The sequence below is a fragment of the Natator depressus genome, chromosome 25 (genome assembly GCF_965152275.1).
Source record: "Natator depressus isolate rNatDep1 chromosome 25, rNatDep2.hap1, whole genome shotgun sequence".
NCBI lineage: Eukaryota > Metazoa > Chordata > Testudines > Cheloniidae > Natator > Natator depressus.
Window position 1 is genome coordinate 13236423 of NC_134258.1, and position 69475 is coordinate 13305897.

General features: G+C 53.7%; 2 protein-coding genes across 3 annotated transcripts in view; both read left to right on the plus strand.

The window, feature by feature from the left end:
• SLC5A5 (solute carrier family 5 member 5) overlaps positions 1 to 7229 on the plus strand; it is a 13412-nt gene extending 6183 nt beyond the window's left edge. Inside the window, exons 7-15 of the mRNA XM_074939275.1 lie at positions 1105 to 1234; positions 1842 to 1930; positions 2430 to 2542; positions 2821 to 2891; positions 3734 to 3820; positions 4134 to 4339; positions 5250 to 5353; positions 6251 to 6366; positions 6845 to 7229. Of these exons, the coding sequence (XP_074795376.1) occupies positions 1105 to 1234; positions 1842 to 1930; positions 2430 to 2542; positions 2821 to 2891; positions 3734 to 3820; positions 4134 to 4339; positions 5250 to 5353; positions 6251 to 6366; positions 6845 to 7060 (1132 nt within the window). The 3' untranslated portion in view covers positions 7061 to 7229. The remainder of the gene's footprint in view (positions 1 to 1104; positions 1235 to 1841; positions 1931 to 2429; positions 2543 to 2820; positions 2892 to 3733; positions 3821 to 4133; positions 4340 to 5249; positions 5354 to 6250; positions 6367 to 6844) is intronic.
• Positions 7230 to 20007: 12778 nt separating this feature from the next.
• On the plus strand, positions 20008 to 43686 carry CCDC124 (coiled-coil domain containing 124). Of its 2 annotated transcripts, none has more exons than XM_074939204.1 (5): positions 20008 to 20139; positions 23235 to 23406; positions 38388 to 38574; positions 39048 to 39162; positions 41026 to 43686. In XM_074939204.1, the coding sequence occupies exons 2-5, from the start codon at positions 23248 to 23250 to the stop codon at positions 41228 to 41230; spliced, it is 666 nt and encodes a 221-aa protein (XP_074795305.1). In that variant the 5' UTR covers positions 20008 to 20139; positions 23235 to 23247; the 3' UTR covers positions 41231 to 43686. The 2 variants fall into 2 exon arrangements, with proteins under 2 accessions (XP_074795305.1, XP_074795306.1); XM_074939205.1 differs by having other exon boundaries at positions 20008 to 20133; positions 23232 to 23406.
• Positions 43687 to 69475: the final 25789 nt, after the last annotated feature.

The following is a 69475-nucleotide window of genomic DNA, read 5'->3' on the forward strand; positions in this document are numbered from 1 at the left end:
CACTCGTGTGGAAGCCAAGAGGGGATTTCCCAGCCGGAGAGTCAGGGGAAGGATCCTTCCTGGATCAAGGCAGTGGTCACAGAGTTAAGTAGGTCAGCACAACAGACAGATGCTGCCAGGGAGCCAGGCTAGGGTGTAGCTCTGCCAGGAAGTGGAGGTGGCTTTTGCTGAGTAACCCTGCAGCTCTGGTTTCTTCCATAAACAGGTAGGATGTTCATTCCTCAGGTAGCTTTGTCCCATCCCGGGGTCTCCCAGGGACCCGGGCAGTGGCAGGAAGCCATCGATGAAGCCAGAGCCTGGAAGGCTACAAGTAGTTATCACCGATCTCTGGGGGAAGCAGGCACCAGTGACAGGAGACTGTTGTTCTTTGCAAAGCCAGCCCCAGCCCCTGGATTTCTCATGGGCCCTGCAGCTGGGCCCTGTGTTAGAGGGGATCTCGCTGTGAGCCCCCCGGGCTGTGGGCCAAGCCCTCTGGGATTACTTTGAGCTCTGCGCAGCGTGGGGGCAGCCAAGGGGCTCTGCCCGGTGTGGAGAGGGGAGGGCTCCCCTTGGAGGCCGGGATCCCGCCTTCGAGCTGGGGCATGTTTTGGGGAGCTCAAGCGGAGCCCTGCGCTGAGAAGGGTGAGGCTGGATACATGCCTGACCTGCTGTGCCCAGGGCCTGACCTCCAGAGGTGCTGAGCCCCTGGGGTGCCCACTGGCTTTGGCTGGCCTGGGGGTGCTCTGCCCCTCTGCAGGTCAGGCCTGGGGCGTCTCAAACCAGGCTAGTGCCCCAAAGCAACAGGCTCTGTCTGGCTCTAGTGCAACTTCTGGGTCAGGGTGAGGAGAGCACCTTGCTGGGGGGCCCTACAGTGGAACCTCTGGGAGTTAGGCACCCACGTCCCATTGAAATGGGGCACCTCCGTCCCAGCCTGAGGGCATGGGAAGCTTGCCCTGCCTCTGCTGTGGGGGTGGGGGATGAACACAGACCACTGGGGCTGCTGAGCCAGCACAAACAGTGGATCTGCCCAAGCCTGGCGGAGGGGAAAGCCGGCTCCTGGCCGGACGTCACTGTGTGGTGTTGGCTCTGTCCCGGTTGTGATCTCTGCCGTCCATGTGTTCGCAGTGCTCTGCTGGTCAATCAAGTGGGCCTCTTCTTCATCGTCTCCAGCGCGGTGGGCTGTGGCATTGTGATGTTTGCGCTCTACAAGGACTGCGATCCCCTCCTGGCTGGATACATCTCTGCCCCCGACCAGGTACCCACGGCCTGGCTGGCCTCTGTCCCTGCTGCAGGGGAGCCCTGCTCTAGTGAACTGAGGGCTATTTGAGCAGCCAGGGGGAACTGCCCTGATAATGACCGGGTGGAAGAGATCGAGACAAGAGGCCAAACTGAGGGAGCTTGACAGGTCGTCTGGTGAAGCCCCTGTGTGGATCATTAATTCTTTAGAGGCTGTGGGCAGAGCACAGGCCTGGCAAGCAGGACACCTGCATTCTTTCCTTAGGGGTTGGTGCGTAGGACTAGGAATCAGGACACCTGGGTTCTAGTCCTGGCTTGATCCGCGGTGGGTCCCTTCGCCTTTCTGTGCCTCAGTTTTCCTATCTATAAAGGAGGGCTGATGCTTTGCAAAGTGCTCCTGGGATAGGAGGTGCCATGCCCGGCGCTTGATATTCTGCTGTTAACCCACGTCTCTGGGGCATCCCCTTCTCTGCGTCCTGGTCGACGGGTTTAAGCTGCTCTCCAAGGGGGTCCTTTCCCCCACCCCCTACCAGTTCTCCTTAGAAGAGGGGGTTTAGTCTCACTCTGAAATAACCCCTCCTCCCTGCTTCTGGCTCCTCTGTAACATGGCCGTCTCCTCCCTGCAGTACATGCCCTACCTGGTCCTGGATATCTTTGAGAAGTACCCGGGCGTGCCCGGTCTCTTCCTGGCCTGCGCGTACAGTGGGACCCTCAGGTGAGGGGCAGAGCCCAGCAACTCATCGCAATAGTGACTGTAGCCCTGGGCTCCGTTGGGGGCCCAGCTATCCCACCCCCACCCCGCTCCCCTTGTTATTCCACGGCTCGGAGCTGGCTATGGGGTGGAGCTCGTCAGCTCTTTAAACCCCCCACAGCCATTTGGGACAGGAAGCGAGGAGGAAAGTCGCTGTGCCCAGCTGCAGCTAAAGGGGCAGTTCTGGGCACAGACTGGGGTTGCCGGCACTGGGGATGGATAGGACTGTGGGGCAAGTGCCCCTAATCCTGTGGCACAGCGCCCCCTAGCCATGTGCTGAGGCATGAGCACTGACCCAGAGGGGAGGGCACCCTCCACTCCTCCCTCCACATCACGTCCCTGTTGGTCTCCCATCCAAAACTCCCCCGGGCCCAACCCCACCTAGCCTGGGAGACCGGAGGATGACAATCCTGTCGGTCTGGCATGCATGACTCTCCTCTGCTCCTGCCCCGTCTCTCCCCAGCACGGCGTCCACCAGCATCAACGCCATGGCAGCCGTCACCGTGGAAGACCTGGTCAAGCCCAACATGCCCTCCCTGTCGCCACAGAAACTCACCCTCCTCTCTAAGGGACTCTGTAAGTGTGGGGCTGGGGGGGGGAGGATCCTTGCATTTGGCTGCATGGCGATGGGGCAGCGGCAAAGTTCGGCATTCGGCTGCCTGGGCCCTCCGCCTGGCGGTGCATTTCACCCTGGCTGCTTAGGGCTCCATGGCTAAAGGGGAGACACATCAAAGTGACCCGCTCCCCAGCCCCAAGCTGCTCCCCGCACCCCCACCATGCCTCAGCCCCCTGCAGGGGGTGGGTCTGGTGCGGCTGCTTCCCTGGCCTGAGGCTGTTTTTTCTCCATCCCTCAGCGTTGATCTACGGCATCTCCTGCATCACGGTGGCTGCCTTGTCTTCCCTGCTGGGAGGCGGTGTGCTGCAGGTAAGCTTCCTCCTGCCCCCCCAGATGGTGCCATGCCCCAGGGTGCTGGTTCGATATCCGCAGGCTTTGTCCCTGGGCCCCGTCCATCCACTGCACTGGGTCCCCATTGCTCCGGCTCATTTCACGTGAGTCATGGAAGAGCTGTCGAGGTGGCAATGACGTAGGGGTCTGCCAGCCAAGGGCTCTGTACCCTGTCGCCCACCCCCTGGCCCTATGCTCCTCCACCCCATCTCCTGCAGAGCATCAACCGCTCCATCTGAAGTCAACGGAGCCTCTGAAAATCAAGTTCCGGGCATCTCCCACTGGGATTCCAAGACTAGAAGCTTCCCAAAGTTTGGGAAAACTTTGGGGTTGTGTCGGCACCGGTGATGAATATATTGGTGCCAACACTCTGGAGTTTGGGATCATGGCTCTCAGGTGCCCCTCAGCGGCAGGATCCCATAGCAGCTGTTGGGCTGCAGCTACGTAGCTTGGAGATGGATCAAGCTGAAACTCAAGTCCCCTCATTCAAGTGCATGAGGTTTTTAAGGCAGGCCAGACCCTCCTGACAGGAGCTGGTCAAAACCCACCCGTCCTGTCCTACTTTTCTTAACAGAAAACAGAAATGTCCACAAAACCCAACTTTTATTTTGTGATGTTGGGGGGTGGGGGGAACCACTTTTGGTTGTCCATGAAAATGGAAATTCTCTCCTGAAAACTCCCCTTTGTTGAAAAATCGATTTTTCATTTAAAAAAAAAAAAAGTTGAGATGGGAAAGTCTTGCCTTGCTCTCCTCCCGGGCCCCTGAGTGCCAAACCCCATCCAGATCCTGGCTGACCTCCACCCCATCTCCATCTCTCCAGGGTTCCTTCACCGTCATGGGAGTGATAAGTGGCCCTTTGCTTGGAGCCTTCATCCTTGGGATGTTCATACCCGTTTGCAACACAGTCGTAAGTCCCTGCCACGGTGGGGGGAAGGAGGCTGCTTCAGTGCATCAGAATTGGGGAGCTGGTGCTCGGCTTGGCTCTGGAGCAAAGGGAGTGGGAGATCAGGGGCAGCTGTGGGCTGTAGGTGGGTGTGGGCTGCCAGCTGCCTTGTTCAACTCCAGCTGCCGGTGCCTGTCTCCAGTTGCTCCCGAGAGACCCGGAAGATGCTGGCCCTAGAAGCAGGTACCCAGCTGTGTGCGTGGAGATGCCCGAGAGCCGTGGGGGAATGTCTATTGCCCAGGCTCTGGCTGAATCCTTGTTTCTTTTCTGCTTCTAGGGGGTTTTTGCAGGCTTGGGGTCTGGTTTTGTCCTCTCTTTTTGGGTGGCGGTGGGGGGCACCATCTACCCACCCAGTGAAGACACCATGGGAGTGCTGCCTTACTACGGAGACCTGTGCCCGCTCTACAATGCTACCGAGGGGATCAACAGCACCATCGTCCTGGGACCCCTGCCTCCGCGGAACGTCTCTGCACCCTTGGAAAGGTGAGGCCGGGAATGAGGGAACCAATCCAGCAGGGGCTGAATATTCCCAGGGCTGGGAATTGCCTGGATCGGAGGCTGTCCCAGGAAAGAGATGAGGGCCAGCCTGCAAGCGTACCTGTGGGTCTGAACTCTCCCAGCACCTGGAGGTGCGCTGAGCTGAAGGTTCGGTTCAGACCCATTGTCCTCTAGGGTTTGAGCTGCGGTGGTGGTGGGTGGTTACTGGGTGGCACTGCTACTCTCCCAAGGTCTGTTCCTGAGCTTGGGAGCCGACAGCAGCCATGTTCTGAAGACCTCCTGGGTGGCTGTTAGTTTCACAATGGAGCTTCTTTGAGGGGAGCTGTTGCAAACAGCAGGGGAACTCGCTCCCTGCCTGAATCTCTCCGACGGGAGTCCGGTTCGGAGACAGAGTTGCTCCCTGACCCTGGGCCGTGGTGCATGGGTGGAGAGCTCTGACAGAGGGGCTTGGCTGCATGCCGTCTGTGATGGCTCTGGTCCAGGACTGGGGTAGATCGGGTAAATAAACCAACAAAATATGGGACACTGATTTCTCCTCCTGCAAAGCCCCGACCTCATCAGATGGGCAACTCTGTGATTGGCAGTATTTGTATTTCGCACTGACAGTGTGGTAGGACCTACAGACCTCCGGTTTGTTGGGCTCACAGTGCGAGGCTCAGCCCTGTCCCGAGGACATTCCCTTCTACGAGCCCAGAGGTCACAGGGCGCTAAGCCAGGCCGGTGGACTGCGGGGAAGGTAGGGCAACCATATAATAGGGGGTGAGCAAGTCTCAGCCCTGGTGACCCCCAGGAATAGAACCTTCCTTGACCAGCCTAGATGTACCTGGTCATGGTTTTCTTTAGCCAATCACGATATCATTCCCTCTGCCTTACTACGATGTCACTTCCTTCACAGGTCGGCCATTGCCGATGACTTCTATGCCATGTCCTACCTCTACTATGGGGCTCTGGGGACGCTGTCCACTGTGGTGGTGGGGGTGCTGATAAGTTACCTGACAGGTAATGCCTGCTGCGAGGTGCCAGCCCAGCCAACGGGCAGGGGTGCCATATGTTGGGCTGGTCCCTGGCATCCCATGGAGCTTGGGACTGGGTGGAGGGCAGGAGAGAGGGGGGCAGATTTGGATGATCTAGTGAGAATGTGGCACTGGTGCAAAGGGCCAGACAAGCCTCCAGGACGCGTGGGGCGCCCACAGCTCAGGGGCGGTGAAGGAGCAGGCTTCCCCCATGGGCTGTCCCAGCCGTGACCTCTCGTGGTAACCGGATAGTTCAGTGTCTGTGGCCAGTTCAGTCCTTGGCCTCTCTGCGGAGCCTGCCAACGAGTGACAATACCACGGACACATGTCCATGGGGAGCTGGGCTGATACCCTGCCCCCCAATTCGTGTCCCATAGCCCAGCCAGCATTCGGACAGCAGCAGCTGTCACCACCGGCAGCCTACGAAGGATAGGATCTTTGTCCCATCACCACCACGACTGGACCGAGCCCCCACGCATGGAGAGGGTCAAACGAGCTTCTCCTGGAGACTAGCAGAGTGTGGAAGCCTGGGACAGCGACCTGACCTCAGGCCCCCACCGGGGAAGGGAGGATATTCTTGAGATTAAACTTTGGGAGGGGGAGTCAGGACTCCTGGGTTCCATTCCCAGTTCTGTCATGGACCCGGCATGTGACCTTGGGCAAGTCTGGGGTCTCTGTGCCTCAGTTTCCTCATCAGTGACATGGGGAGAATGCTCCCTGGCCTCATCGGCAGGCGATTCAGCGTCCGCCAGGGCTGGAGGGCGTCGGAGGTGGCCGAAGACTGGCACAGGCACTGCTCTGCCCTGTTCCATGGGGTCTTGTTTAGCCAGAGTTGTCATTAGACAGGGACTTTGCCCATCTGTTTTTCATTGTTTTTTGGTAGGTCCTACCAAGAGGAACCAGATGCCCCGGGGCGTGCTCTGGTGGGACATTATCAAGAAGACCTCTTCGCTCTCCCCAGAGGGCGGGAAAAACCCCTTTGAGGATAGTCTGACCAAGGTAACAGAGTCAGGGTGGGGCTTGGTGCTCGGGGAAGGGCAGGAAGGTTCTCTCTCCCTGTTCCCTGCCAAGTTTCCGCCAGCCCAGTTTGCAGCCCAGTGGCTGCCTGGGCATCTCTGGGCAAAACCGCACTTCAGTGCAAAGCAGGGAACCAGCGCGGCCTTGGCCAGGCACCAGAGCCAGGCGTTTCCAGCAGGGACCCTCCGCCTGTCCCACAGGGTGTCTGCCCTGGGTGTCCCCAGGGCTCACTTCAGGGGAGGCAGCTTTCGCATGGTCTGCCTGGCTTGGGGGGCTGAGAGCGGGGTCGCCTCCCCCCCAGGAGCTGGGCTGAGTGTGTCACTCGTGGCACACGGCACGGCCGGTTCGCTGGCCGGGCAGCCCGTGCTGGGCAGGAGGCTCGCGCTGGACACGTAATGGGGGGGGAACATTTTCCAGTGTCCGCCCCCACGTCAGCCCCATCTCTGCTCTCCCCCCGCAGGACTCAGGGGTCTCCCCCACTCTGCAGAAGAAGCCCTTCAGCTCCTCCACGTTCCTGCTGGCAGGGCTCACGGGCAGCGAGGAGGCCGACCGGGCGCTGCTGGCGAAGCAGCTGGAGACGGGCCCCCCCTTGCAGTGCGACTCCGAGGAGTTCCTCTGGCTCGGCCACCCTGTCGACGCCGGCTCCTGCCACCTGCTGCGAGAGACCAGCGTCTAGGGCTGGGCAGCGCCGCTGAGCTGCGGCCCAAAGGGGAGGCTGCGCTGGGTTCAGCCAGCCCCCATCGCCCCAGAGCCGGCATGCGGGGAGGGGAACGAATCCAGCCCCCACCCCAGTGAGGGAGCAATGGACAGAGCAGCCCTGGGCTGGCCCACCCCCTCCACATTCCCCCAGCAAGGACATTCTGGGGGGAGTATTCTAGCACCCCCCACCCTGCACCCTCCCCCTCCAGGGGGTGCCTGTGGCTCTGACTGGCCGGGCAGAGGCTGACACAGCAAAGAGGCTGCACTAAGTTACCTGGATGCTGCAGGCAAAGCCCAGGTGGGTTTGGGAAGGCAGTAGCCACACGGTACTGAGCCCTGTGCCTGTGACAGAGCAGGGCCTTGTCTAGAGCTGCCCAGCCCCTCCTGGCTGCTAACATAGCGACAGATGGAGCCCTGGGATTTAGGCTGGTGATTTATGGGGAAACTGAGGCAGGGAGCAAGCAAGGGGCTTGGCAAGTTGGAGAATGGGCCATGGAAAGAACCCTGGAGTCCTGTGCTGAGCACCAGAGCAGCTCTTGCCACATCTGCTATGTAAAGGGCACCGGGGGGAGAGCTCCATGCCACCTGCCCCTCCGCTCTGAATCCCCCTCCCAGGCTGCCCGCGCCCTCACCTCTGCACCTGGCAGGGGATCGTCTGGGCTGTGGATCCAATAAACCCCAGCTAGGCCAGCCCCCATCCAAATTCTGCCTCTGGCCCCCTGAGCCAGGACCAGCTTCTCTGCCCCCCAGCCCGACTGCGGCAGCAACCGGCAGCTGAAGCCACCCGGCACTAAGTACCACATCAGCTCATTTTAACCGGCGTGGGGAATGGTGTGGGGCAGGGTTAGGCTGAGCTCTGGGGGACAGATGGGGTCAGGTCAGCTCTGCCCTGGCCTCTCAGGCCAGCAATTAGGCCGCATCCCCAGCTGCGGTAAACAGGCCCTAGCCCCACTGATGTCCCGATTTCCAGGTGGGGCTGCGGGCCGAGCTCTTTCCTTGGGCAGGCTCAGGCCCGACTTGGGGTTTTTAGGGAGTGTTTGGAGTTAATAGTGTCTCGCTCCAGGCACCCTCTGGCAGCATATCGGCGTGGCTTTGAGACTCCTGCTTCTTGCATAACTTCTCTGTGCCCAAAGTACTTTATCAACCCACCACAGACCGTACCTGTTCATGAAATAGCTTATCTGCCCACTGTCTATCTTATCGGGGGCACACAGCGCCTGTTGACTGTAAACACCTTGCTCTAATAAAGATTGAGAAGGAAATAGTGTGTGTGTGTGTGTGAACGGGGGTGGGGTTGGGGGGGGGAATGCTGATTCTAGCCAGAGTGGGGCCAAGGGAATCCTTATGGGGAAGGGCTTGTGGCTGATCCTGAGGGCTGCTCCTAAGTGCTAGGAGATCTCATGGGTCAGGCCCAATAGCCAGCAGGGTCCCTTTGCACCAGGCCCAGACACAGGGGGAGAGAGAGCCACTGCCACAAGGCACTTACAAGCAAGAGGAAGGAAGCATCGTTATCCCCAATTTACAGCTAGGGAAACTGAGGCAGATGCAGGGACTCGCCCAAGGTCACCCACCAGAGCAAGGAAGTGAACCTAGATCTCCGGAGTCCCGGCTCAGGGCCATAGCTACCAGCTGCCGAGTCTGTTGTCTACGCTGAGGCCTCGCCTGCTCTAGCCCCTGCTGTGTGCAGATGGGATTTTCCTGAACCCCTTTAGAGACAAAACCTGGATCCAGCTGGCAGTTTTTGGTCCCCCTCTGGGCTTGTCCTGGGCCGTACTGATGCCTAGAGGCTAAAGCTCAATAAAAGGTTCAAACAGCCAGCAGCTGGCCCCAATCCCCTCCCTCCTGGTTCTGTGTCCCCTCTGCTGTGGTTCCATCATGAGGAGCCCTGGCTTTTAGCTAGCACCCGGTCCCCTGCACCCCGACTCCTGGTGTTTCCCAGCCAGGGCTGAGGGCAGAGCACCTCCTGGGCGGTGCGGCTCCATCAGAGGGAGACATCACATTAAGGCCCCTTGGCAAGGTCCCAGTTCTGGGCTGACTGGGGGCCGTGGCGTAATACAGGTGGCTGGCTGATCTCAGTTACAGTCACGCACCTGGGCTGCCCATCTAGCTGAGAGTGATCACTTTAGATAAGCTATTACCAGCAGGAGAGTGGGGTGGGAGGAGGTACTGTTTCATGGTCTCTGTGTATATAATGTCTTCTGCAGTTTCCACAGTATGCATCCGATGAAGTGAGCTGTAGCTCACGAAAGCTTATGCTCAAATAAATTGGTTAGTCTCTAAGGTGCCACAAGTCCTCCTTTTCTTTTTGCGAATACAGACTAACACGGCTGTTACTTTGAAATGCATCCTCAGGGTGTTTGTCCTTGCAGTGCCCCTGGGAGGCAGGCAGTGCTCAGATGGGGAAACTGAGGCCCAAAGATGAAGCAAGTTATCCACAGACTCTTGCACAGCAAGGAGTTGAACCCAGGTCCCCCAGGTCAGAGAAACAGGCTGTAACCCCACTGCACTGTCTTCTGCTTCCTAGAATGGCTCAGAAATTGAAGGGCCATAGTGCCACATCCTATGGCTCCACCCCCAAATAAGTACTGCCCTGACAGGCCCCATCCCTTAGCCCAGGGTTTACTGGAAAAGCTCATAATGCATTTCCCCCCAGGCAGCAGAGCTGGGCTGAGCTGTGGTGGGGCACATGTCTGGGGCATTTGCTTTCTAGGGCAGTGCTCACTGGTGGTGTAATGAGGGTGAGTTACACTGGGATAAATCTGGCCCAGGAGAGCTGGTGGGAGTGGTGTCTGGCCCTGGCACCAGGGGAATCAAACCCAGCTTAAAATCCAGAGAACTGAAAAACAGCTGCGGAGAGCAGGATCAGCCAGCAAAGCCCTGGCTGCTCGCTCCCTTGGAGGAATGCCGTTCTGGGCTCACGGGAGACCCAGAGATGCACCCCTCAATGGTGGGGGCCAGACGGGATCCAGTGACATCCAGCACTAGCTGTGATTTGGCAGAAGGCCCTTTGCCCCTCTAGCCTTGTCCATATTCCTCGTGCACCCACCCATGGGTCAGGCGTAGCCTTTGATGTGGCCTCAGCAGACTACCCAGAGCGGGAAATTCACCCTTGTGCACAGGTCCCCCACCCCTGGCTGTGTATTGCATTTGGTTAAATACCAATTGGAGCCAGCTGGGTTCTGAGCTGGGACTAAAGGATCCCGCTCGTTTGGCCCTTTCCAGCCAATCCTGGTTATCCCTTCGTCAACAGCCGTCAGGTCGCTGGGAGAAACGCATTTCGGCCTGTCGATTCCTGCTGAGCCACCTTGCCTGGCTGTGGTGGGTGACTGGTCACTGAAGCCAGGTGGTGTCTAGTCAGGGAGCCGGGTGCAGCTGGGAGGCTGCCACGCAGCGCAGCTGATGAGCTGGTTGGTGATGGCTGCTTGGTTGGATGTTTCCCTGACCCCTTGTGCAAAGGAAAACCCAACCGTGCCGATGTTCACAAGGGCAACAGGAGCACGTTGGCCAAGATCCTTTGCGGCTTTCCAGCAGCTCTAGGGCCCTCTATCCACGCCGCAGACACGGCTGCCGTGCTGGCTCAGAGCTGGGCGTTGGGAGGCCGAGTGGGCCCAAGGCAGACTTGATGCAAACAGCCCTTCTCTACCCTTTGATCCAGCTGTGCCTCAAGCATGGGAATCCACTAAAAGTGTCCAGTGACCTATCACTGCTGTAAAGTGTCAGCTGCCTATCTCCGGTGAGTTATTGCTGGATCTGAGTAATCTGCCAGCTCCATCATTGTATGTTAGCACGGCAGTTTCCTGATTCTCCACACCCCCTCGCTTGTATCTCTGCTGCAGATGCTCCTGTGTTTCTGAAGATGGGAAAATCCACCCCGTGGCAACTCCTTGATTTGCCCTTATCACAGCAGGTGAAAGGAGAAGTGATGCAAGTGTGGGAATATCAGCTGCTGGGAGTCCAGCCCTGCTAAGTAACTAAAAGATTTGAATTCAATCTATGGGGAGCGCTGATCTGTGATTTTATTCCACCTGCTTGATAATCTGACATTCAGAGGGCTAATCGGGACATGTGCATTGCCTACCGCTGCTGGGCGCTGCGTGCTTAAAGTGAGCTGAAAAAGGGGTGCGAGGTGTGGGGGGCGGTCTGTCAAGCCTTTGGTGTTACATGCTTAAAGTGTGCTCCTCAGCAAAGCAGCTCATTTTCAATGTGGGGTTAGTTGCTGGACCTGGGACCCCTTGCGAGTCCCCCGCCCCATGTTAAGCACTGGCTGGGAAGTGAAACGGGCCATGGAGGGTGGGTGCCGCAGCTGGCATGGCATTAGGGAAACAGAGTATCAGGGAGCATGTGCCAGGGGATTGCGTAATCTCTGACTGGGTTTTGCTACCAGCGAAAAGCTCTAGAGGCCGTGGGGTATGCCAGGCCACTGGGCAGTCAATTGCAGGATGGGATGACCCCAAGCAGAGGCTGCTCCAAGGACAGGGAGGTCAATACTAGGACGGTCTGGGGAACAATAAACTCCCTTTAAAAAAAAAATGTCAAAGCTGGTTTGTGTCCCCGTGTTCGACATCAATTGACTTCTCTTTTTAAATTTAAACAAACTTTATTGATTTAATGTTTCTGTTTGTCTTTTTTAAAAGAATGAATTCGTTTTGCATATATTTTGGACAATTCTCTGCCCCCTAAAAGGCAAAATCGACTCCAGAGTAGGACCCCGAGGGGGCAGCAGCGAGCAAAGTAAGATTAAATCCAAAGCGTGTTGCTTTTCAAAGCCCCACCTACAAACCAAGCCCACCCACTCATGACCTCAGAGTGAGAAACTGGGAACAGCAGCCTGTGCTGATGTCTGTCCCTTTCCATCTACACTACACAGCGTTTAGCGACATGCCGCTGTCGCCCCAGCCAGGCCGCTACATGTCGGGCAGCGTAGCCACTGTTTGTCAGCTCTCCTGCCGACAGAAAACTTCTCCCCCCAACAAACAGCGTTTGTGTTGTCGGCAGGAGAGCGCTCCTGCTGACAAGGTGCTGCTCACGCTGGCATTTGGCGCGGCAAAACTTTTGTCTTTCGGCCGGGGGTGGGGTGGGGTGGGGAGTTTAACACTCTGAAAAACAAAAGTTTTGTCATTCAATTGCCAGTGTAGACATAGCCTTGCACTCTTTGATCAGTGGTGAAATCATTGGCATTTACTTTGTCATCACTAGGTTTCAGGGTAAACGTCCCCATTGACGTGAAAGGGACACCACATCCCTCTCAGAGATATTGCTTTAAACTGGCCACAGACTCAGGCAGATGTCACTGCATCGGTTATATATGGCCACACTGAAGAGATGGTTTTTTTGCATCCTGAAGAACTGGAGAGAGACGCATTTTTAAAAAAAAATTTTTTATCCTGAAAGCAGATTCTGAAGCAGAAAAAGCAGCCACCAGAAAACAGCCCCAGATGAATGAACTGGGATTTCTGCAGACTTGTGCTTATTACTGAATTGTGATGTAGGCCGGGAAGATGGCAGGTGGCGGGGAAAGCCTGTGGAGTCATACTGTGGCTAGTCCCCCTTTGGTTTGTTGTGGCTGCCTCTAGCTCTAAGGGCTTGTGATGCTTTCACCTAAGTGCACCTGGGCTGATGAGAAACAGCCACCATCGAAAGGCAAGCAGGAAACTGGAGGAGCTGCTGACTCTGCTACAAGCTCCTTTTGCTCCCAGACACGCAAAGATCCTGACCAGTGGCCCAGAGACGGGGTCCGTGACTGCAAAGCACCCTCTGGCCACAGTGCAGGCACCCGCTTCAAAGAGCTCAGCTGGGGTTCTCGAGTGGCCCTTTCACCCCGATCACTCAAGCGGCTTTTTAAACATTTATGCTGCATGATTCCATTAAATAAACCGGCCGGCTCACCCATTGTGCTCTGCCTCTCTGGGAAAACATCCAATAGGCCAAAGCTCAGCCCGGTTTAATAGCAGAGAGAGAAGAAGGCTGACCTGCAGCCATCTGCTATCATCGCCCTGGACTCCTTCCACACAAAGCTTTGCTGATGCCCTGCAATCCTGACCCACAGCCCCCCTACCATGCCCGCTAGCTCGGTCTTAAACTCCCGATAACACTCAGTGCATTGCAAGCCTGGCTTGAGGCCCCCCCGGCGGGTGAACTAAGCCCACTCAGTTACCCCAACTTGAGTGGCATCTTTGCAGCACCAGCTGTTATCTGCTACGGTGTTGGATCATATTAAAGAAGTTCTGTATTAAAATCACAAATGAGTTTGATTCCCCATAGTTTAAATTCCAGGGTATTACTAATTAAGAGGTCTCTGGGTTTTTGGTACTGTTTCTCTCCCTCTCTGTGTGAAACTTGCAAGCTGCTAATTGCGTTAGTACATTCTAAGACAGAGTCTGTTCTCAGAGCAATTCACCCAGAGAGAGACTCACAGCAATACTCTGTTACAACAGAAACAGCACCCAGAGACTCCCCGCCCTTTTGTTGTATTAACAATTGTGATTAAAATAGAGAGAGAGGATGTATGTGGATGGATGCTCGGTGTGGATAATAACTGAATGTTCAGGGAGGTGCCAGCCTAAGAATCCAGTGTCCATCGGCTGAAGAAGGCGTCAAGTGGAAATAACCAGAGGACCCCGGAGGGCAGACTGGAATCCACCCAACAGCCTCAAGGATGGGAGAACCAAAGAACAAGATAACATCTGGCAGCACGGAGCCGTCAGGAATGTGCCATCTGCTGATTGATTCAGCAACAGCATGATGAAGCACTTCCCATAGACTGGCCTAGGAAGAAATTCCTATAAAAATGGACTCTAGAAAGTGAGAACTTTGGGGTCTGATTCTGCAAACCAACTTCCAGGAGCATCAGATGAGCCTCTGACAAGGCCCTGCTCCCTCCTCATGTCCAGGCCACCTGGTCAGTGGCTTGGCATGAGCAACTCTAAGGCTGGTAACTATGATAACAACCTTGCAGAACGTGTGTGTGTGTGTGTGTGTGTGTGTGTGTGTGTGTGTGTGTGTGTGTGTGTGTGTGTGTGTGTGTAAATATGAAATTGAATGGAATGTTATAGCTAAAGCTAACTGCATAGTGAAAAGGAGTACTTGTGGCACCTTAGAGACTAACACATTTATTTGAGCATAAGCTTTCATGAGCTACAGCTCACTTCATCCGATGATGTAGCTCACGAAAGCTTATGCTCAAGTAAATTGGTTAGTCTCTAAGGTGCCACAAGTCCTCCTTTTCTTTTCGCGAATACAGACTAACGTGGCTGCTACTCTGATAACTGCTTACTATGATTCTTTCTGTATTCACAATAAATGTGGCATTTTGCCTTTTCCCCTTTAATAAGATCCTGCTGGTTTTTATTTTATTGGTATAACAACGGCCAGCACAGAGAATGGTGAACTCCTGGCACTCATATATGAACTCAGATTTCAAAGTGGGGTTTTTTTTGGAGGGGGAGGAGGGGGAATTTGGGGTCAGTAGGGAATTGTCTGGAGGGCTTTCACCTTCCTCTGCAGCAGGAGGTGTTTGGCACCTGCTGGGATTGTCTGGGCAAGTCCATTCTCTGCCACGGCAGGGGCCTGGGGCCCTGGTGCCCCGCTGGGCTTGTCGACCCCGGAAATCCTACAGCGGCGCTACCGAGGCCGGTGCGAGGTATTTTCCCTTCGACGCAGGAAATCCACCTCCCCGGGAGTTGGTAAATTCTCCTGTGGACCCAGCGCTGTCAACAAGCAAGGTAGGGTCGGTATAGCCTCGATTTTTCACACCTCTGAGCGCCGGTGCTGTCCCGATGTAAGTTGCCAGCATAGTGCCAAGGTCCTGGGCTCCACGGAGGGGTAACCGGGGAAAGGGCCGTGCTACAGGGGAGGTTGGCGAGCCTGGGCCCGTCTGGCCTGTGACCGCTGTGCTATTCCGGTCTCCTCTTGCTCTGTGTCTGTAGCAGCCCGGGGACCTTTCCGAGAGCTGGGATGGCGAGACGTAGCCTGTATCGCCCCCTGGTGCCCCAACGGCCACTGGCAACGCGAGCGATGCTCAAACTCTGTTCTGCTTGGTCGCTGGCCCGGTCCAGCCGCAGCCCCCCACTGCCGGGAAGACCGTCACCCACACCACATCCCGAGGTGGCTCCGGCAAGGTGTGATGTGTGGTCAGTAGCAGGACAGACACCCGGGGCTGTGTTACTGGAAGGTAGCGTGGTCCCGCCGCAGCTAGGGTGGTAAGCACCGGGTTATAGGGAACCACGGGCCCCACCAATATTCTGGAAAGGAGGCCCAGACCCTCCCCTGCAGTGTTTACACCAGGGGCACAACCAGAATTGTGCTAAGGGGGGACCCAGGTTACCTGCCCAGCTGCCCCAAATTTGAGTGGTGGTGTGACCTGGTGCACAGAGTCATAATGCTTCTCAAATTTGGCCTGGCTGCCCCTCCGTTGTGCCATGCCTACCTGGGAGGCTTTGCCCTCTTGCCCCACCCCAGACCCTCAAGTTTAGGGGCTCTACCCCTTCCACCCATTGGGGGCTTGACCTCATCCAAAACATTTACAAACCTGGTGCCTATGGCTGGGGCAGTGGACGTGGGTTCTATTCCCAGCTCTGCCATGGACAAGCTGCATGATCTTGGACAAGTCACTGCCCTGATCTGTGCCTCAGTTTCCCCTCCTTTGAGCTCTTCAGGGAAGGGCATGTCTCTCACTGTGTCTGTGCAGCACTCAACACAATGGGGCCCTGAGCTCTGTTAGGTTTCCTAGGCGTTTAAGATACATAATAACATTATCATATTCCTGTCTTGGATTTTCAGCCTCACCACATGGTGTTAATGCTGGGGGCGAGTGGGGGAAGAGCACAGGGGACTGTGTTCGATTTCCCTAGGGGTTGGGTGGATTTTATGTGGCCAAGTGTTAAGTTAACCCTCCCCCACACCCAGGAAGCCTTCCTAGGCTTAAATCGTCTCTACTAGAGTAGCTGGATAATTTTAATGACCCCCTTGCTGGCCTCCCCACACCAGTTGTAGCTGCTTGGATCATCTCATTTCATGCTCCAGTGCGTCAGCTGATCCTCACAGAGGCCAGGGAGGGAAACGTCGCCTGGTGCACAGAACGGCACAGCTGGCTCTTTGCGGGCTGCTCCCACCCTGCCATCCACAGAAGCTGCCCCTGGAGCGAAAGCCCCTCCTGCACTGCGGCTGCGCAAAGCCAGCGGGAACACCTCCTCCCCACCCGGCCCCAATTCCCCACCTGCGGATTTGAGTCCCTGTGGACGTCAGATGCTCAGGACGAGCTTCCTCTGGCAGAGGAAGATGCTGGCTAAGCCGCTGGCCACAAAAGAGGATACTACAGCCTACTACTGCTACTAATGGGATGGCAGCATTGCCTAGTGGGTACAGCATGGGACTGGACTTTTGCACACCTGGGTTCTATTCCCAGCTCTGCCACTGACCTGCTGGGTTATCTTAGGCAAGTCACTACCTCGCCCCATGCCTCAGTTTCCCCATCTATAAAATGGGGATAATGATACTGGCCTGCTTTGCAAAGCGCTTTGAGCTCCACGGCTGGAGAGCTGGGGGTTGTATTCCTACAGCTAATAGAGCTACTCCTTGGGCTCAAGAGGCAGAGTGGTCCGTGAGTGCTGAGGAAGCCTGGAGGTGGTCATTACTCCACAGCCAGAGGGCTTTCAGAGAGAAGGGACTTGGAGCTGGAAGTCCCGGCCCTGGTCACTTCCTCGGCAGAGGGTGAGTGGGTCTAGTTAAACACCAAGCAAAGAGCAGTTTCCACTTAAAGCTGTCACGGTCCGTAGTCTAGAGAAGCTGAGCACTGAAAGGACTTGCAGGTTGGAAGGCGCCCCCCACTCCCACCCCCCGGAGAGGTGGGCACGCTCCATTCCCCAGGAACAGGGAGGAATCAACCCCTTTGGCTGCAGGTTACAGGGACTAGAGAGGCTGGTCACACCTGGGGCTGATCCGGGAGGTGTGGGGGGGGGGAGGGAGTTTGTTGCTGTTGTTGTTACGAACAGTTTAGCAGCTCATTTAGCACAGAGACAAAAAGGGGCCTTTCCGCTCCGCAAGCCAGCCCTGGGAGTCACAAACGTGCTCCCAGTTCTTGCCCTAAGACAACCAGTGTGCTTCCTGTGACAAACAGGGGCCTGCATTTGCCCCACTTGAGTTACTCCCTTTGGCTTCTCATCCCCTGTAGGCTGGGAGAATAAGGTCCCTGGAGTCCAGAGACCTCCCCACCTCTCCCGGTCAAGTCTCCAGGTCAGCTTAGAGGTCCGGTGGGTGGAATCCACTTTTGAACCAGAAGCCCTAGCTGTTTTCTAGCAAGCATGGGGTTGATTTAATTTCACACAGGTGTACAGGGGTAGTAATGTGGCAGGCCTGCGGATGTGCAAGTGGGCGTGCCAGGAGCATACAGGGGAACTCTGTATAAACAGCTGTTTGGGAGACTCATGTAGCTGTACTGGGCTGGTTGTATTCAGACTGCCTAGTCTCTGGCTGTCTCCCGGCCCTGGCACTCAGCTGGACCCTAACCCATTGCCTGATGCCTTTTGCCTTCACCTCCAGTCAGCTGCTGGAGCCAGCTGGCCAGGAAGACTCTTTTTCCCTCCCAGCCTCTCCTCTTCCTGATCCATCTTACTGTAGAGCAGGATCTATGACACAGAGCGCTCTGTGCATATGGCTGGTGATGATAACCAAGGGGCAGCAGCAACCATGCACCTTCTCCTTAGTGAGCAGTGCTTGAGTAGAAGGGCAGGTGGCAGAGAAGAGGAGCCCTGCCTACAGGTACTGGAGGATCTGGAATTCAGAAATCTGAGGCAAGGTTCACGGACATAAGAAAGAATAGGGAGGGAGGTCGCAGCAGAGCTGCTGAGCAGCAATCGCTGCTTCGCCTGGGCTCATGCATGACATGTAGGATTCCTCTATTTCATGTACAGATGGAATGAACATTCCACGGGTAGGGACAGAAATCAGCTTCCATAACGGCTCTCACTTCATGTCCATACCAGCGTCTCCTCCCCAGTACAGTTTAACCACATTATTGCACTCCTAGCCTGCCTGGGGTTTGGGATGCGGTAGACCCCAGGACAGTTTATCAAGAGATTCTTTGTTTTACATGGACAAAAGAAAACGTTGCTTTTGGTGGGGTGGGAGGCAAAAGCTTGAACAGGTGTTTGTCAAGCCAGGAACCAACTGACAGCCCCTTGACATATTTTTTCCTTTCCTAAGGGTCACATGAGAGCAAATGGAACCAAATGTCACCTGATCTCATCACTGTTACCCAGATCTACTGTACCTGCATCTTCACAACTCTTGAAAGTTCCTCAAAGAGGCATGGGAGGGGAAGGAAACTGGCCGAGGTGCAAACTCAACTTTTATCATCCCATTAACAAACAAGTCTGACATTTTAAAAAGAGGGCTTTAATGGGAAATCCCAGCTTGACAAGGCATCCAGATGGGCTGTCTGTGGGGACCTCTACACTGCGATAAAAGACCTGCGGCACGGTCACGGCTGGCCCAGGTGAGCTGACTCAGGCTCGTGGGGCTCTATAAAATGACAGTGTATACGTTCAAGGTCAGGCTGGAGCCCAGGCTCTGAGATCCTGGGTCTGAACATCTAGGCTGCTATTTTATAGCTCCACAGCCCCAGCTCGAGGCACCTGCCCAGGGCTCGTTGAGTCGGTGCCATGAGTCTTTTATCGCAGTGTAGACATCGCCTGGAAGGTTCAGGCAGGATTGACAGCTGTCAGGGTGCGTCAAGAGCCCAAGAGGTGGATTAATATTTGGACTGTCTCCTCGGCCCACTGTGCCCCTCTAGCAGGCATCCCCGCTGTTGACGGGGTAAGCGGAGAGGCAGTGGAAGAGCAGGGGGATAACACAGGAGACAGACACATGAGTCCCGCAGGCAGGCTGCTTTTGCTCTTCTCCCAGAGCAGCTCTCTCTTTGGGTCCCGCAGAACCGATGCAGCGCGGAGGCCATGGCTCGCCCGTGGCAGCGTGGTTCTTTGGGTCAGCTCATCAGGACGCTGCTGCTTCTTCAGCTCCCCCACAAGGAGCCAGGCCCTTCCAACCCGCCGCAGCAGCAGCAGTTCTGGCTTTTAGGTCCTTAGAGTCATAGAATATCAGGGCTGGAAGGGACCTCAGGGGGTCATCTCGTCCCACCCGCTGCTCAACGCAGGACCAACCCCCAACTAAATCATCCCCGCCAGGGCTCTGTCAAGCCGGACCTTAAAAACCTCTAAGGAAGGAGATTCCACCCCCTCCCCAGGGAACCCGTGCCAGTCTTTCTCCACCCTCCTAGTGAAAAAGGTTTTCCTAATATCCAACCTAAACCTCCCCCACTGCAACTTGAGACTATGGCTCCCCGTTCTGTCATCTGCCACCCCTGAGAACAGCCGAGCTCCAGCCTCTTTGGAACCCCCCTTCCGGCAGCCGAAAGCCGCGATCAAATCCCCCCTCATCCTTCTCTTCCTTGACTCTTTCCAAGAGGCCACAGGTTTCTGTCCCGCGCCCTGAGGGGTGCACGGCAGAGAAAGGGGGGCGGGGCGGGGTGCACGGAAAACGTGGGGTGGGGGCAGGGGGTGCGTGGCAGACGGGGGAGGGAGGAAGAGGGGGGAGAAGGGGGGGTAGCTTGGAGCGGGGCAGCACAGTGATGACGTCTCAGAAGAGCCCACCATCTTTGTGCGGGGCAAAAGGTGGGGGCGGGGAGGGGACTGGAGACTGGGGTCTTTCCCCATAAGCCGCCCCCTCGGCAGGCGACTGCGATCGGGCGGCGGGACGTGTTCCCCGCACAACGCTTTCAAGGGGTGAGCGGGCGAGGAGGGGCGGGGTGACGGAGCGCCCCGCACAAAGATGGCGCCCGCCCGGGCGCGCGTCGCGGGCGTGGAAGGACCCAAAGGGTGCAAGGACCCAACCAGGCCCCACCCACGGGCCTGCGCCTCCCCCTCCCCCGGCGTCCGTGCTCCCTTCCCCCAACCCCACCCTTCGCGGCGGCAGGGGCCCGGCCGCTGCCCCTCCCCTCAGGCGGGGATAAGGCGCCCCGTGACGGGCGAAGCGAGCGATAGCCGGAGCCGGAGGCGGCAGCAGGTCAGAGCAGGGAGGGGGGGAGCCGCTTCCCCCGGGCTCCCTGGCCCCGGGGGGGCTTGTGGACCCAGGGGGGTTATCCGCCCTGGGCTTGGACCGGGGGGGGCCCATTCTGTGGGAGGGAGGTTTGAAGGGGGGCAGGGGGCGGGGCCCATTCTGGGGGTGGAGGGGGGCGGGAGGTTTGGGGGGGGCGGGGCCCCCACTCTAGGGTGGAGGTGGGAGGGAGGTTTGAAGGTGGGGGACTTGGGGGGGGGGCGGGGCCCATTCTGGGGGCGGGAGGTTTGGGGGGGCGGGGCTCCCACTCTAGGGTGGAAGTGGGAGGGAGGTTTGAAGGGGGGGGCGAGGCCCATTCGGGGGGGTGGGTGGGAGGTTTGAAGGGGGGGGCGAGGCCCATTCGTGGGGGTGGGAGGGAGGTTTGAAGGAGCTGCGGGTCAGGGTGTTTGGGGGGGGTGGGATGGACGGCTGGCTGGGTTTGGAGGTTCAGTGTATTGGAGCTGGGGTATCTGACGTGGGGCACAAGGGGTGGGGTGGGGTGGGGGGCTAGGCTTACTCCAGCGTGGGCCAGGCCTGGGTTGGGTTCCTTGTAACCATTCTTTCAAAGCAGTCTGTGCTTTGAGAGGGGGGAGTGGGAGTTGACCCCTCATCAAGAGCCATGTGACTCATTAGAGGTCTCCACCTCCCCGCCAAAATGACTCCAGGGATGCTGTGTCTGTCAGGCCTGCCCTGGGGGTGGTGCATAGTCTCAGCCCTCCTTGCTCAGGAGGGGTCATCTTCAGTTCAGGAAGGACCAACATGGGCTTATTAAATCTTTAGAGAGTGTTTGCTTCTGCTTTCCGAGAAGACTCACATAATATCTCTGCAAACCCTGGTTTTAGTTCCACTTCCCGTGCGTGTTTACTTTATGCCAGTTAAATGTTTGCACAGTGCTTTGGAAAATGGGAAGTGCTGCATAAATGAGGACCAGGTAACTGACTTCACACCTTTCTGTATGGTTGTATCCTGTTTGTCTAAGGAACGGTTTGCAGCACATAAGTCATTCTGTCTGCTGAATCTTTACCTTACAAGCCCCACCAGAATTTATATATCTTTGCATCAACAACAGACCCTGTAACTGACACAATACCGTTGTCTTGCCTAGACTGAGATTTTAAGTTGTGATGTTAAATATGTAGAGCAACTTGCTTCTGACCTGGTGTAGTCATGGTAGTGTGCCTTAACATGTTAAACTTTGAGTTAAAGCGTTCCCCCTAGAGTTCGCCCTCTACCAGCTAACAGATGTTAAAATACAACTTGTCTTCTCTAGAGTTTTAACGTGTTATCTAACATTACTTTAAAAACATCTTTTATTCTAGTGAAGATGAGGCGTATGTGAGATGCTTGTTCTAACATTAGGTCAGGGACCCTGGCTTAGGAGTTTCATTTTTAAATTAGATATGATAGTGACCAGAAGTTAAGTTGGTGGGGAAGAGGAAAACAGGGTTATACAGAAATGGTTGCTTTCTTGGGATTTTCTTAATATGCCTTGTATTCCTATTTTAACTTGTGTACAAGCCTAGATTATCTGTGATAAGTGAATATGTTTGAGATGACCTGATAGATGAACAGGAGTCCAGGACTGGAAAGCTAACCTAGACACTTGTCTTGTGGGCTTTCATAACTTTCCTTTGCCCCATAACCTCATTTTGTGGAATCCTGTTAAAATCACTTGAGGCAATTAATAGAAGCTTCAAGGTTAATTTTTATTTATGACGTGGAAGGCATGAAGCTATAATAAATATTGCCAGTGGCAGACCCAAGTTCTTTAAAGGCTATGAGGAAAAACCCCAATACAGTGGGATAGGAGGGAGAATGTGTAGGACAAAGCAATTGCTCCTTCTGTCTGCTCTACATCCCAAAATGGTAAAGAGGCTTGTGTTAAAATGCAGACTATGTACACTAGCTGTGCTATTATTGAATCAGAAGGTCTCTTGTTTTGCTTCTACTTATGAATTCTTGTAGGACAGGAAAGCTGTCATGCCTTTTCCTCTGCGAGTGACTAATAGGGAGAATCCTCACCACAGATGCTTAATAGTCACCAGCGGCTACGTGCGCATACGCAGGCGTGGATGCACGCTGTCTGTCAGTCGTATCTGAGTGAAGGGCTAGACTCAAGCCTTTTGCTGTATTTTGGAGGCTGTAGTCTGCTCTAAGAGAGGAAATACTGGTTTTCTTCAGAATGCACAAACAGGACCTCTAGTGGAGTAACAACAGCTTACGTGAAGAAAAATCTGTTTTTCCAGACCTTTGGCTTTGTTGGATAATTGAATTTTCTCTGTAAGGGTCAAAGTCTCAAAGGAAACCTAGAATTTCATTCTGCAGTCATAGCAGACTGGCTTTTTTTATGTACGTTTGGTGGCTTAGCGGACAGGAATAAGGCCAACCTGTTGGTCCTAAATCTAAATTGTGATGGAAACTAAATATTCTATGCGGAGGTTGCTCCACAGGTCAAGCCACACTAATGTTTGACATGTATATTGCACTTTTCATTTTCTAAACACTTTACAAATCTTCACTAACCCTGCCTGCATCCCTGCGAGCAAGTTAGTATGGGTCTTTGTCCCCCTTTTACAGATGGTGGGGGAGGAACAGAGGGAGAACTGGGGTTAGCAGTTGAGTTCTTGGCTCTCAGTTCTGCTGTCAGCCCCAGTCTGGCCTCTCTGATTTCAAAGCCGTTTGGCTCAGGCTTGGTCTACACTTAGAAGTTATGTCCCTGTAGCTACGTTGTCCCGGGGTGTGAAAAATCCCACACCCCTGACCGACACAGCTATATTGATAAACCCCCCAGTGTGGATGCAGCTATGTCAATAGGCTGCTGCCGACATAGCTAAGCTGGTGTTCCTATGCTGACAGAAAAACTCCATCAGTCAATGCAGGCTGCATCTCTACTAGGGGGCTCTACCAGCCTAGGCTCTGTAGCATAGACATAGCCAGTTGGAAAAAGCAACTTCCTCTCTGGGATTTGGGATCGGAGCTGACCCTGTCTGTCAGGGGTTGTCACCTGAACCCATGGCCCAGGGAAGCACTTTGGCAATGGCTTTTTTTCTCCCTTCCCTCCACAGAGCACCCTGAGGGATGCCCAAGAAGTTCCAGGGCGAGAACACCAAGTCGGCTGCTGCCCGCGCAAGGAAAGCTGAGGCCAAGGCAGCAGCCGATGCCAAGCGGCAGCAGGAGCTGGAAGATGCCTTTTGGAAGGATGAGGACAAACACGTCATGAGGAAGGAACAAAGGAAGGTAAATGGATGGGTGAGGTGGGAGGGGAATGTGTGTGTAAGGGAACCTTGTGGCAAGTCCTTGCATTCACACCTGGGAACCTCAACTTACCTTGCAGGGGCTGCTCCTGTTCTTCTGTTCCAAGGCTACCATTGGTGCTAGAAGCACTGTCCCGTCCTTTTTCAGGGACGGGAGATAGAGCTCATTGCTACCCTAGGAATGAACAGAAGCAGAATGTAGTGAGGAGCATAAGTGTTCATGCACAACTCAGAGCTGTATTAGATTATAGAGCTGCCTTGCTAAGGGCAATGGTGAGAGCCCCATTGGAATTATTTAAACTGAATTGGGTAAAGTGCAGAAGAACCTGTTATAGGGAACAATCCTACAGAAGCCTGGATGACATGGACCCTAATCTTTTGTGCATCTCCTGCAAATCAAAGAAATATACAATCCACAAAGGATCGCCTCTGTCTGCCAGAAGCTGGGGATGGATCACTGGATGATTCCCTGGTCTGTTCATCCCCTCTGGGGCATCTGGCACTGGCCACTGTCAGAAGGCAGGACACTGGGCTGGATGGACCCTTGGTCTGACTCAGTCTGGCCGCTCTTATGATAACATGACTTTTTTGTCTTGCCTCTTGTAACACTGGTTTTCTGGGGATGAGTTTTCCCAATTAGATTCTAATCCACTTCCTGTGCTCTGTATGTAAATCATGTAGCTGTTCAATAGGTGGAACAGTTCAGTGTTAACTTCTGGACCGTTCAGACTTGAAGGTTGTGTTATGGTGTTGTATGTTGTAGGACAGGTAAATTTCCCTCCCGTTCCAGTAACATTTTTTTGACCTACCATGTCACTTGAAAGCTAGGAAGTTCTCACAGTCCCCATGCAAGCAATACACAAGCAAGTGCACTTCTTACTACTTCCATGGGTTTCCTAGAAACTTAATTGCCAACATTAACTGCTAGTAGACCTTGCTTTTCTAAAACAGGATTTGTTTACCCTGCTGATATCCTTTCCTAGCCCAAGGAGTTCTGCTGGAGTCCTGAAAGTGAAATGCCTGGTGTGTGTAGGTCTGCTCTCACTGTAAACTCCATCAATGGAAGCTAAGTGGGTGTGGCTGAATATATGGGGCTGGTCTGACCTCTGCTACAGTTTGCCCATTAATTTACGTAAACAAAAAACATTAAAGGCCTTTATGTTCCTTTAGAATAATGTATTTTGGCCTCTCCATTGCGAAGTACTTGTTACAGCTTCACCACTATTGCAAAAAACCAGAGTCCTCTTTTTCATTTAGGAACCCCGGATACATTTTTTCAAAAGCATCTGTCTTTTTATTTTAAATATAAAAGGATTTGGGGTTTGGCTATTTTAATTTTGCTTTCAGCTAAAATGGCTGTTAAACAAGTCCCCTAGGAATCCGAGTTAAGAGAAAATCACTACACAAATGGGTTAAGTCTCTTCTGTGGCTCTTAACTCACTGATTGAAAAACTTGTCGTCCTTGCATCCTGATGCTTTTTCTGACCTAGTTAAAAATCCCCTCTTCACTACCTCCATCCCCCCAAAATAGCAGTATTAGAAAATGTCCCTCTTGGCTGGTATGCCAGCGCAGACGGATTTCTAGGTGTGCCGTCCCAGTGGGGTAGCTCAGCTGCATCTTTCGGAGTTAGCGCTCAAAGGGATGTTTATGCTGGGTCATCACGTCTGATGGTGAAAGGCCTGGTGTCTTGCGGCATGGCAGGTGGCGGTCTGGCACCCTTGGTGCTTCAGTAGCATGCCTGCATGTGGTGCCAAACCCTCTCATGGCCAGCCATTGCTGCCTAATGGCGTAGAGCCGAGCAGTTCTCTTTACCCTGAGATCACGCCGTAACCAGGTGTTGGGGAGCATTGCAGTGCGTCGGCAATAAAGCATAAGGTCACTGCGCCAATATCGCTGCACTGGAGCCAGTGGCTCTATTGAAGTTAAATCCAATGTGCAGCATAAGCTGATTGCTGTGGTGGTGATTCGAAGTTACTGAATTGCAAGGTGATTGAACTGGGGCCTCTGTTTCTGCCATCTTGACTCAAGCAGGGTACTGGGAAAGCCAATTGGAGGGAACAGTCCCATGTTGCTGAAGGAGACGGGCTAAATGAGAGGAACCCAGTTCCTGGTACGCATGTTGCTGCTGTGTATCAGAGTTCACGTCATGCCAGGCACTGCCCACACCCACTGGAACAGAGTTTCCAGTCCAAAGAGCTGACCGTATAAACTGGATCTTCACGCTTTTGTGGTTGGTGTTCTAGGCTTCCTCTTGCGACCTGATGACGGGCTGTGGTGGACCACCACAGCCAGCTTCCTATTCAACCCACCGTGCAGCTTGGGCCGTTGTGATCACGAGAGTGAGGACTGGAGCAGATCTGTGCTGGGTTAGAACATGCACAGCAGAGAGTCCTTGTGGGTGGCAACAGAGAGTCCTTGTCTGATCAGGTCAGGGATCCCAGAACCAGTGACTGGATGCTGTAGAAATACCCAAGAGCGAATTTCCATTTCTAGTGTGTCTGATCTGAAGATACCAGCTTTTGGTCTTTAATGCCCATTGATTCATCTCTGGTCTCTTCCCTGCTGTCTTCCATGGCATGCTGCCCATCGGGCATCAGAATGAGAAATAAGCCCCATGTGCTTCATGGAGCAAGAGGCTTGAGGAGCATGTCTATAAACACTTTTTCCTTTTTTTTCTTTTTTTCTGTAAAGAAAATGTTAGCAAGGAATTGTTTGACCTTATCAAACTTGGGTGTTGCCTGCGCTTGGCATGTGTAGTTTGCTTTTTCTTCCTCTGCAGACAGAAAATTGTTACTGAAGTAATCATAGCTTAGCGAGCCACTTGGTTCAGCTTCCCTCTGAAGTCTTAATGCTGCTAATGCACTTTGACTGGGGACGTGGCTACGAGATGCCATCTTCCTCAGCCGAGCTGAGAGCATTAGACAAATGTAATATTGGAATCTCTTGGCATCTTTCCCCTTTCCTCTTTTGTCTCCTTTCCTTCACCCTTCGAAACGGTCTCTTTGCTGAGCTTAATTTAATCTCGATCTGCGTCACATCTTAATATGTGCGAGCATAGCCGGAAGATGCCACCTAGGCCTTAGTCTTAGGAAGCTGCTAATCAGTTGTGAAAATCTAAATGAACGCCTGACTCCATGAGTATCTGAAACTTGTGGAGGTGTCGACTGTCTGTCTCTCCTTAGGGAGAGTAGACAGTGCACTTTCCACAACTACAGCACTCAGCTGCAGCTTTAAGAATATCCGTCGCAAATGGGGACATGGGGCAGTATTCTCTGTGCACCGGGGTTGTAGTGTGCAGTCACTGCACATAAAACAGACCCCTCGATTTCAGGGCCTGGGCATGCTCCACTAAAATGTCATGTCTTTGCATTTTACTCAATGGCCTTTGACGGATACTTTGCCCACCTCTCGCTGCCTTGCTCTTGGGGACTCTGGAAATGTCACATGAAATCTGTGGTGCAGCTGGGAACAGAACCTACATTTCTGGAGTCCCTGTCCAGTGCCTTCATCACAGGCCCTCCTTCCTCTCTCTCATTGTGGTGCACTAGGAGCTGAACTGAGACCATCTCTCTCTTTGGCCTGGTATACTCCAGAAAAGCTTTGCTGGTATAGATCTATTCCAGGGTTGGCCAAACAGCAGCTCACGAGCCACATGCGGCTCTTGAACAGTTAAAGTGCGGCTCCCGGAGGGGGGCCCCTCCTTTTCCACCTAATAAACTGGTGGGGAGGGGCGCTCAGGACTTCTGGCCCATGGCAGGGCTCAGGGCTTCAGCCCTGCAGGGCACCTCCCATGGGGCAGAAGCCTCAAGCCCCACCACCCAGCTGCCAAGCCCTGGCAGGTGAGCCCCAGCGGGTGCACCTGGCTCTTGAGGCGATGAAGATTATAGTATGCGGCTCAGAGGGTCCGTAAGTTTGGCCACCCCGATGTATTCATTGAACTAAACAGTCCATCTCCCTCCTGGTGATACAGCACATAAAGGCGAGAGTTCTGTTGCCGGTGAAGCTTATCCAGTTCTCCAAACAGGGTAAGCTAGCTGAGCAAAAAGCCTTTTTTTGCCAATATAACTGTGTACACTGAGGCTTTTTCTGGCATGGCTTTATTGGTCAGGGAGGTGAGGGGGAGGAATCATGCCCCTGATGACATAGTTGTGCTGGCAAAACTTTTAAGATCTTTGTATGTGTCCCTGAATAGCCATCAGCAGTTAATGACTGAATTGTCTGGGAAGAATTGGCAAAATCCTCAATAGCCCATTTCAGATCCCCTCTGAATCCTGGCCTCTAGATGCATTTTTAATACCTCTAATGGGTCTGCATTTTTGTTTAATATCTGTGATGGTTCTCCTACGTACTACTATTTCCATCTGTTTCCTTTGCTTGGCTTGTCATTCCTCAGGCCCAGAGTCAGAGTAGACATAGTCTGTGTGGTCTAGATAGCGGATGGCAGTTCTTGGATTTTAATTCTGCTGAGCCACCAGCTTGCTGTAGGCCCCTGATCGAATCCTTTGCTCACATTGTGCCTGTCACCCAGTCTTCCCCCAGATGGGCTAAAAGGCAGTGCCTTTCACCTGAGCCTCCTTGGCAAGTGAATAACCAAAAGGAAGTGTGTCAGATGCATGCACCCCATGATATGCCAGGAGGTAAGTGAGGTGGGGGTAAAACAGGATTTATATGGACTCTGATTTTAGGAAGGCAGGCACCCAAACATGACTAAAGAATCCATGAAACGTATTTGGACAGGATCTGCCAAAGGATGGTATCCAGCAGGGGAATAGCCTTACTCGGTGCAAGAGGGACTTGGTCCTCCTACACATGCTGTAACTGAGAGCAGCACATCTATAACAGTAAGTCTACATTGCAGTAAAACACCCACGGCTGGCCTGGGGCAGCTCACTCGGGCTGTGGGGCTATAAAATTGCAGTGTAGACATTAGGGCTTGGGCTCTGGGACCCTCCCCCCGCCCGGGGTCTCCGGGCTCAGGCTCACAATGTCTACACTGCAAAGTTTTTAGCTCCAGTCAGCTGACTCAGGCCAGCCATGGGTATGTTATTGCAGCGTAGTCATACCCTTAGCTGTTTGAACAACAATACCCTTGTTCATTCAGGACCAAAACGACTCTCCCCGAATCCGTCCAGGTGATGGCAGTAATGTATTACTGCATGGGGCTGGCACAGAGACCGATTATCTCCTGATTTCCTGCAAAATAACAAACTTCCTCAGACTGAATGAAAGCCGTGGGGATAGAATGCTGCAGGGTGTGTTGGTTGTGTTGTATTAAAACGCCCCTTCTCCCTCTTGCCCCCGGCAGATGCTGACCACCAAAGCCCTTGTGTTGTGAATTAGGATGTAGCGTGCTATTTTCCTCAAGCTGCTGCCTCCCTGAGTCATTTCAGGGTTCAGTGACTTTCTGCACAAAACAATTTGGTGGGCTCGTTTAAGCACTGTAGACACAGCCCGTATGGTGGCATCTTGAATATCTGGTCATTAGGAAGTTTAATGTCCAAAAGGCAACATCAAGGCTTGGCTGATAGGGTTGCGCCTGTCATTGGATGACTCACTTGTGGCATTTGCTCTTGCTGTGTCTTTAAACCTACAGCATTTTGAGATGATCTCTGCTAATGGAGAACAGTAGATCTATATCTTGGCTTTGCTGCGTAACGGCGTGTCTGAGCTAACATCAGGCATAGATTTCTATTCTCCAGTATTTCTAGCAACAGACCACTTCTTGTCAGTTGCCATAGGGGACTCTGGGTTTTGTGCTCCTGCCTGAGAGGCAAATCATACAAACTAGACCCAGGCAGCAGGGCCCAGTGGGTAGGGCACTGAACTGGGACTTGGACCTGGTTTCTGTTCCACTCTGCTGCTGCCCTGCTATATGACCTTGGGCAAGTCCTGTCTCTGTATCCCTTCCTGTCTTTTGTCTTGTCCATTTCAGATTTAAGCCCTTGGGGTGCGATTTGTCTCACTGTGGCCAGTGCAAGGGAGCCTGTACGTGCCACCGTCATAATATAGATTGTGCTAGTGCCCTTACCCTGCTGAACACCGCTCTGTCCAGTGCCTTCCAATCTTGACCTGGCTCCGGATCCTGCTATTCCCGATCAGAAGGCCAGAAATTGAAAGGCCCATTGTGCCAAGCCGGGGTTCAAATGTAGACAAACCAGATAAAACACGTCCGTTTTACGCTTCTTTCTTCCCACTCCTCACTCTCCCCTGTCTCCAGCATACCCCTCCTCATATACAAAACCAGCCGGTTGCCTCAGTGCATTACCTTAGCCCCACCCTGCAAAAGTGTCGTGTGTGTGTTTTTCCTCTTGCAATTAACTAAAGTGCAGTCTGGTTGTGGAGTACCCTTGAATGCTGAAGCAACAAGTGAGGTGAGTCTGTAGGGAGCTCTGAAGGATGACAGCTTACCACACAGATCTACCAGGTATTGGGGGAAGAGTTGTCAAATTGACTAACTGTCTAGGGTTCCTGTGACACATGTTGCATTTGCTGAAAGCACAAAGCTAATATTCAAAATGCTGTCCGGATTAAGAGGTTTTTTTGAATACATCTCTTGAGAGATGATGTCCTTCAAATAGAATTGTGCTTGGGGTGTAGAGACATGGCAAAAGGGAAAACTAATGCAAGAATAACACTTGCAACGTTGTACATCCAGCACCGCAAAGATGCGGCTGCTTCTGAGGTGGAGGATAGCACGTGGCCATGCTGCACCACTGTTGAGAGTGGGGGAGGAAATGGTAGCAAGAAAGCTTCTCCATCCCACGTTGGAGGAAGATGCTACTCTGACATCCAGGAGAGCTTTTAAATCTCCTGTGTGTTCAGCCAAATGGTGGGCTGCCCCAGCCTCAGATTGCAAAAATTATTAAAGCTGCCTGTATGTAGGAAACTCCGCTATGGTCCTGTGCTGTCTTGGGAGAACCAGGCACTGTTCTAATGGGGGAAAAGATCTTGGCTGCAAGCCAGTCTGAGATCAGTACCCTCACGGGGGTGTCCTCTCTGCTGGGTGGGAGTGCCCTTCAGAGACTGGCCATGCTGCCCCTAATGCTCCTGCACGGGTTGTTGGAGAGCTGCCTCCTGCATAAAGTGAGCTACCTCCCATAGCTTACCCCGGGGGAATTCTGCACCACTGCGCAATGCAGAATGTATGTTCTGCACAGAATTTCTTTTTTTTTCCTGCAGAATTGGCGCTGCAGAGCTGCTGGCCGCTGCTGCAGGCCAGTGGAGCCTCGCTCCCCAGCTTGCAGTGCGCCTGCGCGGGAGGCCTAGCATGCCCTGAAAGAAGGCCGCAGCCCCGCAGTTATCAGAGCATCTAGCCTGGGGGGATGGAGGCCCTATGGCTCTGCATGTGATGACTGCATCCACCTGGGGATGGGAATGGGCCTGGGAGACCCAGCCACGCCAGTTCTTAGAGTGCGGCCACACCCTTCCTCACCTTGCATCTTCCAGCAGGACAGTAATGAAACTGGGTGGGGTGGAGCCTGCAGCTGGGCTCTGGGGGAAGAGGGTGCATGTATCTGGGCTGGGGGGGGGGCCTCCAGCACCCCCAAAATACTTTGTGCCAGTGCGCACACACCCGTCTTCATCCCTCCAGCAGCATTCTCTATTTGCAAACTTGACATATGGTAACCCTATGGGGGCAGGGCAAAAAAATTGAATTGATTAGCGGGGCAAATTTCCCCCAAGATATGCCCAGCTGGCATGTGTGATGCACCCAGACTGAGGTGCCCAACTAAAGCATAGCCGAGAAACAGGAACTGGGTTGTTGTAGGGGTTTCTTTAACACTCTGCTCCTGGGGGAATCTCTTTTGTTGTCTGTATTGTTACAGACATACTTGCTGACAGGTTTTTTTGCAATAATAAATTACCAAAGTAATTGAAACTGGTGTAATTGTGTTTTGTTTTTTAGAAATAAAATAGGCAGAACTTTGCAGACTTTTAAAATATTGTGTGCAGAACTTTAAATTTTTTGGTGCAGAATTCCTCCGGGAGTGATAGCTGTCCTCTCGGCAAGGGGAAGGGCCCTTTAAAGGGATTCAAATAGTGTTTTGACTGGTCTTCCACTTACTGGCTGCTTCATGCTGCCGTTCAGCTAAAGGCAGCTTTGAAGTGCCAGGAAAGCCATTCCCTGCCATGGGTGACCTATGCAGCCAGCTGCCTGGAATCCCTTTTATGCTCTTCCCTCCACAGAGCGTGTCTGTAAGTGGAAGTACCATGCTGTTTCCCTCCACTTCTCACTGTGCTTCGCAGGCTTCTTCAAATGTCAGGCGTCAGGAGGTCTCTCCTCTTAGCTTCTGCACCCCAGTTGGAATGGAGGGAATCCGTGGCCACCTCCTTTTAGAGAGAGTAGGCTTTAGAGAGATGGCCAGCAAATTAAAGGTCTGTGCATTTAATTGTATCCATCACTGGAAAGATGTCTGTCATGTGTTAGAAGGGTACAGCTGTCTCCCAAAACTCTGCTGGCATCTGAATCCTGTGACGCTCTTGGTCATATTAGTCTGAATCTTGGGGTACAGGTTGGCACCTCTGTACACTAATATCCTCATAATGTAGTGTTCTCACAGACAGGTATCTTCCCTCCCTCCCTCAGTCCAGTATTACTCTGTGCAGCACCATGCCTTAGCTAAAGGAGGCAATGGAATGTTAAACAGCTGGGGTAACTAGGCCCCACGTCCAGTTCCTGAGATGGATGCTCACTGCAGCTACAGAAATGGCTCTGAGCTTGGGGGTGAGTGAGACATGGAGGTGGGAGAGTGAGGTCTGGTGGCAAGAGCGCTAGAGGAGATCTGGGCTCAGGCCTAAGTGCTAATTCCAGCTTTGCCACTGACTTGCTGTGACTTCAGTCAAGTCCTGGGACCTTTACTTCTGTTCCTTCCCCTCCCCCAATCTGTAAAAAGGATCTACGTTGGGGGTTTTGAGGGCTGATCAATCTGACAGATGTGGAGAACCTCAAAGGTCCATACATGTGCTCAGTATTATTCCAGCTTGCTTATACACCCTGCTCCTTCTGACCATATCAGACTTTGCATTGCCTAGTTCCTCTGCTCTGTGAGAAGCAACGACTTTGCCCTTCCAGCAGAGATCTCTGTGGTGTGCCTCTGAGTCTCCCGCAAAGAGGTTGATTGGGAGCACAGCCGCTTCATTTGACCACTTGCTCAGAGCCATGCGGCTGCGACCTTTCTCCCTCCATCTAGGAGCAGAGAATTCATTGTGAAAGGTAATGAGTCTTGCTTGGCCAGTTCTTTGCAAGGCTGGAAACTTTATTTTCAATTGCTAGAAAGACATGTGAGCAGAATATCCAGCCAAGGAAGTCTTCCTTTCCTATGCCCTGTTGACTCCGATGCTGTTGGGGGTTTCTCTTCCAGCTGGCTGATCGCTTTGCTTATATGTTTCACTTATAAAAATGGAAGTGTCCCTTTCATTAGAGCACTCGTGCTGATTCATTGCGGTGACACACACAACTAGGAGTTTCTTCTGGCTCAACCTGGTGAGGAAGTATTTAAATTCCTTTCCTAACAAGCTCCTGTGAGTCAAAAGCAGAAATTTAAATTGTACATATTGTCTCTAATGTAAGAAAAGCCCCCTCAGTAGAAATGAGACTGCCCCAAAACTATTTAAAGTCATACTTGGCATGGAATTTCAGCTGTTACCAATCTGTAGAGACCTCTTCTGTAAAGGATCCTTCCCCTGAACGACTGACCTCTGCACTGCATCAGCCCATTAAGGAAATTGACATTTGTACACTCAGGAACTTGCTGTGAATGTTTTTTAAATCCTGGTCCTCATGTGCCCGCAAGCCTTATTACTCGGCCACCTGTGATTCAACTCCTGAAGTCACTGCTGTTGCTGCAGATCTCCCAGCTTTGAACCCTACTAAAGGCCCAGAGCAGGTTGGAAAGCCAAGTGCTGATAGTGAAATCGGATCATGTATATTTTGCATGCCTTGTGACAGAGTACTAATGATTTGGGCTTGATTACTTTCTGCAAGTGGAAGCCTCTCAATTGTAAACATTAGAGAGCAGGGAGTAATATTGTCTAGTGGTCAGAGCAAGGAACTAGGAGTCAGGGTTCCTGGGGTCTATCCACTTGCAGCATGAGCTGGAGGGAAGAGAGCACAAGTTGCTTCCCTTCTCTGCCTCAGTTGCCCCATCCTGTAAAAAGAAGCGGGCAGCTTATTTTGAAAGGGGATATAGGAATGCAGAGTACCATTCCCTGGATTTCTGTACTGTGAGACAAGTGGAGTTGCAGTGTAGAAATACGTGGCTGAGCTACCTGTGTTGTAAAACAAGTTACCCTACTAGCAAAGGGAGTAAAAGATAAATTTTCTGTAACTGCAAATAATGTTTCTGTCCTGAAATGTACAGGTTCCCTCCCTTTGCTCATTAGCACTTGTATATCCACTCCTTATCTGCCTCTTGAATTATTCAAACCTACAGCCAGGCCTGTAGTATCACAAAGGTGCTTCCTGTGCCAGGGATTTCTTTTGGTTACCTTGTTCAGTCACACTTGCCCATCAGAGATAGGACAAAGCGGTATGAGAATAGTTTTGCTTTACAGTAATCCGTATTCTAGACACACAACACCAGTATCATGAATACACTGCTGGTTCTCCTGTGTTTGCTATAGGTCTAACTAATTAAATTACTTATGCGCTCTCTGGTAATTGTGTGTTCAGTGATTTCTCCTTTCTCTGGTGGAACTTTTAACATGGTAGTTCCTACAAGTGTGATATTGATGGGGAGCAGAGGGAACCACTGAGTGGTCGTTTAGGCAGGTGGCAGAGAGAGCACAGGGCTTGGGCTGCCACTATATACAACAGTAGTCAATCTGCATTGTCCTGCCATGGACCCACCTGTCCCTTCTTGGTATGTGACATAGTGTTCGAGGTGGCTCCTGCAACAGTTTTGCCAACCCTAATCCATGTTCCTGGACCTTTCCCTAGAGGAGGCATGTGTCTGACCAGGCTATGCTCCCCTGAGTCCCTGCTTGAAAATATTGAGAGGCCTTGGAGCTGGTGCATGTGGAATGAAGCGCTAGGCAAGAACAAACAGAAGTTGCATCACCTCTTAAGTGGGAGCATCACTAGAGTCTGTCTCCCGTGATACCATTGCTGTATCTGCAACCGTGCCCAGTTAGCTTTAAGAGGAACAAATGTCTGTTGCTCTGCTTTTATTAGCAAACGCATGAAATGGAATTGCAGCACTGGTGGAATGGGTCTATTTCATACTCAGCAAATCTGTGTAAAATGAGGAGTATGCATGGCTCTTCTTTATTCAGAGCAAATACAGGAATGAATCTCTCAAGTTCGTGGTTTCTCCACATGCACTAACCTTTTTAAAATGAATTGAAGGCTGTGAACAGGCTGAAACAGATTCTAGCAGGCTAGTCAGGAATCCCAGCTTGAGTCAGCTATCTAAACAGAGCTGCCTTACTCCAGAGAAGTGGAAAGATGCAAGGGGAGACTTCTGTCTGTGGTTACTTGCTCAGCTAGGCTTAGGAAGTGCTGTGGGGGCAAACTTCAGTGAGTGGGGTTGCAGCCCGGCACGTGGGGTAGCAGTACCACTCGGATTTGGCCTCACAGCCCCTCTGTCATGGTGGAGGGGCCATGGGGCCAAATCTCAGCGAGTGGTGCTGTGACCCTGTCTGCCAGATCACAATGCCACAGGGTTTGAGGCTCTCTCAAATGGGGGCCTGGGATAAACTGTCCCTTTTTGCCCCCCACCCTTTGCCTCCAGGCTGCCTTGTTGAGAGGCACACAAGCACCATGACAGGGGTTTGAGAGATGCATTTCATATGGGTCCTGCTCATCAGAACTGTCCCCTGCAAGTAGAAAAAGTTCCAGATTGCTTGTGGGCTTTACAAAGAAAGAGCAGCTGTAGCTAAGCAGGATTAGGGCTGCTGGATGCAGACCAACCCTGTCAGTTCTCACAGCTGTGGCCTGGAAACGTGGCTTTGGATGCACAGTGGTTCACCAACAAACTGCTGTGTCAGGATGGAGAGCGCCACTTGTGTTTAACTGTGACCATATGTGGGGGTTTTAAATCCAACTGCGAGTCATATTTCCTATAGCAGAGAACCGCAATGTGTAATTGACTCTTCTTAGCTTAATCTGAATTTGTAATGAGGGCTTTAAAATCCTTCATTGTGGCATGGCCAGGCTTCAGCTTCGTAGTAAGCAATTGGTACTAGTAGGAAAACCATCTGCTATTGAAGTCAGAAGTACTTAGTTAAAAATCTTGTTAAAGCTTTTTTTTTTAAAAAAAAAACACAACAAACCCACAAAAAAACCCATAAAGCAGCCCTGCAGTGAATTCTTCTAGCTGCCCAGAGATAACAGGGGTTTGGGCAGTGGACACTCAGGGGAAAATCCCCTACAGGAGGGAGTGTTTGACTTCTGGCTGGTGAATGGGACTTGTGCGAGATCAGGCAAGAATTGAAGAGATTTGGGCTTGCAGAGGAAAGGGCAGTATCCGGGCCAGAGAGAACGAAGTGTAGTGACAGCAGAAATAGTACCTTTGTGACACACCTGCTGGCTACTGCCACAGTCCTTCTTAGCCGTGTCCACTCTGCAGTGGTCTGCTGCCAGGAGAGCTGGCTTCATTCTGCCATCTGCTGTTGGGTTAAATGCTGATGGGTGAATCTGTTCTTGCATCAGAGCCAGTAGAAAAACAATGAATGGCTTTTGGTTTTGGTTGTTCACCTTGAACTTAAAGCATTAATGAAAATGATCTGGAAAGACCCTTCTATCTGTGATGCTCTTCCCTCTTTAATGGAGCCTGGAGAACCCGCTCATCTAAGGCAGTTGCTCAAATAAGATCAAGAAACAGAATGGAGAGATGCAACGTAAAGCAAGTGGGCTCATTCAGCTCTTGTGGGAGCCAGGGAACCTACTTAATGTGTTATGAGATGACTCCTGCTGGGACAGGCCAGGACTGGCTGAGCCAAGTGCTAGAACAATGTAATGTCCTCTCCAAAGGCATTGGAACAAAGCACTTAGTGAGCCAGAATTTGAAGCCTGCCAATTGTAATAAACTTCATCCCCATAATGGCTTTTTTCCATCCTGGATTGTAGCTGCTCTAACTCTGAGGTATGCTAGTATCCTACTTCTCCGCCTGGATTGAAAGGCTTAGTCCTTATCAGATGGTGGCTCCTGGGGCACATTTTATATTGCTGTCTGTCTGTCTGGTCTGAACCTCCTTAAGCTCCCAAGCTGAGGAATGGCTTAATGAAAATTGTTTTTTCCAAAGTAGCTCTAAAATCCAGCCTTATTTACAGTCTCTAAAGTAGGCCATACCCTGACATGCATAATACCATACTCCTTAAACACGGTGAACAAGGCAGGGTGCATTACCTCTTCAGTTGTTCTTCTCCACAGCTGCCTTTCAGAGCAAAACCCATGATGATAACGCCAGATATAGTTAGCTGTACCATCCCCGTGAATAATGGATGAGACCCATAATTGGCCACGTAACTAACCTAAGTACTGGACTGCTATTGGGACTGAAGTCACTTTGTGACCCTGGCAGACAAAATCAACCTGGACAGAATGATGTTGCTATTTGCTGTGAAACAGTCTGTGGCTTTGACTCAAATATGAAAATAAAACTCAAAAGCTGCTAAAATCCTAGTGCATGATTGCACTATTGTCTCCTAGCAGTGCCTTTGCCAGCAAAATGGAGGTTCGACATCGTGGGTTAAATTGGCAGTGTTTCTTGCTTAAGGACTACAATAATTGCTTCAGATTAGCCTTTTGATTCTCTCTTAAAGGAGAAATCTGAGAAACTGTTCGGCGTTTTTGATCTGAATGTCAAGACTTCTGAACTTTCCAACTTTGACCCTTTCACTCTTATTAAAATTAACCGTGGAAAACTTATCCTGATTGTTAACGGTCTTGGTCGGCATCTCTCCCCATTGACGGGTTATATTTCACCACGCTGACATCACAATGAACAGTACATGATTACAGATTAAGATTGGGGGGAGGAATTGGCAACAGCATGGGGAGTGTGAAATTACCTCATCTAATTACGATTCTGAGATGGGCCTTGAAATCTCAGGATGACGGGCAAAATTCCTGGCCCACTTTTTGTGAGGTAGCCTGGGGAAGGGGCCTAGAATATAAAGTTTGGCAGGGCTTCAGTGAACTCTGCTGCAAACACTGGTGGGGACCCCATGTGCTGTCCCATATTGGACATTCCCTTATTTTCATGACTGGGTGGGCAGCCAGCGGGGGTCATTGTTGAGTGACACACAGCTCACGATGGTGATTCAACAGAAGTTGATGGGAGACTAGAGTTTGAAACTAAAACATTTACTGAGTGAATATAAAAACAGCAGTGTGCTAAAGAGATGCCATAACACTCCCAAACCCCCCGCTGCGCTGCAGGTGATGCACTATTGTAATGATCTCTCTAAAGGCTGGGTACCTTTGTGTTCCCATGTTTTATTACTTGTCCTAAATGCAGACCGGCGCCAATCTCCTTCAGCATGGTTTTCCTAATCCAAATGCAGCCTGTGCTTGGTGGCATGCTGACCTAGCAACTAGGGGATCTCTGGATATAAACAAAGGATCTCTCATGTTCCTGCATGTAGCAGAGCTACCAAGTGCCTCTATGTTCTGGCTTCGCTCTAAAACCATTCTTGAGCATCTTGCTCTGAGTGGAAAAGGTGGTAAGCAGATGACTCAATTGTCCATGCTTGGTGGCTATGGTGTATATTGGAGTGAGGGGCAGGGAGAGCAAGTGGGCTGAGATTATGAAGAAGCTAGATGCCCATCTCCATACAAGTCATTTTCTCTCTGGCCCTAGCAGGAGGGTGGACTTGATTGAATCAAAATGAGTGTCTTCCATCTCCGTCTCCTGTGATTCTAGGTTGCTTTAGGGTGGCTGATTTGATGCTGGAAGTGGGCATTGTGGGACAAGAGGCCTGGGGCAGGAAGTGACCTCACATTGTCTCTCCCTTCCAGGAGGAGAGGGAGAAGCGCCGGCTGGAGCAGCTGGAGCGCAAGAAGGAGATGCAACGCCTGCTGGAAGAGGAAGACGCAAAGCTGAAAGGGAAGTTACCGAAACCAGTCACCCCAGGCAAGATCACCAGGGCTCAGATTGAAGAGACAATCCGGAAAGACCAGCAACAGAAGGAGAACGGAGATGAAGGTTTGCAGCTTCCCCATCATTATACCATTGAACATCCCCTACTAGCACGAGGGTTTAGTATGCCTTGCAGGTGGGCTGCTCAGGCCCCATGAGCACCCCAGAGAGCAAGCCACTTCTGTCTCTTTGGCGAAGTACAAGATGTCCTGGGGGCCAGAGAACCCCTAGTTACCATGTCCAAGTGATGCACCCTTGTTGTGTCCCTGCTAGGGACTCCTAGCTGCTGCCTGTATAATTAGTCCAGTATCTCCAAGCACAGAGAGAGAGGAGGGGTTCCGATCCTAGGCGATTAAACTTGCATTTCACTCTCCAGGATCCTGGGTAAACTTGCTGTTGTGTCGCTCTCTACACCAGACTTGTTTAACCCTTGAGGTATTGGCCTTCTCCAGAGTGCCAGCCAAACAAATGTTCTGCACCTCTTAAAGGCTTCATCTGGCTGGGAGCTGAATTTTTTTTTTTCCCCCTTCCTATTCCAGTGGAGAAGCAGAAGAGCCACCTTGATGTTCCCTTGGAGGAAAACATCAACAGAAGAGTGTTGGAGGAAGGCACCGTGGAAGCCAGAACCATTGAAGATGCTATTGCAGTCCTCAGGTATTTGGCCATAGCTTCATGGTGCTTCCTTTGGAGGGGCCGGTTTCCTTAGAGATTCCCCAGAAGCAACCCTGCCATGAAGGTGCCAGCCCAGGCACCTTTGGGTGTTTTAACACTTAAAAATGTAGCTGTCCCACTCTGATGCAGCGAGAACAAGGCAAGTCCATCAGTCTCCTGCTGCACACCCTCTAATCCCTGCCCAAAAAGCAAAACTGCCCAAAAGCACGGTGTAACCGGGCCTTAATGGGTCACAACTGAGGATGCCAAATTCAGGACCAACTGCTGAGAAATGGGGCAAACGCAGCCCAAAACTGGTGGCTATTCCTTTATAAGATATACCAAACCAGCCACAAAAGTAAACTCCTGTTTCCCTGCGCTGGCTAACAAGAAAACATAAAGGCAGTTTCCTCAGGCATTCCAGTTCTTATCTCTGAATCCAATGTTTTTAGTGGTGATATGAGTGGTTCTTTACAACCAGTCTCATCAAATAATAGGTTCTTCTGATCCCAAAGGGCCAGCCACACACCCAGGTCACTATATAACTTAAATCTTACCCAAAAATCAGACTGATGCCAATCCTTTAGTATCTAAAATCTAAAGGTTTGCTTATTTAAAAAAGGGAGAAAAAGGTGAGTTAAAATTGGTTAAAGGAATCAATTATGTACAGTAATGGCAAAGTTCTTGGTTCAGGCTTATAGCAGTGATGGAATAAACTGCTGGCTTAAGTCAAGTCTCTGGAATACATTCACAGCTTGGATGGGTCATTTGGTCCTTTGCTACAAAGTGAAGCTCTGAATAAAGTTCCACCAGAGGTAAGAAGCAGGATTGAAGACAATGGAGGTGTTTCCAGGGCCTTTTATAGCTTTTGCCATGTGGAGGGAATCCCATTGTTCTTACTGTGGAAAATTACAGCAACAAGATGGAGTTTGGAGTCTCATGGGCAAGTCACATGTCCATGCGTGTCACTTAGTCACAGCACGACATTCCATTAAGTGTAGAGGGGCATCTCCCATGGCCCGTTAAATGTTCTTTCGATGGGCCACTCCATATGAATAGTCCCTCCAAGATGTGCTGGGTAGTGAGCAGTACCCCAGGAGCCAACAACTGAAATCCAGGTCTAGAGCCAGTACTTCCCATACAAAATGATACATGCAGACAGATAGCATAATCATAACCAGCCAATCCTAACCTTTTCATCGCCACCTCACTCGACAACCTTTGTACAATATTTGCTGCAAATATAGAACAGTGGTTGCAACCATGACCTGTATGGTCATATTTTAATCAGATAATGTCACACATGGTCAGTCAGAATGAGGGGGGGAGCATCATTGCTTTTTGTTTGTCCTCGGAGGTATTCTGTTTGCTCCGTTTACAAATGGAGCTAAGGCCTCCTTTTGAAACTCCCCTGGGATCAGAAAAGCCAGCTGTCCTCTTTCTGCTTCCAATGTCCTCCTGGGTGGCGAAGATCCCACCAGCTGAATTCTGCCAACCCCCCTGTTTGATGCAGAAGGCACAAAAGACTCCAGTTTGCTTTCCTGGCACTCTATCTACTGTTCTGCACAGGGGTTAGAGCTGTTGTGTCTGAGTGGGCAGACTGGAGATGCCTGAGGAGCAGAGCTGCTGTGTCAGGGGGTGTCTTTCCAGCATCGCTCTTCTGACTGAAGTATCCTCCAGACATTGTCACTGCTAAGGAAACTCAGCCATAGATGATGTGGTTAGAACTGAAACAGGCCAATGATCTAGCCCAGCCTCCGACCAGGTTAGGGTTATTCCCCAGGGCCTGGGCTGAGCTGGTGCCAGCTAGAAGCGACTAAGATTCTTTTTTCTAGTAGTATTCCCCCTTTTTAATTCTCCCCACAGTGTTGCTGACGACCTGGACCGTCACCCAGAGCGCCGGATGAAAGCTGCCTTTGCCACGTTTGAAGAGATCAACCTGCCACGCCTAAAGCAGGAGAACCCCAACATGCGCCTCTCCCAGCTCAAGCAGCTCCTCAAGAAGGAGTGGATGAGGTCCCCAGACAACCCAATGAACCAGAGGCACATGACCTACAACAGCCAAAAATAGAACTGGAAAGAAGCCAGCCATCCCCCTGAGGACAGGGCTCAGCCCTAGGGCTTCCTTCAAACACGTAAGAAAACAAGGCCACCCAGGAACCTTGCCTCATTTATTCCCCCTGCCCCCTCTCCGTCTCTTTTGTGCCCTGTTGTTGGACTCCTAATTAAACATGAGGCTTCCTGATCCAAACAGATGTGTGCAGCTCTTCTCGGGGTGCCCCAGGGAGCCTGGCTCCCCGATTTTGGCTGGAGCCATGCCTGCTGCAGATATTCTGAAACTGTCCGTTGCATACAGACCTCTCCAGAGCAACCCGTTTTTTATATCCTTAGGCAGCTGGGCCAAAGCAACCCGGATGGATTAACTCAATCTTTAACTTTTAAAACCGTGGTAGTCCTTTTAGAAGTGTCACTCCTGACCCCCCTGGAGAGCTCAGAGCATTGTACCAAATCTGGCACTGCCACATGGACACTCCTAGCACCATCCATGACAGTCTAGACACCTGAGCTGCCCAGCACCACATATAAGCCCCTCTCCCATTCAAACTGAAGTGTTCTCTTTTTATCCCGGTCTCTCTTGTAGCTGCCCTAACACCTTCTTTACAAGAATCCTCTCAATGCTGAGCTGGTGTCATGTGGCAAGAGAACAGCGTGAAGAAGGCATCTGCTCTGGGCCACAGGTCAAGCAGCACTATGTTGTTCTGGGAAGAGGTAATGGGCTAGGAGTGGGTTTTAACCCTAATTGCTAAGCCACCATCCTGCCTGCAGTTGCCCACTGCTGTTCCCTAGGTGTCAGTCAGTGACACAGCGGGGGCAGGGAGTGGAATCTGAGGATATGAACAGTATTAGAGGAAACTCTTCCAGTGCAGCCACTTGTCGTTCTCTGCCTTCCCTTCCATCTCCAAGGGAAAAGCAAAGGACCTTGATGACCTAGCACAGTGCAGTTGCCTCCCTAATGCGGCAGAGTGTAAGGTGCTATCACTTCTCTACGCAGAGTTCCCCGCAGCCCATGTGTGGGAATCCTAGAGCTTCGCAGCAGGAGATCAGAATGGGACTTCAGAGAACACTATACATGAAGAGCAGTCTCAAGCAGGGAAGACTGGGGCCTCTTGTAGCCTGGGGTGCGTTTTTCCCTCGAAAGGGAAATGTGGATCTTGCACCATGGCAACTAATGCAAGGGGTCAAAATGACTTTCTCCCACCTACTGCGTGAAAGCACCAGTTTGACACCCTGCTCTGTGTTGCCCTAGACACACCCGTTCACCAGGAGCCCTTTAAACTCTGCTCGCTGGCCCAATCAGCAGTGCCATTGTGTTTTGTTAATAGTCCTAACCCTCTCCCTTCTGCAGTATTGAAGCTAGGTAATAAAATATCCACCATGAAACAAAAGGCTGAGAATTCCCTTGCAAGAGTTGCCGTGCTCCTGGAAACACCAGGCGTGCAGCTGAAAGGGCTTCGTGCTGAGGTGGAATTCTAGCCCTCACATTAAAGGTACAATGCTTACCTCCCCCTGTTCCTGCCAAACTGTGTTCTAACCACCTCCTTTTGAAACTAAAACCTCACGAGGTTGGTCCAAGGCCATCACCCTGCCTTTGTGCTTATGCTCCATGATTGCAATCAGCTCCAGCCCCAGCCCCAACCCGTGCCATGTCTCTGGCATGTCAAGCCTATGCTGCTGTAATCCAGCATTTAATCCTAACCTGCTTGCTGGGTGAACGAGGAGACCGTGCTCAGCTGGGGATGACATTCTTTGTAAAGCTGCTCCATGAGCCAGCTCATGACCCTCACTTCCATCGTCCCCCTACCACAAAGCACTAGCCTATAGGCAGCCTCTCCTAATGTCTTCACTGGTTGAATCTGTGCCTGCCCTGGATGGAAATCTGACTACACAGGTCAAGTTTAGGGCTGGCCTCTATTGCAGTAGGAAGGTGTAGGGAGGTTTTTTGTGGAGTCCTTAGCTGCTAGCCTGCAGGGGTGGGGATTTCTTTTAATGGCACTAAACACAGAGGGTAATCTCTCCACCTGCTGCACTGATTAGGAGTGGCCAAACACATGCCCGCTTGCTGTTGCATTTGAAGTGGCTGCTCATGCACTGTGATAGCTGTGAAGAGGCTCTGATCTGAGCTTGGAGAGACCGTAAGGTTTGCATTGAAAACCCTTTTAGCTGCAGCTCACCTATTGCTTTGGCTTCATATCTAGACAGATACTCTTCACATTAACCTTTGTCCTCTTTGCACCCTACTCCAATTTGTTTCAGAAACAGGATGACCGAAACAGTCCTGCCCCTTCCACTATCCCCAAGAGTTCAAAGAAATCCAGCTGGTACAAGGGCAGGGAGAAATACACTATAGCATCTTTCCCTCTCCTTTTAGTGTGAAAAGCTCTCTATTTTTGTTTTAATCTAATATTAAAAATGGAAATCCCAACCTGTAAGCTATTGAAGAAATAAAGCCTTTGGATCATGCTGGCATATTTTCCCCCTTCCCTTCCTTCGTATGTATCTGTTCAAGGAAGCAGAAAAACTGTTCCCACTCAAAGATCACAGGAGTCAACACTGACAGCTTCCTGACTGGATTCTTTTTGGGCCAAGCATGGTTGAAATTCTCTTGTCTTATTCCTCTGTAGATCATGTGGCATCCAGGCCCTTCACCACTGCATTCCATCAATTGAGACTGGTCCTTGGAAAAAATGGAGGGGGAGCTGAAGTGGTTTGAAATCTCCCTTAAGTGTGCCTAGAGAAGTTTCTCTGTTTAATGAGCCTTTTCTTAGGGCTACATTCAAGGGAAAATTTACAGCCTTCCCACCAGCAGTGACCTTGAGCTGGGATGGGAAGAAGAATTCTAAGTCCCCTCCAGCACTTGCATGGCACAGATCAAATATGAAGCTATTGGTTCCTATTTCAACAGCTGTTCATGGGCTACTGCTGTGAGCTTTACCAGCAAAGCGTGAGTTGCTTTCCGAAGGCCAGAGAGAAATGGCCCTGTTTGACCTGTTTGGGATGATTTAATTGGGGATTGGTCCTGCTTTGAGCAGGGGGTTGGACTAGATGACCTCCTGAGGTCCCTTCCAACCCTGATATTCTATGACTGTCCTACCTTGGAGGGGCTGCCCAGGATTGGGAAAGAGGAGAGGCTCATGCATTTACACCCTTCGCTCGAGGTTTAACTTCCAATGCAGCTTTGGTTACAAATGAAAATGAGTTTTTTGTTTCTAAGTCGGGTCTTGGGAACCTTTGTCCTGGGTCAAAAAACAGAAGTGGGGAGTGCATTTGGGTAAACTTAAGAAGTGCTAGAGCTGATCCATCCTGTTGTAAAGGTCTGGGTAACGCTCCCACACCCCTCTCCCTGCTAGGGCCCCCTGCTTGTCTGTGTCTGCCGAGTAGCAGAAGTACTAACCTGCGCCCAAACCAGCTTTTTATTGTTGTTCCTGGCTCGTCCAGAGACTTCCAGCCCAATTCTACAACACTGAGGGGTGTGGAGAAAGGACTGAACTGGCTGAGGTCTGGCCCTGGCCAGTGCTAAAATTCACCTGAGTGGGTGTGGCAGTCTCTGCCCCTGCCTAGCCCTGCACTCGGGATTGAGGAGCAGAGGCGTGGGGGCGACCCTGGCCTGGACCAGTACGGGGGCGTAGAATTATGGCGCCTTGAAAGAGATGGAAGGGTAGCAGAGAGGACTGAAGCTCACACTAGTCCCAATGCTGCCCTAGGTTTCCTCTCCACCTTCTGCAGAAACCAGGAAGTAAACAAAGGTGAGCGCTGGTCCCTTCCCTACCATGGGGGAATATCAGTGTCCTCAGTCAAGTGGGGAAGGGACTGCTGTGGGGGGGGGGGGAGGAGAGAGCAGAGGCCAGAAGTGGTAAGAGGAGTTGGATTCCCCCCTCAGCTGGCCCATTAGAGGTGACTGACCTGCCTTGCTTTGCAAACTCAGCAGAGCTGAGCAAGTGGAGAGGAAGCAGCGGTGCTGGGCTTCCCTCTGCGCTGCTCCTGGGGCTGATCTCCTCTGCTGGCTCTGGCTGCGTCCAGCAAAGCAGAAAGCTCACTGGAGCGGAGCTTAAACTTCTCCCTGCTTATTAATTGCAATTTATCAAGGCAGTTAGACACGACTGGGAGAGCGTGCGCTGTGGCTGAGGGGAAGCACCCACCTGTCCAGCGGGGGCCTCTGCATCACCTCTGGCTGGACTTGCTGGAGTACTTCGGAAGCATTCGTCAGCCAGTGAACTCGGCACTGAGGTGGGGCATTATTAGACTGGGGCAGGAAGAGCAGACTCATGGCCTGGCCCATCTAGGGTCCCTGGGCCATGTACTCTAGCCTGTGTCTGGCAGTGGCCAACGCAGTGGGTGTATCTCTGTCCAGTGACTCTGGCCCTTGAGTTGTCCTGATCACCCGGGTGGGTTCTGGTAGCCCTGAGCTGTCTCTTTCAGCCACGGGACCCGGGCCATGGAGCAGCAGAGTGTCTCCTCTTCCTGCAGTAAGATGAGGACACCCTGTTCAGGGCGAGCTGGCCTGCTACAGCCCCCTCCCTCCAGGGCTGAGGGTGGGAGATCTGCAATACTCCTGGGACCGGCACCACAACCTGAGAGCTCTAGAAGCAGGCTCAGAAACCCCATTCCTGCGAGCTTCGGGCTGGTCAGGCTTGGGCCTTGCGCTACATTGGCACATCCTGCTCCAGGCAGCCGCTGCCCCTCGCCCTGCAGGGGCTGCATTTTGGCTTGGCTAGCTGGGCTCTGGCCTCTAGTCCTAGCCTCCTGGACTCAACCTTGCACCCAGTACTTCCTGCCTCCCTGTTCCAGAGGCAGGTGGCTGCCTGGTGCTCTGCTGAAGGGATGGGAGATGGGACTCTTCGCTGTGGCAGTAGCTTGCTTTGCTGGGTCCTGCCCCTCTCTCTCAGCTGTGCTTCTGGGCCAGCTGGCAATGAGTAGTGAGAGATGGCGTTGCTGGGGGAGATGTCACCGCAGCTCCCCCTCCAGCACAGAGCCCCGCAGCCCCGGCTCCGCCCTGTTTGCTGAATAACTTTAACTGAACTGCATCTCTGTGAGAGCATCTGCCGTGGCAGGTTGAAGGAGCCGTGCTCTGACTGCGGAGCCGTGCCCCATCCTACCCTGTGTCACCGGAGCAGGAGTGGGGAGCCGGGCCCAGCCCTGTGCATCAGGGCCTAATGCCACTCGGTTTGGGGGCCCTTTCAAATGGGGGGGCGGGGAACTGCCACTTTTATTAATCCTTCCCCACCTCTGGGCAGCCCTGCAGGCCAGTAGCAGCCCCATTCATTTCCCCGCTGCTGTTCAAACTTGGCTGCCTGGCCCTGTCATGACTCAGGTATTTCTCTGCTGGCTATTTGATCCTTAAATAACATTCAGTAAAGCATATGCACAGCACCCCAGCCCTGCTCTATCCCCTGCGCTCCGGGGTCCAATGTCTTTTCAGCCTGGCAGTTACTTATTGCCCCTCCCACCCCCGCCATTATCCCTCGGCCCGTCCCCAGAATCCTACTAGAGACAAAAGCACAAGAGCATAGATTTGGGTGTTTGTCGCAGTCCTGGCCCCCCTACCTCCCAGCTCTGCTGAAGCCCCTCCGTCCCAGCCCATATCTCCTGCCCCCACTATCCTAGTCCTGGGCTCCCCACCCCCAGCTCTATGATTGCCCCTGGGTCCTTGCACCCTCTGCTTTGCCAGGCCGCCAAACCCCATGGAGGTTCAGAGGCACAGACATGCCCCAGAGACTGGAATGAAACCAACAAATTCATTTCATTTGTGATCTAAACGTGGGAGCACCTGCCCTGCCCTGCCCTGCCCTTTCCCTCCCACCACCACCTCCCCGCAGGGCCTCATCTGGGCTCAAGGGACCGGGGCTTCCCTGGAGATACTTTCGCAGCCTGAGCGATCACCATCTTTCTGGTACCCAGCCCAACAGCACACGGCCCCAGCAGGCTTTTCTGATGCGTTCTGGATGCTACTCAGGGGATATTGCTGATGGGAATGGTACCTGGTGGGTAACAGCGAGTACTCGTGGGTATTTCTGGGCCAGGGTGGTTACCGATCGGAACGGTGCCTGGTGGGTAGCAGCGAGTACTCGTGGGTATTTCTGAGCCAGGTGGTACCGATCGGAACGGTGCCTGGTGGGAAGCAGCGAGTACTCGCGGGTATTTCTGGGCCAGGGTGGTTACCGATCGGAACGGTGCCTGGTGGGTAGCAGCGAGTACTTGTGGGTATTTCTGGGCCAGGGTGGTTACCGATCAGAACGGTGCCTGGTGGGTAGCAGCGAGTACTCGCGGGTATTTCTGGGCCAGGGTGGTTACCGATCGGAACGGTGCCTGGTGGGTAGCAGCGAGTACTTGTGGGTATTTCTGGGCCAGGGTGGTTACCGATCAGAACGGTGCCTGGTGGGTAGCAGCGAGTACTCGCGGGTATTTCTGGGCCAGGGTGGTTACCGATCGGAACGGTGCCTGGTGGGTAGCAGCGAGTACTTGTGGGTATTTCTGGGCCAGGGTGGTTACCGATCAGAACGGTGCCTGGTGGGTAGCAGTGAGTACTCGTGGGTATTTCTGAGCCAGGTGGTACCGATCGGAACGGTGCCTGGTGGGAAGCAGCGAGTACTCGCGGGTATTTCTGAGCCAGGTGGTACCGATCGGAACGGTGCCTGGTGGGAAGCAGCGAGTACTCGCGGGTATTTCTGGGCCAGGGTGGTTACCGATCGGAACGGTGCCTGGTGGGTAGCAGCGAGTACTCGCGGGTATTTCTGGGCCAGGTGGTACCGATCGGAACGGTGCCTGGTGAGTAGCAGTGAGTACTCGCGGGTATTTCTGGGCCAGGTGGTACCGATCGGAACGGTGCCTGGTGGGTAACAGCGAGTACTCACCACCCTGACTCCTCCAGTTTTTCCCAAAAGGTCTTTGCGCTTCCAGACAAACTCCCCTGAAGGGCCTGGGGCGGATCCTTCCCCTTCTAGGGTCACCCTCCTCCCTGCCCCAGGAGCGAGCAGTTGTGCCATTAAACCCTTCACTGCTGCAGGCCGGGCTATCCCACCGTGCCCTCTGCCAGGAGGCTCCTGCCCCCTCTGGATGATCTATCCTGAGGACCCGCTGCTGGTGCACAGGGACGGCCGGGGAGCAGCAAAGGGGTTAACGAGAACGACAGGGCTAGGAAATTCCCCTGCCCCCACCCAATTAGAGCCCGGGATCATTCCTGCCACCTAAGCAAGCGGTGGCTGGGCTGTAACTATGGCAACTTACCAGGGCTACGCACCAGTCCGGGAACTGCCCCTCGGACCTCGCCTCACCTGGCCGTTAACTCTTCATGGGCCTAACTCTCAGCACTCCCCCCGGGGGCCAGGTGCCCAAATGCTCGTCTGTATTGGCAGCAGCACTGGTAGCGGGCAGGCCCCCTGAGTTGGGGTGAGTGGCAGCAGGGCCAAGGCCTGGACCCTGGGTGTGGATTCCAGCCAGCACTGTGCTGACGGCCCTCCGCTCGTCTCCAGAACAGGGATCACATAGGCAGCTTCTCCCGCCCTGCCCTGCCCATGACGAGGGAGGACAGATGCTGCCCTTGGCCCTCCGAGGCCTTGGCATCTGCGCCGAGACAACTGGATGGGGGCCAGATCACTGTAATGAAGGACTTGGCGCGGGGAGCCCCGAACTGGGCCCCAGTTCTCGTCCCTCGTTCCAACACTGCCACCTCCCCACACGACTGTCGCTGCGGGCAAGTGGCTTTTTTTGGTCCAAACTGTCTGTGATTCAATTGTTTGGATTTTTATCAGAACCAGCCCCCCCTATTTTGCATTTTTCTTTTCCCAGCCAAAATGTTTCAGTTCCTGATTGTGGAAAACTGAAATTTGTGAAATGGGGAGAACGCATCTGCCCTGCCTTCGTTCTGACACTTTGAGATCTACGCGTGGACAGTGCTAGATAAGAGCAGGCTGCGGCGGTTATAATTATTTGATGTATTTGCTACAGGGGCATGTCAGGTCAAGCCGAAAGGCCGGTGTAACTCCCTTGAATACCGAGCACAGACAAGGTTCTGTGGCTGGAAATCCGCAGGGAGGTGGGAGTTTACCCCCGCTTCCCTAGCAGCTGTGGTTGCCTTTATGACCAGCCCTAAGTGTGCACTTACCCTTTCCCAGCATGCTCGCTGGCCCTTTCAATCTGGGTGACAGGCACAGCTGTTGCCCTTAGGGTGTGCTTTGGTTTCCCTGGTGCAGACAGATTGCAGCTCCCTGCCTTCCTGCTTGTGAGTACTTAGTGTGTTTGTGTTGCTGTCGTCTCCCACTTTGCAGCCTCTCTCCAGCGCTGTGCAAAGCTGGGGCTGTGTGAGGGCTGATTAATGCCTCCTTTTGCCCGGACCCGGCTCTTTGTGTCTCCAGACCCGTACCCCATTGAAACCGATGCCTTAGCAACAAAGGGCACTTGTTCCCCAGAGCTATCTGGGCCCTGAGGTTGCAGAATTGTTTCAAACCACAGCAGGTCTCCTGCAGGGCCCCAATCTTCCTCTGGTGCCTTTCATAGAGTGTTTTTAACAGGGCTGCACTGGTGGGGAGGTGGACAAATCCCCTGAGTGGTTCCAAGAGACTGGCTTCTGTGGGAGAGCCATGCCTGCTGGGGTCTCCACTGGGTCCTGGGATGGAGTTGGCCCAAGGGTGCCAGTGAGGGCCATGTGGGTACCAGACTTGGCCATTCTCTACCTTTCCCCTGCTGGGATCTATCACTCTCACTTAGCAATGTGGGGAGGACAGGGTGATGGTGAGCTAGCGAGCTAGGACAATAGCCCCTTGGTACCACCACCACCTTTGGTACCACAGCCTTATTCACATGGCCATTCTAGGCATAAAGTGGGGAGAAACCAGACTCCCTTGGGCCTCAGGAGATCTGGGTTCAGTCCCTGGCTCTGCTGCAGTATCCCCGTCTGACCTTGAGGAAGCCCCTGCATCTCTCAGGTTCTCCAGCTGTAAAATGGGTTTAACAATCCCTCCTATGCCCATTCTGACTGTGAGCTCTCTGGGACAAGGTCTGTCTCCCCCCACGTCTGGGCAGTGCCCTGCACCACGGGGCCCTGATCTGGGACGGGGATCTGAGAAACTCTTGGAATTTCAATAATGCTGATGTGTAGATGACACTGCAAAGGGCACGCTGTGAAAACCTGCAGAGGGACGGCTGGGCTATGAAAGGGACAGACCTTGCTGCCAGTGAAATCTGCTGGAATATTGTTCTTGATTGTCCGTACTGAGGCCCCCTTGTGCTGCGTGCTACAAGCAGTCTGTCCCTGCCCCCAAGACCTTAACAGTTAGGGCCCTGATCCTGCAATGACACTGGTACGTGCTTATCCAGTGTTCGAGTTAGGCACATGCCCAGCGGCCTCTGACACTGGGGCCTGCGTAGCCTCCTGAGGGAAGCCGAGGAGGCTGCATCTTGTGCAGTGGCTAAAAGCTACCTAGGAAAAGTCCCTCTGACCCAACTAGGGGCTCGGATTTCCTGTGGATCACGGGACTCTGATTTTCTGCTATTTCCCACTATGGGAAGGAGTATTATCTAGTGGGTAAAGCCAGGGACTCGGAGTCCAGACTCCTGGGTTCTCCCCCCAGTGCTGGAGGTGGGGGCTAGGATTTGGCAGAGTGCTTAGAACAGGGGAGACGGGGAATCAGGATTCCTGGGGTCTATCCCAGGCTCTGCTACTGACTTAGCATGTGACCTTGGACGAGTCATGTCCCCTCTGTGCCTCTCCCTCTTCTGTAAAATCTTTCTCCTCCAGCTGAATTTGTTGTCTGAGTGTTCCCAGATTCCCTGCTGGCAGGTGTTGGGGCAGGGTGGGATAAGGTCAGTAAAGAGTTCCTGGGGGTCTTTTAGAGGTCGCTGCGGCCTTTGCTCTGTGGCTGGTGTCTTTCAGCAGCCGCCCTCCGCCTGTTGGGTTTGTGCAGGAGATAACCAAGAGGAATCTGATGCAGAAGCGATAACAATGCACCAAAAGCGCCGCCTTCCCAAAGTCAGGCCAAGGACACATTCTAATCCTGGAGCTAGACCGTGATGATTTAGAAGCCGTCTCGGCCCAGGGGCTAAGGGCCTCAAGGGGTTAATGCCCTGCCTCCTCTCACCTGGAGACCCACCTTCAAATCTGGGGGGAAACGGTGTAAGTGAAATGAGTTTGCAGAGTCCCAAGGGACTTCGGCGCATGGCATGAAACCAGCACTGGGTGGTTTCAGATGAAGCGCCAGGACTGAGATAATGGGGAGGCTGCAGGTTGGGAAAATCCAGACAGCCCAAGCCTGGCCCCCGGGTGTCCAAGAGATCAAAGGGCATCCCGGCTGTGGGGCAGTGTCAGCTGCTGGAGTGGGTTCCCTTTACCTCCCTACACCCTTGCCACGGTGCCTGTTCTGGGAGCTGGCAGGTCCTGGCGGCCGGGAGCAGCCCCGCACCTTCGCAACCCTCTTCCCCCAGCTTCACCTTGTTGCCCTGCCGCTTGTGCAAAACCCTTCTGAGCCCGCCTGGGAGGGGGGCGGGGAGGGGAGGGGCATCCCAGCACCCCAGGGACATGGCCCAGAAACAACCGGCTCCTGTGCGGCTGGATGGGGCAGGGGACACATTTTTCAGAGCACTTTAAGTCGCGCCTTATGTGAAGCTTTGAAAATTTCCGGCCCATTGCTTGAAGCAAAATGGCAGATGGGAGCATGGGAGCGGGGAAATGATGGGTTGCTGGGGGGAGGAGCGCAGGGTGGGCAGAACAGACTGCCCTGCAGGGGACTTCGGGGAGAGGGGGAAATTGTTTTTCCGCCTGCCCTGGCACTTGGAACTGAAGGGGTTAAACTCTGTAACACCCTCAGTCCCCCTCTTACCCCCACCCCAATGGCTTGTAAATTATACTGAGATCAGCAAAGGAAGCGTCCTATGACCCTGAGCCCTGTCCCAGGACTGGGCCCAGAAGCCCCATGATTCTGGCCTGGGGTTGGGGGTGGTCGCTGTTGGTGAAGGCCGTTAATCTGCTAAACGTTTTGTTATCCACCTCGTTATTCCCAAGGTGAGCTGCCCCTTCACAGTGTGATTGATGGGCCCCGTGAAGCTTTAATCCCCCTACTTGACAGCAGTGAAGGATGAGCGAGGCCTGAAAGCGGAGAACAGCCTGCCCGGCCTTCCTGCTTACCCCCCTGGCTGTACCCTGGGGCAGGAGCCCACTGGGAATCTCCCAGGTATTTAACACCTGCCTCTCCTGCAGCGGGGGCTCGTGCATATTACTTGTATCACAGCAGCATCTGGAGGGTCCCCGGGCGCTGCTGAGAGACACAGCAAGAGACAGGCCCTGCCCAAAGAGCTCACAGTCTGAATAGACGAAGGGTGGGAGGGGAAACTGAGGCACAGAGTGGGGAAGTGACTTGCCTCACGTTACCCAGCAGGCAATGGCAGTGCCAGGAATAGAACTCAGGTCTCTTCTCCCCATTCCCCTGTCCAGTGCCGCAGCCACTAAGCCTCACTGCCTTAGTTAACATCTCCAAGGGAGATGCTTTTCTTCCAACGGTTGCTTCCAGATTTCACTCTTCTCTGTCCTTCCTGCTGCTCCCACACTTCAGGAGCTGGGGCGTAGCTGGCAGTTGCTCAGAAGTTTTGATTCGCTGCTGTCCTCAGTGGCATTCAACACCATGATCTACTGTTAGCTGTGGGAGTAGCTCCCGTGGCTGGTAGCAGTAGTAGGTTGTTATCCCGCCACTAGGTGGGGACCCAGCCTGCTGTGCTCACATGCTACCTGGGGTTTGTGGGGTGTGCAAAGCAGCTCCCCACTGCCCCTGGGAATGGGGAGGATTTGGGGGGGGGGGCAGGAGGGATTTCCTTGGCTCCTCCCATATCTCCATTCACCCCCTCAGCTCCTCCCTCCCGCTCTTGCTCATTATCCGGCATTTGCCCTTTGGCCAGGGCAGCAGCCCATCTTGGGACTGCGCCCCGCTTTGGGCGTCGCCCCCTCTCCTCCGCCCAGAGGTGTGGGGCTAGGGGGAGAGCCTAGGTCTCCTCTGGCTCTCCCCAAGCTCCCCCCGCCCCCCAGGCAGGATGTGGGGAGAGGCTGGGGCGCGAGGGGCTGAGAGGGAGGGGGGGCCCGCGGGGCAGCAGGCCCATCCACCCCAGCACCCCCCTCCCGTAGCACCCCCCCCCCCAGCCATGGGGCGCCTCTGGCTCCGATCTCGCCCAGCCCTTCTCCTCGCTGGCGTCGCCGGAGCATCCTCCAGCGAGGCGGGTGCAGCGCTGTACTGTGGGGGGGGGGGGATTTCCTCCCGATTCCCCCCCACGCCCCTTCCCCTCCTGCAGTGAGACCCCCCCCGCATCTCCCCCCGCTGGCACCGCAGAATCGAGTCTCGCTCCGGCCCACGGCGTGGAATACCCCCCCGGCCCCCCCGCTCCGCTCCTTAGCAGCGTTGCCATGCCGTCGTTTCCAACCCCCCCCCGCAGTAAACTCCACCCCCCCCCTCTCATTTCAATTCCTGGGGAAGCCCTCCACGCCGGGGATGCCCCCCTGCCCGGTTTATTTGGGGAGGGGGAATCCCGCCTGCCGGACCGGAGCCGAGCGCGGGGGGCTCCGGGGCTGAATTATTGATCGCCCGGCCTCTCGCGGCCTTTCCTCCTGGGGGGGGGGTCTGCCGGCTGCCATGGCAACGGGGCATCTCTGCTGCGGCGGGCCGGGAGCCAGCGCGGGGGCGGGGGCGCCCGGGGAGCGCCAGGCTCGCACCAGGCTCGCCGGCCGTCAGGCGCCGGGGCGGCCGGAATCCTCGCCCGGGCTTCCCCGTGCGGCGCGCAGGCGGCTGCTGATGTCACGGAGCCGGGGGGGGAGTGTGGGGGGGGGCGTTCCTGGAATGCAGGGAGCCGTGCTCGGAATGACGAGGAGAGGGAGAGAAAATAGCCCCCCCCCAGCACACACACACACACACACACACACACACACACATCCCCTGCAGCTGGGGGCTGGGAGGCAGGACAAAGGCATGGGGGGAGGGTGGGGTCCTTTCTTTCCCAGGGGAGCTGGGGTGCAGTGGGTGGGAGCCGACCAGCATGCCCGGGGTGCAGGAAGTGTGTGTGTGTGTGTGGGGGGGGGGATGGTTGGGTCTCGGAGGGGGGGCTCACGCTGGATACGCAGAAATGAGGGGCTGGGAGCTTGAGTCCTCGTCTCTGCACTTGGGGGGTGGGGCCCGGGCCTTTGTGCCCCCTGGCCGTGCAGTATTCTGGAGCCCTCCAGGGCCCTGATCACCCTCGGGATCAGCCGCAGCAGTCTCTCGGGAGCTGTTCGCACCCAGGGGCGGCTGGCTCAGGGGCCGGGTATTGGCTGTTTATTAGGAGGCTGAATCTCAGTACAAAGGGTAAATGACACGAAAGGGGGGAAGGGCTCTGTGAGCTGCGACTGGCCTCTAGCACAGGGAGCTGGGGAGCTATTCCCCCATGGCAATCCTTATGCGGGGCCGTGCACCCCCCTGGGAATTGCCGGGGAGCTGGTCCATGGTGCATGTGGTCCCTGCTGTCACCACTGCTGGAGCACAGATGCTGTCGGCTCCGTTCCTGGCTTCGCCATCCACCTGAGCCAGTCCCGTCCCCTCTCCGTGCCTCAGTTTCCCCTCCCATCCTTTGACTGTTTTGCCTGGAAGCTGTCTGGGCAGGGCCCGACTCTCGTTGTGTCTCTGCAGCGTGACGGGGCCCCAGCTCTGTGGTGGCCTCTGAGAGCAAAAAGAATACAGTTAATTGTAAACAATGAATGCGAAGGGGCTGGCTGGGTGGATGGAGCCAATCCCCTGACAGGTCAATGGAACTGGCATTAAGAGCAAATTAGAGATGGCTGGAGGAGCAGCCGAGCTGAGGACAGTTCTTTGTCTCTCTCTGAGAGCCTTTTTCTAAGCAGGGCTGGATGAGTCGGAGAGAGAGACACTCTTGGGCCGCTGCGGGGACTTGATACATTCACGATTCACAGGAGCTTTCCCAGCCCTACCCCGCCCTCCAAGAGCAGCAGCTGCTCCTGTTCTGCTCGGGTGTTCCAGCTGAAGGCTAGTGAGGAGACAGTCCTGGGTCCTTGCCTCTGCCCCGTGCAGGGGCTCCCGGATGATGCGGGGCTGGGGTCAGTGACTCGAGACAGATGAGCATGGCCCCTCTGCACAGTGGATCCCTTTTTAATTTTCTGCTAAATAAATAAAGGCCCAATGCAGGGTGAATGGGGTCCAGAGATTCCTAGGCTCCAAGGCCGTTGTCATCCAGTCTGACCTCCAGCCTTTTAACTTCCCCAGCTTCACCAGGGCTCTCTGGGCTAAGAGTGACACAGGGTGGAGCCCAACGGTTTGAATGGGGCAGACACGCTGGAAGAGTTAAATCGTATTTCGGTGGCCTGGCTTCCTACTGCATTGCCACACAGGCAAAGGGCAGACGGACTTCTGCACCAGTTCTGGCCAGGCTGGGCGGACTGGAGGAGCAAATCCATTGCTGGTATTAATTCCTACTGCAGCCAGGAATAAAACCGGCTGGTGTTAATTCTGCAGCCAGCTTCTCAAACAGAGGACAATAGTTCTTTGGGGAACAGCTTGCTAGCAGGGCCTTGTCACTAAACAGTTAAATTTCAGGCGTTCAGCTAACACTGGGATTTGATCTGCGACAAAATCACAAAAAGCAGATTAAATGACTTTGTCTTGGGCAAATGAGAAAGTGGATCACATGCTAAAGTGAGGACGGAAAGCTGAGAGGAGAGAGGAGGTCGGGCTGGTGGGACTTCAAAGGATGAAACGTTAAAAGGGACCTGGACTTCCTGCAGATGTGGATTTGCCCAGCCTAAGGCGGAACTAAAGCCAGCAACCGTCTAAATATAGATCCAGACAATAGATGCCCCGGCTGCAGATACAGGTACAAATTCCGAGCGTGTGTGTGATTGTGCATGTGTAAGCAGAATAACAATAAGATGTGTGTCACCACAACCTTTCGTCTGAGGGCCCGGGAGAGCTCTTCTGTTGTTGACAAAGTAATATCCCCTTAGGGAAGTAAAATCATCCCCATTTTCCACACGGGGAAACTGAGGCACGGGGCAGTGACTTGCCGAAGATCACGCAGTGAGTCAGTGACAGAGACAGGAATCTGATTTCCTGCCTACTAGGGCCCTAATAACGCTAACTGCAGCAGATGGAGGGATAATGTGGGCAGAGTACACCAGACCTGGGGGGGCGGGGGGCGGGGGGGGTTGGCTGTAATGATAGGTGCTTGCAGTTCATTATTCAGCCACTAGAGGTGTCTGCATGCCGTACCGAGTTCTAGGCAAGCTATGGTAAACAAAGGCAGTTGAAGCTGGAACACGAGTTGTGTAGAAGCCAAAATCTTTGGCCAGGGCTACACTTGGAAGGCTTTGCCGGCATAGCCATACCAGTACGCTAGGTTAGCAAACGCACTCCTAGTGTGGATGTAGCTTCTTGCCAGGATAGCTTATTCCAGGCCCCATGAAGCACACTTTTGCTGGTGGAGCTTGTGTCTGTACTAGGGGCTCCTGCTGGCCCAGCTCTGTCAGTCAGAGACGCACCCTGACCAACCGAGCTATGGCTGGCCAAAGTCTATAGCGTAGACGTGCCTCGGTGTCTCTAGTTTTCTGCAATCCCCTCCTGCTTAGGAAGGGCTGCGGTTCTGTAGAGGCCCCAACGGGCTGGTGTGTGGCCATGGGGGCTCCCATGGACGGATAGGGTCTGGTTCCCCACCCAGCCCAACAGTTGTCTCTTGGGGAGGGAAGTGAGAATGACTTTCACCCTCTGTGGCTCGGCCCAGGCTGCCCTGGGATGCTCCCAGCTCCCTGGAGACCAGAAGGATATTGACAAACCGGAGGGAGTTCTGAGAAGGGCAAGAAATATGGTGGAGGGGCTGGAGGGGCTGACCTGGGGGGAGGGCAAGATATAAAACACCTGCACAGGTCCAGCTTGCCTGAGTGGGCCCTGTGGGGGAGGAGATGGGAATGGTCAGACAAGGGTCAGCGCCAAGGGGGAGTGGTGCTCCTCGGTGGTGGGGGCACATGGGATGCATTTGAAGGGGATGTGCAGGCAAAACACCCAGCCCAGGAGATCGGCCGGGCCGGGCTGCAGAACCCTCTCTCTGGGGCCACGCTCTGGGCTACTCAAAGCCAGCCGGCCGGCTGGGCAGCACCATCCTGCAGGAGCTGGGAACAGAGAGGCCCCTTCCAGCTCTGCTCCGTTTGCAAAGCACAGGGATTTGCTGCCCCCTCCACCTCTGTGCTCTGTGCAGCCTCTGCTCTCCCCCCAAAGCCACTCGCTCTCTGAGCCGCAGGGCTGGGGGCGAGGCCGGAATTTGGCAGCCGGTCACAGAAACAGTCGGCCCGAGCCAATAACAATAAGGATGCGATGAGAGTGACTCCTTCTGTCTAAAAATAACCTCTTCCCCCACCCCACTCTAGCGTGCCCGGCTGGATTTGGGGGAGGCCTCAAGGTCACCATCCAGAGCAGAGAAAGCCCTCCATTTCGGGGAGGGAACTGGGGGGCATCCCCACGCTTCACCCCAAAGATCCCATGCCCTTTCAGCTCCGAACGGGATCCTGACGCTAAACCTGCAGCGGGGTTTTTGAGCCACCCCTGGCTTGGAAGCAGCTCCGACACAATCGACTTTTGAACGTCTTCCCTTGGCCGCTCACCTGACGAGACCCACAGCCAAGATTGCAAGTGAGCCCTGCATGCTCCTCAGCCCGTTTTGGGCATCGAGCAGGAAGCGGTTTGGCCCCCTGCTCAAAGCAAAGGCCCGGAACTGAGCTCCGTGGCTGGCAGGTAAGCGGGCGGGTGGAATATTGGGCTGAGAGGAATGCCTTTGTCGCTGGTAGCGTTTTACGGGGATCTGTGCGGAGGGAGGGGGCTCGTAAGTGGCATCTACCCCCAAGCTCTTCTGCTTGCTGTGCATTCAGAAGATGGTTTCTGGCTGGCTGGGCAAAGGCAGAAGGAAAATCTCTCCCCTAAGATTGGGTTTGGGGCAGGGTTTGCAGATTAGACGACAGCAGGTGGCCTGGGCTGGGCTGGAGTTTGAGGGTGGGTTGGATTGGAGGCATCTAATTGTCCCGACAACCAAGAAAAGTGCATCCAATTGTGGGTGGAAAATGCAGACGCCATTTGGATGCTGTCCTGTTTGGCTTCCCTTGTAAGCGTTGCGTTTAAATCCATGATCCAGGGCTTTTCCCATGCCCATGCAGCCCTGTCCCCTGAAATTATCCCCTGGTGCATTAGTTGGTTGGCACAGTATTGAAATGGGGCGAGCAACGGGGCTTTACCTGCAGTGACGGGGCAACTGGCATGTCCTGAAGCTAGGGCAGGTGTGTTCTACCTGCCAGCACCAGCAGGCGTGGCACCCAGATGGGCATGAAACATGCCAGCAGCAGGGCTGAGGGTGGATTCTACCCCGGGGGGAACAGGTACATGTAGGAGCAGCTCTGAATTCTCCACACTCCACTCAATGTGCCAAATTTCCTGAATGGGTTTAAAATCTCTCCCCTCCCCCCATCCTGCGGTGAGTTTTCTCCCCATGCTTGGGCTGTGCCGACTCGCCGTCCTGGCACAGGGTTTACAGGGCATTTCTGTCTCTGCGTTGGCTCTGGTGGCTCTGGACGCTTGCCTTGCACTTTGCACTGACAAATGTCTCCGTAATCAGCTGCAAGCTCAGGAGGTGATGTGCCAGCCAGGCTGGGGAGAGATCGGGCCACATCCCCAGCTGGCATCCGTCAGCCCAGCTCCAGGGCAGCCTGGGCCGATTCGCACCAGCTGAGGAGCTGCCCCGGTCTCGTCGTCACCATGGATCAGAAGCGGGATTCCGTCTTTGCCCGGCCCAATGAGCCCCCAGCTGCGCCCCGCCTGCCGTGGTGGGTAGAGCAGGTTGCTGAAGGACTCGAGATCCGATTCCCCTGGGCGTTTTCCTTTCGGGTCGCTTTGTTCTGAAGGCCGAGCCATGGCACGACAGGGGCTGCCCGCCCGCCCCGCAGACAGGGTTGGTGGTGGAATGAGTGCGGGGGTCTCAGCCTGGTCAGCGCTGGAATGGCAGGGGAGGATGTGAGTTGGCACTGAGGAGCACCAGCAGAGCTGGCGGGTGGGGGATCCCAGGTGGCTGGGGGTCAGGATTGAGAGGCATCATCAGATCTGTGGGGGGGACCCCAGGACTAGGATAGTAGGGATTAGAGGGTGCAGGCTGGGCTCAAGAGACAGCAGCAGAGCTATGCTCTGTTCTGAATTACCAGCCTGACTCAACCCAAAGAGCCTACATTCAGCTTTCCTGTTCCCTCCTGATACATGCTCTCTGGAGGGGCCATCGTCCCTCTTTAAGAGGCCCAGAGCCCCTGCATAGCGGGTCGGGATCTGGGCCCAGGCAGCTGAGGGGCCCACGTCATGTATTTTTGCTTCTGGGGCTCCCTAGCCCTTTGGGAGTTGCTATGTGGAAGGACGTTCCCGTGCGGAGCGGGCAGGCTGCGGGGAGCTGACAGCCTAGCAACGGGGGCTGTTCCAGCCTGGCTGGGAGCAAGGGCCATGCCTGGCTAGCACGTGGCTAATTAGCCGGCCTTTCAAAAACTTTCATCAGAGCCGCAGCTGTGGCTCGGGAGACGTGATCAGCATGAGGCGGGCGCCACGGAAGGGCCTCTCCGAGGCACGGAGGCAACGGGTTTGCAGCTTTCCTTGTTTCAAGTGAGCCTCAGCCCGGTCCTGGGCCTGGCAGGCAGCTCTGCTGATGCCCCATAATCCCAACCCACAGCTCTCCTGCTATTCCAGCCCTAGGTCCCCCCCATCTCTGCCCCCTACCTCCTCATTTACATCCCTTATTCACCCTGCTCTCTGTTCCGCTGGTGCTGTTGGGAGACAGTGTGGTCTAGTGGGTAGGGCACTGGGCTAGGAATCAGGAGGCCCAGCTCTGCCACCGACCTGCTGTGTGACCTGGGGCAAGTCACGTCCCCTCTCTGTGCCTCAGTTTCCCCTCCCACCCTTTGTCTATTTAGGCTGTGAGCTCTTTGTGGCAGGGCCTGTCTCTCACTGTGTGTCTGTGCAGCACCTGGCACAAGGGGCCCTGATCTTGGTTGGAGCTTTTAGACGCTATTGTAATACAAGTAATTAACTCTCGTCGTCTGGTGCAATATTGGAATTGGCTACATTTACTTAAATTCCCTTTGTTCCCTTTTGACAAATCCAGACACTAGCTGTGCCTCGGGTGCTGTTATGCAAATAATAGAATGGACTCCAGCAAGAGCAGCTCTGCCGTTGGTCTAGACCGGGGGGTAGGGGGAAGTGTCAGAACTCCTGAGTTCTAGACCCAGCTGTTGGAGAAAGTTTGGTCCATTAGTTGGAGGGGAAGAAAAGGGATTTGGGATTCCTGGCCTCTATTTCCAGGCCTGACACTGACTCACTATGTGACCTTGGTCAATTCACTTCTCCTTTCCATGCCTCAGTTTCCTCAGCTGTGAATTAGGTACAGGGCTCACCTACCCCACAGAAATGCTGAGGTTTAATTGATGTTTATGGTGCCATGGAGGCTCTAACAAGCCCCCAGCCTCTAGGGCGCTCTGGGCTTGAAACCGCTGCATGCTGCAGATGTTAGGAATTTCCCAGTGACTCCAGGGCTGGAACTCAGATCTTCCTCTCCACAGAACGCCAGCCCCTCCCACCTGAGCTAAAGGAGAATCCCCATTTACTGTGTGCTGTGTAGGGTCTCTGACACACCACCAAGCAGTTCTGATTGCATCCTGTAAAGGGCAGTGGAACACACTCCAGCCAGTTCAGTGGTTTCTCTTAAAGGGATCCTCCCAGGGCTTTTTGTGAGGAGGTAGATTTTCCCCAACAAACCTGACCCCAGCCCTGCATCCAGTAAAACACAGCCCCAATCCTGCAACCCAAGACAGCCCTGCACCCCCTAATGCTGGCCCCCCAAAATGATCCTGCACCCCCAATCCTACAGTTAAACTTCCCTGTGCCCGCTCTGGAATGTCACTGCTCAGTATCTCCTTGCCCTGCATGCCAGCCCTTCCTCTGTCCTGCCCAGGGCCTTGTCATTGCTACGAGGACCCTGTGTTCTCTATTGGCACAAAGAGACGCAGCTCAGCCAGCCGACTGAGCTCGGGAGCTTGGCAGCAGGAAGGAGCCTGTCATTGCATCGGTTGTGAGCGGAGCTGGGTGCGCTGCAGAGCAGCTAGGCTAAGCACAGGGAAGTTCAAAGGGATTTGAGGTGGAATACCCTTTAAAGTGGGTTTTAAAAAGAAACATTTCAGTCAGTCCAGTGGGGTTACAGCTCTGGGACCCGCAGCCCTGCGAGCTAGGATGACCAGATGTCCTGGTTTTATCGGGACAGACCCAATATTCAGGCTTTGTCTTTTATAGGTGCCATTTATTCCCCACTCCCGTCCTGATTTTTCACATTTGCTATCTGGTCACCCTACTCCAAGCACAGAGCCCGCTGACCTCTGCAGAATGGCAGGGTTAGGCCCTGACTGGCATGGCCCGGACACAGGAACAGCCAGCACTCCTAGCTCTCACACGGCGCCGCTCATCCCTAGATCTCCAGGTGCCTTCCAAAGCAGCTCGGTGTCATCATTGCTGTTCTACAGATAGGGAAACTGAGGCAGAGAGTGAGCGAGAAAGTGACTTGCCCAAGGTCACCCAGCAGGCCAGTGGCAGAGCTGGGAATAGACCAAAGGAATCCTGGTTCCCAGTCCCTCCTGCTTTAACTATGACATACCTCTCCTCTCCCAGGGCTGGGACTAGAAGCAAGGAGTTCTGACTCCCAGCCTTCCTGCTTTAACCACTAGACCCGAGCACCTGTCCCACAGCAGCTGCTTTCGCAATATTTGGTGCTTAAAGCCCCAGCAGCTGGAATCATGTGGTTACATGAGAATCTCAGCTTCCGTTTAATAAAGAACAGCAAGTTTCTAACTCTCCCGGTGGAGAAAAGCCTGAAACCAGGTGACAAATTGAAAGAACCCAACACACATTGGTTTTGACCTTATAGTTTTAAAGCCAATCTCAGAGATTCATTCCCGGATTCATAGAGTTTCAGGCCAGCAGGGACCATTAGATCATCTCATCTGACCTCCTGTATGTAACAGGCCCAAAAGTTTCCACTACTGCCCCCACAGTGAGCCCAATGACTTGTGTTTGGCTAAAGCATCTTCTGGAAAGGCTCCTGTCTGGATTTGAAGACAGCACGGGATGGAGAATGGACACTTCCCTGGGAGTTTGTCCCAGCCGTTAATCACCCTCACCATTAGAAATCTGGGTGTTATTTCTAATCGGGATTTGTCTGGCTTTAATGTGAAGCCATTAGATCTTGTTCGGCCTTTCTCGGCAGGTTAAACAGCTCTTAGTACCTGGGATTTTCTCCCTGCGAAGGTACTTCTGCGCCGTCATCAAGTCGTCTCTTGAGCTTTTTGGATAAGCCAAACAGCTGGAGCTCTTGAAGTCAGGCGTTTTCTCCAGCCCTCGAATCCTTTTTGTGGCTCATGACACTGGGGCCTGACCCCACCCCGGGCTGTGAATACCGGGGGGCAGCCAGGTCTGGTGCTGCTGAGCTTGGGTGAGTTCTCTGGGACAGTGCCCGTTAATTTCAAACACTCTCCATGAGTGGGAGCCCAGACAGAGACCCAACACTTCCTGTCCCATGCCAGCTCAGCCCTGCATCCCCATCCCTCACATCCATCCCACCTCCCCTGTCTAGCAGGCCTATGAAATTCTACAGGGCAGCCATCCTGACCCTGAATTCCCATGCTGCCTGCCTTTACCCCCCTCCCGCCCATCTGCGTCCTGCCCCCCGGGAGCCTGCACTCCTTTCCTAGGCAAGAAATAGTCAAAGTAATAAATAAATCACCCGCATGGAACCTTTTGACCGCCCAAATCTATTTTTAGCTGCAGCCTCTGCAGCAGCTGCTCTGTCGGACCCCAGAGCTCCCCGAGGGGCGAGGGCTATTTTCCACCCGACCAAGGTCTGGGAATATTTTGGATTTGCACATCAGCCAGCATTTGACAACAGCGTCTGCGGGATTGTTTAACCCTATCAGTGCTGGGTCCCTTCCCCCAGCCCAGAAACGCTCCGCTCCTCCAGAGCGCTGGACATCTCTTTGCTGGGGCCGCTGTGACATGCAGCCGCCTCTGGGGTGAAGCGCAGCAGCTGTGCGAGTTCGTGGCGATGCAGCTTGGGCTATGCTGGGGGGCTCGCCGTGTCCGGTTAAAATCACCACAGGGGAGTTTGCGGGGGAAGAATGAGACAAAAGCAGCTTGTTTATTAGCTCAGAGCTGGCTCACAGTATCTCCTGCTGATGCACCGGTGTCATGGCTTCTGACTGCGGTCTCCCGTCCGTCCACCAGCCTAGCTGCCACCTTGCAAGCTGCCAAGTGCACAGCCAGGGCTGGTACTGTGGTAGGCTGGCCTGCTTTTTTTATTCCCTTTCTGGGCACAGACTTAGCCCATGAAAGATCGTCCCCACTGGCTCTCTCCCGGGGCACGGGGGGAGCAGGAGACGGGATATCTTTTGATTCTAGTCAGGCTTTTGACACAGTCCCACATGACAGTCCCATAAGCAAACTAAGGGAAGTGTGCTCTAGGTGAAATGACTGTAAGGTAGGTGCAGAACTGGTTGAAAGATCGTACTCAAAGCGGAGTTTATCAATGGTTCGTTGTCGAATTGGGAGGGTGTGTCTAGTGGAGTCCTGCGGGGGTCTGTCCTGGGTCTGGTACTAGTCAATATTTTCATCAATGACTTGGATAATCGAATGGAGAGTATGCTACGAAATCTGCAGATGGCACCAAGCTGGGAGGGGTTGGAAGCACTTTGGAGGACAGGATTAGAATTCAAATGACCTTGACAATTTGGAGAATTAGTCTGAAATCAACAAGATGAAATTCAGTAAAGAGGAATGCAAAGTACCTCACTTCGGAAGGGAAAATCGAACGGAGGAAGACCTGGCTGGGTGGTAGCGCTGCTGAAAAGGGTCTTGGGTTGCAGGAGGTCACACTGAGCATGAATCGACAACATGATGCAGTTGCAGAAAAGGCTCTTCTCAGGAGTGTCGTATGTAAAAGACACGGGAGGTCACTGTCCTGCTCTGCTCGGCACTGGCGAGGCCTCAGCTGGGGTCCTGTGTCCAGATCTGGGTGCCGCTCGTTAGGACAGATGTGGACAAATTGGAGGGAGTCCAGAGGAGAGCGACAAAAGTGATCAAAGGGTTAGAAATCCTGACCAGTGAGGAAAGGTTAAAAGGGGGTGGGGGCAGGTTTAGTCTGGTGATCAGTTGTTCTCCATGTAGGATAAGGAGCAATGGGTTTAATCTGCAGCGAGGGAGATTTAGGTTAGATATTAGGGAAAACAACTGCAAGGTTTGTTAAGCTCTGAAGGGAGGGTGTGGAATCCTGTCATTGGAAAGTTTTAAGAACAGGCTGGACGGGCCTCTGGCTAGGTTTCGTGGGTGATAAGCCAGCTCCTTCTTCCTCCAATGCCACAATCCGGCTGGAGCTGGTGAGGCTGGCCAGTGGGTCCCCCTATTCCAGGTGAGACAGGGTGTTCCCTGCTTCTGGATTCTCTTCCCAGCAGGGGTGTGCCCTCTGGGATCCAGCTGTTACCCTAAACGCAGCCAAGGTAACAGCCTTGCCATGACCCTGCTGGGCTTGGCTTCAGGGGACCTTTGTTCGGTTCCCAGCTCTGCTACCGATCCTTTGTGTGACCTTGGACAAGTCACTGAATCTCTCTGGGCCTCAGTTTCCCCATCGGTAAGACATTGGGAACAGTTCTTCCTTTGCTTTATTCAGATTGCATCCCCTCTGGGGCAGGGACAGCGTCTCGCAGGCTATGCAGCACCGGACACAAGGAGGCCCTGATCTCAGATGAGGCCTCTAGATTTACTGTAATGCAAATAATAGTAGCAGGAGCGAGCTGTGACCCTCAAGCACGGTACCTCAGAGGTGTCGTAAGGTACCAGACTGGCGTGGGTGGGAGCAAGAGGCCTGACTCAGAATCGAGCCTGGCCGAAGGGAAAGAGCGAACTGCCCTCACCGTGGGAAGGGGGAATGAGTGGCAGAGATGGGGTCCAGATCAGGAGCCCCCCAGAGTTCAGGCTTGTGAGGTCAGCCTTGGGATATGAACGCACGTGGCAGGGCATCTGTGCCGCGTGTGGCTGCGATGGAGCAGGACCCCGCTCGCTCCCGTTGCCTCGGCGTTGGGGGCAATTACGTGCCGTGCGATTGACCCGGCCTCCATCAGCAACGCCCCGTTTCCCAGCAGCAGGGCAGCCAGGCCAGCCGGCAGCTTACCAGGCAAATCCGCCCGGAGCCAGGGGAGCCCCAGCTGGCGGGCAGTGGGTGGAGCTGCCAGCAAGAGCTCCACCCCTTTTCGGCTGCCAGCCAATCAGAAGGCTGGAACTTGCTCTTCTCTGGGGTGTTGTAATGGCAATATCTAGGGTCCCCAGGGGCTTAGCAGACCATGAGTCAGATTTTACCGCAGGCTACCCCATGTGTGGTTCCCATTGGCCACAGGAAGTGCAGCCACCTCTGGGGTGGGACACAGCCGCTGTCTGAGCAATCACCGAGGCATTCTGCGTCTCAGCCTGGGACCTTGGCCCAGCGTCCTTGAAGGTTTTTAGGAGCCTAACACCCCTGAAATCCTAGAACTCAGTGGGAGTTGGGCACCTAAATATGATTGAGGAGCTGGGAGCTCACCAGAAGCCCCCCCTTGTTGTCTGGCCTGGCAGCGGTTGAAATGCGTTTACTGAAATGAATGCCTGGCCCCGGCTGCCCCCTGCGTTTTAGCCCCCGTTGTTCGTGACATGGGGAAGGAACCGGATCCGCCCCTGGCAGCACGTGCAGACTTTGCCATGCAGCCTGTGTTTGGGGGCAGGGCGGCCCTGTGCGGGGCAGGCAGTCCTCACTCTGCGTTTGCCACTCCCCCTGCCTGGGCTGTCCCACCGCTGCTCTGGGCCTCCATCTCCAGGGCTGACGCCAGCGAGCGGGGTGGCCCTGGGGGTCCCCTGCACACACACACCGTCCCGCCCCTTCAGCAGCTGCCTCCGAATCCCAGCTCTGGAAAACCCAAGAGGAGGGTACATCATTTACTAGTGCTCCCTGGCAAATAATAGACGCTGTCTGTGCGTGGGCGGCACGGGGGGGGGGACGGGGGGACGGGCAGGGAGTTCCCTCGGCAGCGCGCTCCGGTTCAGCTGCTTTTCCCCAGCCTTCCCATGCAGCAATCGCCAAGCCCTTGCGAGAAACCTCTGCCTCCCTGCACAGGAAAAACCTCCCGACAACTGGGCCCGCCCTGTCTCTTTCCTTGTCTCTCTCCTTCCTCTTTGTCTGTCTGTCTGTCTACTTCCCTAGATCCTTGTGTGTCTATTTATTCCCAGCTCTATTTTCATTCTTTCTTTCTTTCTTTCTTTCTTTCTTTCTTTCTTTCTTTCTTTCTTTCTTTCTGCTGAATCTCTGTGGAATAAGGAAGGGTGAAAAATCTCCCAGGGGAATTGAATCCGTGGAAATGTTTGCACATGAAAAAGGGTTTTGGACCCCAAAAGGACAATTCACTGGCCCCTCTCCTGCTCTGGCTGTGGCTGGTGTAAATCAGGGGTAACTGCACTCCAGCCAAGGGGCAATAGAGGCGAATCCAGTCTCAGGGGTTATGGCCGGGGAAGGTGCCTGGCCCTGAAGGCCGTGGGCATCCTCTTCTTTTGGATCTCTGTGCATTGGGCCAGGGTCCCGTTCTCTTGGATTGGATCATCTATGATACCCTGCCATGTGCAGGCCATGCCCACAGGTGACTGATCCTTCTCCAGCTGGTCTGGGAGCTGGGTGAGCCCCAGGGGGGTGTGTGACCGCATGAAGCATTCTCTCTCTGCTAGTCAGACGGGCACTAACGAGGATTCCTTCCCCAGCACGCTCCTATTTAAAGCCTATGACCTTTCAGTGCCCACCCGGGGGTTGGAAACCAGCACGTGCTCTGGAAACCTCCATCCTCCCCAGCCTCTTCCTGAGCCTGGCCAGGGCGCGTCACTGCAACTGACAGTCTGCAAGGACTTGTGTCGGGGAGCAAAGGTCCCCTCTCCAGCATGTGGGGCTGCCAGATGGGTCTCACCAGATGAAGAGATGGGGGGGAGGGTGAAGGAGAAATGGGAGCCTTTGTCCATCTCCTGTCACAGCCCCCTCCTGCCCAGATCCTCTTATCTTCTCTACCACACTGGATGTGTGGGGTGAAAAGCATCTCTGGGATGCTGGCCTCATTGGGACCCAAGAGGTCCCTCCCCATCCACTACTTCCTTGGGGAGGTTAGGGACAGAATCATCATAGAATATCAGGGTTGGAAGGGACCTCAGGAGGTATCTAATCCAACCCCCTGCTCAAAGCAGGACCAATCCCCAACTAAATCATCCCAGCCAGAGCTTTGTCAAGCCTGACCTTAAAAACCTCTAAGGAAGGAGATTCCACCACCTCCCTAGGTAACCCATTCCAGTGCTTCATGAACCTCCTAGTGAAAAAGTTTTTCCTAATATCCAACCTAAACCTCCCCCACTGAAACTTGAGACCATTACTCCTCGTTCTGTCATCAGCTACCACTGAGAACAGTCTAGATCCATCCTCTTTGGAACCCCCTTTCAGGTAGTTGAAAGCAGCTATCAAATCCCCCCTCATTCTTCTCTTCTGCAGACTAAACAATCCCAGTTCTCTCAGCCTCTCCTCATAAGTCATGTGTTCCAGTCCCCTAATCATTTTTGTTGCCCTCTGCTGGACGTTTTCCAATTTTTCCACATCCTTCTTGTAGTGTGGGGCCCAAAACTGGACACAATACTCCAGATGAGGCCTCACCAATGTCAAATAGAGGGGAATGATCACGTCCCTCAATCTGCTGGCAATGCCCCATCTTATACATCACAAAATGCCATTAGCCTTCTTGGCAACAAGGGCACACTGTTGACTCATATCCAGCTTCTCGTCCACTGTAACCCCTAGGTCCTTTTCTGCAGAACTGCTGCTGAGCCATTCGGTCCCTAGTCTGTAGCCGTGCATGGGATTCTTCCGTCCTAAGTGCAGGACTCTGCACTTGTCCTTGTTGAACCTCATCAGATTTCTTTTGGCCCAGTCCTCTAATTTGTCTAGGTCCCTCTGTATCCTATCCCTACTCTCCAGCGTACCTACCACTCCTCCCAGTTTAGTGTCATCTGCAAACTTGCAAAGGGTGCAGTCCTCCGTCTGACCTACTGGGGTAGGTCAGAACGTTCCACCATGATTTGATGTGTTTGTACAGCGCCTAGCACAATGGGGGAGGGGGGCAGCTTGTCTGTCACCAAATAGATGATTTAAAATAATGATTAATAATAATGTTATTGGGGACTGGGCAACACCTTCTGCTGGGTTACTGCTGGCCACGTCAGTTCCCCTCTGTTTGGGTCTGGTTTCTAACAGGAGATAACACATAACTCTTGATGCTGGTGGGGGGGCAATTTAAAGGGGGGAGCACGTGACCACCCCATGCATCCCCTCTGGGACGGGGTAGACCAAGGGAAGTGGCAGATTCTCCGTCTCTTGATCAGGGATGTCATTTCACACCAGTGTGGGTGCCAAGGATGGGGAGACACAAAGTTGTGTCATCACATAGCCCATGGTATGGGGTTGTATTATATTCTACCCAGTCTGGCTGCGGTGTATGCCAAAACTGGAAAACATAATGGAGCACACAGACCTACAGAAAGTCTGGGGCGGCGGAGAGGGGGAAGGCAACCAAGCCTTGAGGGGGGCAACTGCCCCCTTTGCCCCACAGCAAATGATGTCCCTGCTATCGATGTCCTCAGATCCAGCCTGGGTGGCCTCTCTGGAAGATGCTTTAGTCAGACCCATGTCATTGGGCTCCCTCCAGGGATGACAAGTCTCTGGTCTGGGCTGCACCAGAGGCCGGAGCAGGTGATCTAATGGTCCCTTCCATCTAATGGGGGTGTGAGCGGGTGCCCGGGAAGGAGCGATTAATTGTCTGAGCGAGGTGAGCACTGGGGTTCTGTGAGACTGGGCGGATGTGATTTCTAGGTGCTGTATATTTATATATAAAATCATTGTTCGAGCTCTCGCACCATGCTCCCTGCTGAGCCTGGCTGTTGGCTGTCATTAACCCTGACTTCACGGTGCTGACGTATTTTGCTATTAACAAGGAGAGAGAGTTTTTGTCCTTGGTCATTTAAGAAAATAGCATCCTTCCAACAGGGAGGATAGTCCGACTGCTGGGAACCCCTTTGGCCTTTGGCACATCTTTTTCAATTTTCTTCCCATCCCCAAAGCCTTATTTAAGAAAGAGCTGCTGGGAACTAAACTC

Coding starts and splice junctions, on each gene's coding strand:
- CCDC124 (XM_074939204.1), top strand. CDS start 23,248: ATGCCCAAGAAGTTCCAGGGCGAGAACACCAAGTCGGCTGCTGCCCGC. Junction 23,407..38,387: donor TGAGGAAGGAACAAAGGAAG/GTAAATGGATGG, acceptor TCTCCCTTCCAG/GAGGAGAGGGAGAAGCGCCG. Junction 39,163..41,025: donor GATGCTATTGCAGTCCTCAG/GTATTTGGCCAT, acceptor TTCTCCCCACAG/TGTTGCTGACGACCTGGACC.